We start from the raw sequence: 72,089 nt of genomic DNA, 5'->3' as shown, positions 1-72,089 counted from the left end.
ATCTTGTGCAACACCTAAAGGGTTAACAAAGTTTGTAAAATCAGTTTTGAATACCTTGAGGGGTGTAGTTTCTTAGATGGGGTCACTTTTATGGAGTTTCTACTCTAGGGGTGCATCAGGGGGCTTCAAATGGGACATGGTGTCAAAAAAACTGTCCAGCAAAATCTGGCTTCCAAAAACCATATGGCGCACCTTTCACTCTACGCCCCGCTGTGTGGCCGTACAGTAGTTTACGGCCACATATGGGGTGTTTCTGTAAACGGCAGAGTCAGGGCAATAAAGATACAGTCTTGTTTGGCTGTTAACCCTTGCTTTGTTAGTGGAAAAAATGGGTTAAAATGGAAAATTAGGCAAAAAAATGAAATTCTCAAATTTCATCCCCATTTGCCAATAACTCTTGTGCAACACCTAAAGGGTTAACGGAGTTTGTAAAATCAGTTTTGAATACCTTGAGGGGTGTAGTTTATAGAATGGGGTCATTTTTGGGCGGTTTCTATTATGTAAGCCTCGCAAAGTGACTTCAGAGCTGTAGTGGTCCCTAAAAATTGGGTTTTTGTAAATTTCTGAAAAATTTCAAGATTTGCTTCTAAACTTCTAAGCCTTGTAACATCCCCAAAAAATAAAATATCATTCCCAAAATAATTCAAACATGAAGTAGACATATGGGGAATGTTAAGTCATCACAATTTTTGGGGGTATTACTATGTATTACAGAAGTAGAGAAACTGAAACTTTGAAATTTGCAAATTTTTCCAAATTTTTGGTAATTTGGGTATTTTATTATGCAAAAAAATTTTTTTTTTTTACTTTATTTTACCAGTGTCATGAAGTACAATATGTGACGAAAAAACAATCTCAGAATGGCCTGTATAAGTAAAAGCGTTTTAAAGTTATCAGCACTTAAAGTGACACTGGTCAGATTTGCAAAAAATGGCCTGGTCCTTAAGGTGAAAATGAGCCTGGTCCTTAAGGGGTTAAATTAGGGTACACCCTAAAACATTGAGAAATATAACCCTCCAGTCGTGCTAAACACACGTTCAGACAATACACCGGCTGCAGGGCAGGCCAGCACCTCCAAGGCGTAAAGGGCAAGCTCAGGCCATGTGCCCAATTTGGAGACCCAGAAGTTGCAGGAGCTGACCCCTGTAAGTTAGTTTGTGTTGGCGTGTGCATACTTACTGCCCCACCATGTCGCACGTCCGTGTTATGTTCACAATCCAATTTGATATCTGCTCTATCAACTTTTGATGTTCTTTTATGCGCCTACCATGGTGATTATGGGTGGCGGGGAATCAGGGTTCCAGGCCGGAGAGGGAGAGTGAGAAAAAAAGACCAAATTTAAGAGCGATAAATATATTTTAAAAATTTGTGATCGAGAAGAAATGTAGTAAAAGCTAACGAAGAGCAAATGTGGGACAAATTACAGAAGCCCAAATGTGGGCCAAAAGAGTCAAGCGGAAATGTGGGAAAAGCTATTGAGGCGCAAATGTTGGCCTAAAGAGTATAGCAGAAATGTGGGACAAAGTATTGAAGCTTAAATGTGGTACAACTTGTTTACGTTTAAGCAGTGAATCAAAGGAGGTGGCGCGCATCAATTAAAGAAGCATTTCAGAAATTTTATTCCCTGTCACCTATGCAGAGCAGGGGTTTATTCACGTCTTAAATTGTATAATGTCAAGCCAAGAATGTAACGGAAAAATTGCAGAAATTAATTAACCTGTCTACTTGGTAGAGCAGGGGTCTAATGACAGAAAACAATTGTTTATTGTCACCCAAAAATGTAAAATAAAAATTATTGAAATTTATTAAGTTGTCAACTGGGTAGAGGAGGGGTGTATTACACCCAAAAATTGGTGAATTTGACCCTAAAATGTAACTGACAAATGTTTTTTTTTTTTTTACCAGTCTAATAGGTATAGCAGTGGTACTTCAGACCCAAAAAATGCTGAATTTCACCAGAAAATGTAACTGCCATTTTTTTTTGTTAACAGGCCTACTAGGTATAGCAGTGGTACATCACACCCAAAAATTAGTGAATTTCACCATAAAATGTTTAACCTGTCTACAAAAATTGTTGAATTTCAACTGAAAATGTAACTGAAAAATATAGTTTTTAGGTAGGTCGGTTAACAAAAAAACTATTGGTTAATTTCACCAGAAAATGTTAATGACAATTTATTTTTTATTTTTTAACCGGCCTACTAGGCATAGCAGTGCTACTATACACCAAGAAATTGGTTAATTTCACCAGAAAATGTTAATGACATTTTTTTTTTTTACCGGACTACTAGGTATAGCAGTGGTACTATACACCCAAAAATTGGTGAATTTCACCAGTAGAGTTGAGCGGACACTTGGATGTTCGGGTTCAGCAGGTTCGGCCGAACTTAAAAAAAAAGTTCGGGTTCGGGACCCGAACTTGACCCCAAACCTGAACCCCATTGAAGTCAATGAACTTGACCCCGAACCCGAACCCCATTGAAGTCAATGGGGACCCGAACTTTTGGCCACTTAAGAGGTTCTAAAATAGCCCTGGAAACAGCTAGAGGGCTGCAAAAGGCAGAAAAATGTGCTTAAAAGCATGGCAAATGCTCTGCAAACAAATGTGGATAGGGAAATGAATTAAAAAACATAAAAGACAGAATAAGTGCACTTGAGTACAAGGATGGATGGTTGAGGCTGTTAGAACTGTCTATGAGGGATCCAAGCCTGGTTCATTTTAATGAACGTGACCTTGTCCACGTTGTATGTGGATAAGCGCCTGCGTCTGTCCTCATTCTGTAGTTTACAGAAACACGCCATATGTGGTTGTAAACTACTGTACGGGAACACGGCAGGGCGAGGAAGGAAAGGAATGCCATACGGTTTTTGGAAGGCAGATTTTGCCTCTGGCAAAAAAAGTGACCCCATTTTAGAAACCACGGGATAGGGTGGCAGTATTGTTGGCACTAGTTTAGGGTACATATGATTTTTGGTTGCTCTATATTACACTTTTTGTGAGGCAAGGTAACAAGAAATAGCTGTTTTGGCACCGTTTTTATTTTTTGTTTTTTACAACATTCGTCTGACAGGTTAGATCATGTGACACGGACGCTGCGATACCTAATATGTATACTTTCTTTTGATTTATGTAAGTTTTACACAATGATTTCATTTTTTAAGCAAAAAAAATTTTTTGTGTTTCCATAGTCTGAGAGCCATAATATTTTCAGTTTTTGGGCAATTACCTTGGGTAGGCTATGATTTTTGAGGGATGAGATGACAGTTTTATTGGCACTATTTTGGGGTGTGTGTGAATTTTTGATCACTTGCTATTAAACTTTTTGTGATGTAAGGTGACAAAAAATGGTTTATTTAGCACAGTTTTTATTTTTTACAGTGTTCATCTCAGGGGTTAGGTCATGTGATATTTTTATAGAGCCGGTCGATACGGACGCGGCGATACCTAATATGTATACTTTTTATTTACTTATGTAAGTTTTACACAATAATATCATTTTTGAAACAAAAAAAAAAATATCATGTTTTAGTGTCTCCATTTTCTGAGAGACATTGTTTTTTTTTTTTTCTGGGCGATTGTCTCAGGTAGGGGCTCATTTTTTGTGGGATGAGGTGACGGTTAGATTGGTACTTTTTTGGTGGGCAAACGCCTTTTTGATCGCTTGCTGTTTTACTTTTTGTGATGTAAGGTGACAAAAAAATTGTTTATTTAGCACAGTTTTTATTTTTAATTTTTTACGGTGTTCATCTGAGGGGTTAGGTCATGTTATATGTTTACAGAGCCGGTCGATATGGACACGGCGATACCTAATATGTATACTCCCCCCCCCTATTTTTTACTCATTTTTTAAACTTTATTTGGGGAAAATGACTTTTTTGTTCATTTTTACTTGAAACTTTAATTTATTTGGGGGGGGGGGAAACTTTATTTTTAAAACTTTTTTTCACTTTATTTTTTGTCCCACTTTGGGACTTGAACTTTTGGGGGTCTAATCCCCTTTACAATGCATTCCAATATTTCTGTATTGGAATGCATTGACTGTATGAGTAAGGCCTCATGCACACGACCATTGAGTGCACCCGTGGCCGTTGTTCCGTTTTCGGTGATTTTCTGCGGACCCATTGACTTTCAATGGGTCCATTGAAAACTCGGAAAATGCACCATTTGTCATCCGCCTCCGTGATCCGTGTATCCTGTCCGTCAAAAAAATAGGACCTGTCCTATTTTTTGGACGGACAACGGTTCACGGACCCATTAAAGTCAATGGGTCCGTGAAAAAACACGGATGCACACAAGATTGGCATCCGTGTCCGTAGGCTACTTTCATACAGACAGATACGAAGATTTGTCTGCATAAAAGCTTTTTCAGAGCTGAGTTTTCACTTCGTGAAAACTCAGATCCGACAGTACATTCTAACACAGAGGCCTTCCCATGGTGATGGGGACGCTTCAAGTTAGAATATACTACGAACTGTGTACATGACTTCCCCCTGCTGCCTGGCAGATCCCGATCTCTTACAGGGGGCTGTGATCCGCACAATTAACCCCTCAGGTGCCCCACCTAAAGGGGTTAATTGTGCGGATTATAGCCCCCTGTAAGAGAACAGGGGCTGCCAGGCAGCAGGGGGCAGACCCCCCTCCCTCCCCAGTTCTAATTTCATTGGTGGCCAATGCGGCCCCTTCCGGCCCCCCCTCCCACCCTCTATTGTATTAATATCATTGGTGGCCAGTGTGCGGCCCCCCTGGCCCCCCTCCCTCTATTGTATTATCATTGGTGGCCAGTGCGCCCCCCCCACCCCCCCCTCCCTCCCTCTATTGTATTATCATTGGTGGCCAGTGTGCGGCCTCCCTTCTCCCCCCCCCAGATCATTGGTGGCAGCGGAGAGTTCCGATCGGAGTCCCAGTTTAATCGCTGGGGCTCTGATCGGTAACCATGGCAACCAGGACGCTACTGTGACCGGCCGGGAGCTCCTCCTACTGGTAAGTGACAGATCATTAAGCAATGCGCCGCACAGACCTGTCACTTACCAGTAGGAGGAGCTCACAGACAGCGCAGCAGGTAAGTATGATGCTTCTAATATGGCTAAGTAACCATGGCAACCAGGACTGCAGTAGCGTCCTGGTTGCCATGGTTACCGATCGGAGCCCCAGCGATTAAACTGGGACTCCGATCGGAACTCTCTGCTGCCACCAATGATGGGGGGGGGGGGGAGAGGGGAGGCCGCACACTGGCCACCAATGATATTAATACAATAGAGGTAGGGAGGGTGGGCCAGGGGGGCGCACACTGACCACCAATGATAATACAATAGAGGGAGGGAGGGGGGGCCGCACACTGGCCACCAATGATAATACAATAGAGGGAGGGAGGGGGGCCGCACACTGGCCACCAATGACAATACAGTAGAGGGAGGGGGTGCACACTGGCCACCAATAATAATACAATAGAGGGAGGGCGAGACGGGGGGAGCAGCACACTGGCTACCAATGATATTCAAACTGGGGAGGGAGGGGGGTCTGCCCCCTGCTGCCTGGCAGCCCCTGATCTCTTACAGGGGGCTATGATATGCACAATTAACCCCTCAGGTGTGGCACCTGAGGGATTAATTGTGCAGATCACAGCCCCCTGTAAGAGATTGGGTGCTGCCAGGCAGCATGGGGCAGTCATGTACACAGTTCGTAGTATATTCTAACTTGAAGCGTCCCCATCACCATGGGAACACCTCTGTGTTAGAATATACTGTCGGATATGAGTTTTCACGATGTAACTCAAATCTGATGGTATATTCTAACATAGAGGCGTTCCCATGGTGATGGGGACGCTTCAAGTTAAAATATACCATCGGATTGGAGAAAACTCCGATCCGATGGTATAATAGGGACTCCTGACGTTACATTGAAAGTCAATGTGGGACGGATCAGTTTACAATAGCACCATATTGTGTCAACGTCAAACGGATCCGTCCCCATTAACTTGCATTTTAAGTCAGGACGGATCCATTTGGCTCCGCATGGCCAGGCGGACACCAAAACAACTTTTTCCTTCATGTCCGTGGATCCTCCAAAAATCAAGGAAGACACACGGAAGGAAAAACGGACACGGATCACGAAACTACGGAACCCGTTTTTGCGGACAGCAAAAAAAAACGGTCGTGTGCATGAGGCCTAATACAGTGTGTATTACTCATACAGCTTCCGGCCTGTGAGATCCAGGGGGCTGGATCTTACAGGCTCGTCACCGAATGGCAGCGTGATGCCTCAGGAAGGCATTGCGTTTCCTTCCATGCCATTGGGTCCCCCTACAGCCGCATGGGGACCCGATGGCACCGCCCCCCCGCCGGACCCCCTGGCATTGTGACAGGATGCCCGCTGAATGATTTCAGTGGACATCCTGTTCTGATTAACCCTCGCTGCACTGCAATGTCGTTTTAAAGTTAGGACGTACCGGTACGTCCTGGGTCCTTAAGGACTCGACAAACATGGTGTACCAGTACGACCTAAGTCCCTAAGGGGTTAAGTGGTGATAACTTAAAAACGCTTTGACTTATGCAGGCCATTCTGAGATAGTTTTTTCATCACATATTGTACTTCACGACACTGGTAAAATGGAGTAAAAAAAATTCATTTTTATTTATAAAAAAAATACAAAATTTACTAATTTTTTTGAAAAAATTGCAAATTTCCAAGTTTCAATTTCTCTACTTCTATAATACATAGTAATACCTCCAAAAATAGCTATTACTTTACATTCCCCATATGTCTACTTCATGTTTGGATCATTTTGGGAATGACATTTTAGTTTTTGGGGATGTTACAAGGCTTAGAAGTTTAGAAGCAAATCTTGAAATTTTTCTGAAATTTTCAAAAACCCAATTTTTACGGACCAGTTCAGATCTGGAGTCACTTTGTTAGGGATACATAATAGAAACCACCCAAAAATGACCCTATTCTAGAAACTAGACCCCTCAAGGTATTCAAAACTGATTTTATAAACACTGTTAACCCTTTAGGTATTCCACAAGAGTTAATGGAAAATGGAGATAGAATTTAGATTTTTTGGCAAATTTTCCATTTTAATCAATTTTTTCCAATAACAAAGCAAGGGTTGACAGCTAAACAAAATGATATATTTATTGCCCCGATTCTGTACTTTGCAGAAACACCCTATATGTGGTCATAAACTACTGTACGGGCACACAGTAGGGCATAGATGGAAATGTGCGCCGTATGGTTTTTGGAAGGCAGATTTTGCTGGACTGGTTTATTTACACGATGTCCCATTTGAAGATCCCCGATGCACCCCTAGAGTAGAAACTCCATAAAATTACATTACAATTCTCTTTAAAAGACAGAAATTTCCTACGGTCACCTGAGAACGGTTCAGGAAGCTTAAACTGAGGCTCCATATGATGACTAGAATCATGCGGAGTGGAGGCAATCTGTCCTGACTCATGTAACTGGAGCTTCTCCCATAATTCCTGAACCATCTGAGTCAGATTAGAAACATGCTCCATCAGGGTAACCAAAGGATTCATGATAACAGTGGTAATATCGGCCTGTTATTCTGTCACATACACATGAGGTGGAGTAGTGACCACTGAACTCCACCCTCATCCCTGTCCCTGCCTACTTGCCTCGCAAGTCTTAGCGACAAGGGACAGCTGGTCGACAAACCCTTAGCTAGGATAGTGCAGGGAAGACAAACAACACATAAACAGAAAGATCAAACAAGCTGTGTCAAAACCAAGAGAGCAGAAAAGGTACCAGAGGAGCAAGCAGAGAATCGTCAGGAAAAGCCGAAGTCAAACCAGGAGAGCATGCCAAGACAAGAGGATGAAACGGATGGGAAATCAGAAGCCAAGCAGGAACAAACAAACCAGGTGAGTATCATGCAGGAAGTACCTCAATAACAAGCAATCTGTGGCCAGCAGATTGCCTGTTTAAATAGAGCGCTGGGGGAGTCATGTGACGTGGACGGCGTCACATGACTTCGGAGTTCTGATGCAGCTGAGCGCTGAGTGATCAGCTCGGCGCTCACCTCTATTGTGGTTGTCATGGGAACGGGCGATGCTGGGCGCACTGATGACGAGAGCGCGCCCCGGCTGTCCCCGCTTCCCAGAACACCGCATCGTGACAGATATGTCTGAACCATTACCTAGACAGCTTTCTTAAAGATAATGGGTCACCAGAATATATTATTCAAATCACATTTTTATTTGAGGCAGATTGTTTCAAAAGTTTTGTGTGTTTTACTTTGAGTATCCTATGTGAAAATAGTGGAATATTTCCCTTTCCCCATTCCATAATAGCCACTGGAGTACACACAACAAATTGTGGAATTTCCTACTGTCTGTCGCTCTCTTTTCAGCTTTGCTGTGTAGACTGTAAAAAGGTCAACAGTAGGGATGAGCGAACTCGAACTGTATAGTTCGGGTTCGTACCGAATTTTGGGGTGTCCGTGACACGGACCCGAACCCGGACATTTTCGTAAAAGTCCGGGTTCGGGTTCGGTGTTCGTCGCTTTCTTCGCGCTTTTGTGACGCTTTCTTGGCGCTTTTTGAAAGGCTGCAAAGCAGCCAATCAACAAGCGTCATACTACTTGCCCCAAGAGGCCATCACAGCCATGCCTACTATTGGCATGGCTGTGATTGGCCAGAGCACCATGTGACCCAGCCTCTATTTAAGCTGGAGTCACATAGCGCCGCCCGTCACTCTGCTCTGATTAGCGTAGGGAGAGGTTGCGGCTGCGACAGTAGGGCGAGATTAGGCAGATTAACTCCTCCAAAGGACTTGATTAACTGATCGATCTGCAGCTGTGGATCATTGAGCTGCTGATCCTCAATTGCTCACTGTTTTTAGGCTGCCCAGACCGTTTGTCAGTCACATTTTTCTGGGGTGATCGGCGGCCATTTTGTGTCTTGTGGTGCGCCAGCACAAGCTGCGACCAAGTGCATTTAACCCTCAATGGTGTGGTTGTTTTTTGGCTAAAGCCTACATCAGGGTGAAGCTGTCACACCAAGTGCATTTAACCAGCAATAGTCTGTTCATTTTTTGGCCATATACAAAATCAGGGGCAAGCTGCGCCTGTCACCAAGTGCATTTAACCCTCAATGGTGTGGTTGTTTTTTGGCTAAAGCCTACATCAGGGTGAAGCTGTCACACCAAGTGCATTTAACCAGCAATAGTCTGTTCATTTTTTGGCCATATACTAAATCAGGGGCAAGCTGCGCCTGTCACCAAGTGCATTTAACCCTCAATGGTGTGGTTGTTTTTTGGCTAAAGCCTACATCAGGGTGAAGCTGTCACACCAAGTGCATTTAACCAGCAATAGTCTGTTTATTTTTTGGCCATATCCCAGTCTAATTCTGTCACTAAATCCATACCGGTCACCCAGCGCCTAAATACTAGGCCTCAAATTTATATCCCGCTAAATCTGTCCTTAGTGCTGTAGCTGGGCGAGTTATTTAGTGTCCGTTCAAGCACATTTCTTGTTCTGGGTTGAAATACAATTCCCAATTTAGCAATTTCATAATTTAGTGGTTTCTGCTATATCAGAGCTATTTGAAATCTATCCCTAAAAGGGTATATAATATTCAAGGTGCACATTGGGTCATTCAGAATAACTTCACACACACCCGCTACTGTGTATTTCCAAGTCTAATTCTGGCACTAAACCCATACCTGTCACCCAGCGCCTAAATACTAGGCCTCAAATTTATATCCAGCTAAATCTGTCCCTAGTGCTGTAGCTGGGCGAGTTATTTAGTGTCCGTTCAAGCACATTTCTTGTTCTGGGTTGAAATACAATTCCCAATTTAGCAATTTCATAATTTAGTGGTTTCTGCTATATCAGAGCTATTTGAAATCTATCCCTAAAAGGGTATATAATATTCAAGGTGCACATTGGGTCATTCAGAATAACTTCACACACACCCGCTACTGTGTATTTCCAAGTCTAATTCTGGCACTAAACCCATACCTGTCACCCAGCGCCTAAATACTAGGCCTCAAATTTATATCCCGCTAAATCTGTCCTTAGTGCTGTAGCTGGGCGAGTTATTTAGTGTCCGTTCAAGCACATTTCTTGTTCTGGGTTGAAATACAATTCCCAATTTAGCAATTTCATAATTTAGTGGTTTCTGCTATATCAGAGCTATTTTAAATCTATCCCTAAAAGGGTATATAATATTCAAGGTGCACATTGGGTCATTCAGAATAACTTCACACACACCCGCTACTGTGTATTTCCAAGTCTAATTCTGGCACTAAACCCATACCTGTCACCCAGCGCCTAAATACTAGGCCTCAAATTTATATCCAGCTAAATCTGTCCCTAGTGCTGTAGCTGGGCGAGTTATTTAGTGTCCGTTCAAGCACATTTCTTGTTCTGGGTTGAAATACAATTCCCAATTTAGCAATTTCATAATTTAGTGGTTTCTGCTATATCAGAGCTATTTGAAATCTATCCCTAAAAGGGTATATAATATTCAAGGTGCACATTGGGTCATTCAGAATAACTTCACACACACCCGCTACTGTGTATTTCCAAGTCTAATTCTGGCACTAAACCCATACCTGTCACCCAGCGCCTAAATACTAGGCCTCAAATTTATATCCCGCTAAATCTGTCCTTAGTGCTGTAGCTGGGCGAGTTATTTAGTGTCCGTTCAAGCACATTTCTTGTTCTGGGTTGAAATACAATTCCCAATTTAGCAATTTCATAATTTAGTGGTTTCTGCTATATCAGAGCTATTTGAAATCTATCCCTAAAAGGGTATATAATATTCAAGGTGCACATTGGGTCATTCAGAATAACTTCACACACACCCGCTACTGTGTATTTCCAAGTCTAATTCTGGCACTAAACCCATACCTGTCACCCAGCGCCTAAATACTAGGCCTCAAATTTATATCCCGCTAAATCTGTCCTTAGTGCTGTAGCTGGGCGAGTTATTTAGTGTCCGTTCAAGCACATTTCTTGTTCTGGGTTGAAATACAATTCCCAATTTAGCAATTTCATAATTTAGTGGTTTCTGCTATATCAGAGCTATTTGAAATCTATCCCTAAAAGGGTATATAATATTCAAGGTGCACATTGGGTCATTCAGAATAACTTCACACACACCCGCTACTGTGTATTTCCAAGTCTAATTCTGGCACTAAACCCATACCTGTCACCCAGCGCCTAAATACTAGGCCTCAAATTTATATCCCGCTAAATCTGTCCTTAGTGCTGTAGCTGGGCGAGTTATTTAGTGTCCGTTCAAGCACATTTCTTGTTCTGGGTTGAAATACAATTCCCAATTTAGCAATTTCATAATTTAGTGGTTTCTGCTATATCAGAGCTATTTGAAATCTATCCCTAAAAGGGTATATAATATTCAAGGTGCACATTGGGTCATTCAGAATAACTTCACACACACCCGCTACTGTGTATTTCCAAGTCTAATTCTGGCACTAAACCCATACCTGTCACCCAGCGCCTAAATACTAGGCCTCAAATTTATATCCCGCTAAATCTGTCCCTAGTGCTGTAGCTGGGCGAGTTATTTAGTGTCCGTTCAAGCACATTTCTTGTTCTGGGTTGAAATACAATTCCCAATTTAGCAATTTCATAATTTAGTGGTTTCTGCTATATCAGAGCTATTTGAAATCTATCCCTAAAAGGGTATATAATATTCAAGGTGCACATAGGGTCATTCAGAATAACTTCACACACCCGCTACTGTGCATTTCCAAATCTAATTCTGTCACTAAACCCATACCTGTCACCCAGCGCCTAAATACTAGGCCTCAAATTTATATCCCGCTAAATCTCTCGTTACCGCTGTCCTGTTGTGGCTGGGAAAGTTATTTAGTGTCCGTCAAAGCACATTTTTTGTTCTGGGTTGAAATACAATTCCCAATTTAGCAATTTCATAATTTAGTCGTTTCTGCTATATCAGAGCTATTTGAAATCTATCCCTAAAAGGGTAGATCATATTGAAGGTGCACATAGGGTCATTCAGAATAACTTCACACACACGCTTCTGTGCATTTCCAAGTCTAATTCTGTCACTAAATCCATACCGGTCACCCAGCGCCTAAATACTAGGCCTCAAATTTATATCCCGCTGAATTTGAATACAATACATTGGGCCAAATAATATATTTGTTGTTGTGGTGAACCATAACAATGAGAAAAACATCTAGTAAGGGACGCGGACGTGGACATGGTCGTGGTGGTGTTAGTGGACCCTCTGGTGCTGGGAGAGGACGTGGCCGTTCTGCCACATCCACACGTCCTAGTGTACCAACTACCTCAGGTCCCAGTAGCCGCCAGAATTTACAGCGATATATGGTGGGGCCCAATGCCGTTCTAAGGATGGTAAGGCCTGAGCAGGTACAGGCATTAGTCAATTGGGTGGCCGACAGTGGATCCAGCACGTTCACATTATCTCCCACCCAGTCTTCTGCAGAAAGCGCACAGATGGCGCCTGAAAACCAACCCCATCAGTCTGTCACATCACCCCCATGCATACCAGGGAAACTGTCTCAGCCTCAAGTTATGCAGCAGTCTCTTATGCTGTTTGAAGACTCCGCTGGCAGGGTTTCCCAAGGGCATCCACCTAGCCCTTCCCCAGCGGTGAAAGACATAGAATGCACTGACGCACAACCACTTATGTTTCCTGATGATGAGGACATGGGAATACCACCTCAGCATGTCTCTGATGATGACGAAACACAGGTGCCAACTGCTGCGTCTTTCTGCAGTGTGCAGACTGAACAGGAGGTCAGGGATCAAGACTGGGTGGAAGACGATGCAGGGGACGATGAGGTCCTAGACCCCACATGGAATGAAGGTCGTGCCACTGACTTTCACAGTTCGGAGGAAGAGGCAGTGGTGAGACCGAGCCAACAGCGTAGCAAAAGAGGGAGCAGTGGGCAAAAGCAGAACACCCGCCGCCAAGAGACTCCGCCTGCTACTGACCGCCGCCATCTGGGACCGAGCACCCCAAAGGCAGCTTCAAGGAGTTCCCTGGCATGGCACTTCTTCAAACAATGTGCTGACGACAAGACCCGAGTGGTTTTCACGCTGTGCCATAAGAGCCTGAAGCGAGGCATTAACGTTCTGAACCTGAGCACAACCTGCATGACCAGGCACCTGCATGCAAAGCATGAACTGCAGTGGAGTAAACACCTTAAAACCAAGGAAGTCACTCAGGCTCCCCCTGCTACCTCTTCTGCTGCTGCCGCCTCGGCCTATTCTGCTGCTGCCGCCTCGGCCTCTTCCTCCGCCTCTGGAGGAACGTTGGCACCTGCCGCCCAGCAAACAGGGGATGTACCACCAACACCACCACCACCACCTCCGTCACCAAGCGTCTCAACCATGTCACACGCCAGCGTTCAGCTCTCCATCTCACAAACATTTGATAGAAAGCGTAAATTCCCACCTAGCCACCCTCGATCCCTGGCCCTGAATGCCAGCATTTCTAAACTACTGGCCTATGAAATGCTGTCATTTAGGCTGGTGGACACAGACAGCTTCAAACAGCTCATGTCGCTTGCTGTCCCACAGTATGTTGTTCCCAGCCGGCACTACTTCTCCAAGAGAGCCGTGCCTTCCCTGCACAACCAAGTATCCGATAAAATCAAGTGTGCACTGCGCAACGCCATCTGTGGCAAGGTCCACCTAACCACAGATACGTGGACCAGTAAGCACGGCCAGGGACGCTATATCTCCCTAACTGCACACTGGGTAAATGTAGTGGCAGCTGGGCCCCAGGCGGAGAGCTGTTTGGCGCACGTCCTTCCGCCGCCAAGGATCGCAGGGCAACATTCTTTGCCTCCTGTTGCCACCTCCTCCTTCTCGGCTTCCTCCTCCTCTTCTTCCACCTGCTCATCCAGTCAGCCACACACCTTCACCACCAACTTCAGCACAGCCCGGGGTAAACGTCAGCAGGCCATTCTGAAACTCATATGTTTGGGGGACAGGCCCCACACCGCACAGGAGTTGTGGCGGGGTATAGAACAACAGACCGACGAGTGGTTGCTGCCGGTGAGCCTCAAGCCCGGCCTGGTGGTGTGTGATAATGGGCGAAATCTCGTTGCAGCTCTGGGACTAGCCAATTTGACGCACATCCCTTGCTTGGCGCATGTGCTGAATTTGGTGGTGCAGAAGTTCATTCACAACTACCCCGACATGTCAGAGCTGCTGCATAAAGTGCGGGCCGTCTGTTCGCGCTTCCGGCGTTCACATCCTGCTGCTGCTCGCCTGTCTGCGCTACAGCGTAACTTCGGCCTTCCCGCTCACCGCCTCATATGCGACGTGCCCACCAGGTGGAACTCCACCTTGCACATGCTGGACAGACTGTGCGAGCAGCAGCAGGCCATAGTGGAGTTTCAGCTGCAGCACGCACGGGTCAGTCGCACTACAGAACAGCACCACTTCACCACCAATGACTGGGCCTCCATGCGAGACCTGTGTGCCCTGTTGCGCTGTTTCGAGTACTCCACCAACATGGCCAGTGGCGATGACACCGTTATCAGCGTTACAATACCACTTCTATGTCTCCTTGAGAAAACACTTAGGGCGATGATGGAAGAGGAGGTGGCCCAGGAGGAGGAGGAGGAGGAGGAAGAGGGGTCATTTTTAGCACTTTCAGGCCAGTCTCTTCGAAGTGACTCAGAGGGAGGTTTTTGGCAACAGCAGAGGCCAGGTACAAATGTGGCCAGCCAGGGCCCACTACTGGAGGACGAGGAGGACGAGGATGAGGAGGAGGTGGAGGAGGATGAGGATGAAGCATGGTCACAGCGGGGTGGCACCCAACGCAGCTCGGGTCCATCACTGGTGCGTGGCTGGGGGGAAAGGCAGGACGATGACGATACGCCTCCCACAGAGGACAGCTTGTCCTTACCCCTGGGCAGCCTGGCACACATGAGCGACTACATGCTGCAGTGCCTGCGCAACGACAGCAGAGTTGCCCACATTTTAACCTGTGCGGACTACTGGGTTGCCACCCTGCTGGATCCACGCTACAAAGACAATGTGCCCACCTTACTTCCTGCACTGGAGCGTGATAGGAAGATGCGCGAGTACAAGCGCACGTTGGTAGACGCGCTACTGAGAGCATTCCCAAATGTCACAGGGGAACAAGTGGAAGCCCAAGGCCAAGGCAGAGGAGGAGCAAGAGGTCGCCAAGGCAGCTGTGTCACGGCCAGCTCCTCTGAGGGCAGGGTTAGCATGGCAGAGATGTGGAAAACTTTTGTCAACACGCCACAGCTAACTGCACCACCACCTGATACGCAACGTGTTAGCAGGAGGCAACATTTCACTAACATGGTGGAACAGTACGTGTGCACACCCCTCCACGTACTGACTGATGGTTCGGCCCCATTCAACTTCTGGGTCTCTAAATTGTCCACGTGGCCAGAGCTAGCCTTTTATGCCTTGGAGGTGCTGGCCTGCCCGGCAGCCAGCGTTTTGTCTGAACGTGTATTCAGCACGGCAGGGGGCGTCATTACAGACAAACGCAGCCGCCTGTCTACAGCCAATGTGGACAAGCTGACGTTCATAAAAATGAACCAGGCATGGATCCCACAGGACCTGTCCGTCCCTTGTCCAGATTAGACATTAACTACCTCCCCATAACCATATATTATTGGACTCCAGGGCACTTCCTCATTCAATCCTATTTTTATTTTCATTTTACCATTATATTGCGAGGCTACCCAAAGTTGAATGAACCTCTCCTCTGCCTGTGTGCTAGGCCTAAATATATGCCAATGGACTGTTGCAGTGGTGGCTGACGTGAAGCCTCATTCTCTGCTATGACATGCAGACTGATTCTCTGCTGACATGAAGACAGATTCTCTGTTACGGGACCTCTCTGCTCTGCCTGTGTGCTAGGCCTAAATATATGCCAATGGACTGTTGCAGTGGTGGCTGACGTGAAGCCTCATTCTCTGCTATGACATGCAGACTGATTCTCTGCTGACATGAAGCCAGATTGTCTGTTACGGGACCTCTCTGCTCTGCCTGTGTGCTAGGCCTAAATATATGCCAATGGACTGTTGCAGTGGTGGCTGACGTGAAGCCTGATTCTCTGCTATGACATGCAGACTGATTCTCTGCTGACATGAAGCCAGATTGTCTGTTACGGGACCTCTCTGCTCTGCCTGTGTGCTAGGCCTAAATATATGCCAATGGACTGTTGCAGTGGTGGGTGACGTGAAGCCTGATTCTCTGCTATGACATGCAGACTGATTCTCTGCTGACATGAAGACAGATTCTCTGTTACGGGACCTCCCTCCTCTGCCTGGGTGCTGGGCCTAAATATATGCCAATGGACTGTTGCAGTGGTGGCTGACATGAAGCCTGATTCTCTGCTATGACATGCAGACTAATTCTCTGCTGACATGAAGCCAGATTGTCTGTTACGGGACCTCTCTCCTCTGCCTGGGTGCTGGGCCTAAATTTATGACAATGGACTGTTGCAGTGGTGGCTGACGTGAAGCCTGATTCTCTGCTATGACATGCAGACTGATTCTCTGCTGACATGAAGCCAGATTGTCTGTTACGGGACCTCTCTGCTCTGCCTGTGTGCTAGGCCTAAATATATGCCAATGGACTGTTGCAGTGGTGGCTGACGTGAAGCCTCATTCTCTGCTATGACATGCAGACTGATTCTCTGCTGACATGAAGCCAGATTGTCTGTTACGGGACCTCTCTGCTCTGCCTGTGTGCTAGGCCTAAATATATGCCAATGGACTGTTGCAGTGGTGGGTGACGTGAAGCCTCATTCTCTGCTATGACATGCAGACTGATTCTCTGCTGACATGAAGCCAGATTCTCTGTTACGGGACCTCTCTCCTCTGCCTGTGTGTGTGCTGGGCCTAAATATATGCCAATGGACTGTTGCAGTGGTGGCTGACGTGAAGCCTGATTCTCTGCTATGACATGCAGACTGATTCTCTGCTGACATGAAGCCAGATTGTCTGTTACGGGACCTCTCTCCTCTGCCTGTGTGTGTGCTGGGCCTAAATATATGCCAATGGACTGTTGCAGTGGTGGCTGACGTGAAGCCTCATTCTCTGCTATGACATGCAGACTAATTCTCTGCTGACATGAAGACAGATTCTCTGTTACGGGACCTCTCTCCTCTGCCTGGGTGCCGGGGCCTAAATATCTGAGAATGGACTGTTCCAGTGGTGGGTGACGGGAAGCCAGATTCTCTGCTATGGAACCTCTCTCCAATTGATTTTGGTTAATTTTTATTTATTTAATTTTTATTTTAATTCATTTCCCTATCCACATTTGTTTGCAGGGGATTTACCTACATGTTGCTGCCTTTTGCAGCCCTCTAGCTCTTTCCTGGGCTGTTTTACAGCCTTTTTAGTGCCGAAAAGTTCGGGTCCCCATTGACTTCAATGGGGTTCGGGTTCGGGACGAAGTTCGGATCGGGTTCGGATCCCGAACCCGAACATTTCCGGGATGTTCGGCCGAACTTCTCGAACCCGAACATCCAGGTGTTCGCTCAACTCTAGTCAACAGTGTTATCTCATAATTCATGTGTGGGTCTTTAATGAGTGAGATATTGTAGTTGCATCTCCCTCTTTGTCCACTGATCCCTGTCCTGCAGGGGTATAGTTATCAGGGGGTGCAGAGATATCTGCTGCATCTGGGCCATGGTTTCTGATGTGGTTCAAAGGTCCCTCTGAAACATAATTAGACACCAATAATAAATAGCACATAATAGGTAGCAGGGCATGGGAGCTTCCGGTTATGGCTCTGAGCTCTACTGTTTTACACCAGTAGGATGTTTTGGTGACTGTGGAGGTTTCCAAACAACTGTAGAGAACCTGCAGACTGAGAAAGGGGAGCTATAGTATGTTGGATCAGTGGTTAGCACTGCTGCCTTGCAGCACTGTAGCCCTACTTTCCAATCTAACCAAAGGGCAATATCTCCATAGAGTTTGTATGTTGTTCATGTGTCTGCATGGATTTCCTACAGGTACTCCAGTTTTCTCACTTACTGCAAAAAAAATATTGAGAGTAATTCTGAATTTACTTTGTGAGCCCCAGTGGAGACAGGGACTAATGTGAATGACAGCAATCTCTGTACAGCACTCAATTGAGCAGACAATTGTTGGGAAGGTAGCGTGCTTTCCTGACAATGGCCTGCTGTTCAGGGGAGGAGACTGCTGCATTTACATGCAACAATCTCCTTCACAGTATGGCGAGAAGCGATCACTACTGTCATCGTTCTTCCCCATACAGAATAATCATTTACCGGCAGCAAAGTGCTGTTTAGAAGGCACGATCTGCTGCCAGCAAATGACTGCACCAACGGTTCTATTACCCAATGAACAAGCATTTAGTGCCACTTTTACACCGGTATATTAATCCTGACAAGCGTTCGTACAAACTCTTGTTAGCAACAATTTTCCTGAACATCAGGCAGTGAAAATGCTTATGTATCACTGATGTATGCAAGAGTATGATTTAAAGCAAAATTTCTTCTGAAGGTGAAGCCTCCTTTGACATTTTGGTTTCTGATAAAAAAAAGATATTTTTTGACACAAAAAAATTCTATCTGCTGTACAAATGAATAACACTGAAGCCAATCAGTAGAGCACCTTTTGTAGAAATGTATTCTTAAAGTGGTTTGCCCATGGCAATAACTTATCTCCTATCCCCATTAGATTTGATGGGGCTGCAAGGCATAGCTGAGCGCTTGTACTTAGCTATCTCCAGCAGTCCTGTAGAGTTTGAATGGGAGGTAGACAGGCCACCATTCCATTATAGTGATTGGTTGTAGCCAGATCCTCACTGATGAGACACTTATCCTCTATTCTGTGGTTAGGGGATATAGTGCTGTCATGGGACAACCCTTTTAACAGTTTAGATTTTGCAATTTGCTAAAAACTGATTAAGTGTTTTTTGTTAACAAGGATCCTATCACATGGACTAATTGACAATATGACTTTGAAGGACCTTTCACATGGTCCAATGCAAAGAGAAAGGGAGGTGAACAATCATCCCCCATTCGCGTTGCATATTGTCAGAAGCACATCCCCTGATTACACAGGGCCTTGTACTGCTGAGAAATTATTTTTATTGCCTCATTTAACACAAGTCAAATAAAAATCATCAGTGCGTGAAAACACCCTAAATGTTGCTTTTCCTACATAGGATTTAAAGTACTATATAACCTAAGCTTTGGCTCACTAATCCTATAACTTAAAGATTTCATTTGCTAGCCCACTTGTAAACAAATGATGCCCTTTAGGATTTTTCCAAAATACATCTATTACAGAGAATACATTTTTAAATAGGAACACTTGGAGTAGTTTCAAATGAATGTTCCAAATCAATGATTACCTATTGCTATGTGCCAGGAAGGGTCAACTTGCCAATGTGTGCACCTGTTCGAAAATACTTTGCGTTTCCAATCTGTGTTTATTACTTTGTAGTTCTACACTATTAAGGGCCACTTCATATAATCTACCTTGATTAATCTCATGCCCTTCTTCAATTTGCAATACATTTTCAGAAAGATCAGATGCATATTTCAATGTAGCTGTTTCCCTCTTATTGTTCCTACGACTGTGGCCCCATCTTGACAGGTATCAGGCTCACCGTTAATTTGCCTGACTTGTTACGGAAAGTAATGGATCTTTTGGTAATGCAGCTTGAGTGCTATTTTTTCATCTATTAGAGTCTCATGAGCTTTTTTGATGTTCTGCCAAACCTGCTTGTTCTGCTCCGTTTCTCTTCCTTTGTTCGTCTGATATGCTGCTGTTAGCTTGCCATTCAGACCTAGAAAGCTCTCATTGACTTCTCTTTTTCTTTTAGAAACATATGCAATTATATACTCTTTCATCATATATTGCTTCTTCCCATACTAATTGCACAATTTCAAAGTTCTACTAGATAGTGCTGGCCAAGGCTGATATTCTGTGTATTTTCCCCAGGTTGTAGGGTGAACCAAAGTGTTGCTTTCTGTGGTGTCTTTCTTAATAAAATTGTGCTACACACAGAGCAGAATGGCCTCAAACTTTTTGGATCATCCATGTTATTAATTAAAAACAAACCACATCTTTTGTTTTTATGCTTGGTCGGGGGGTAGTAACGTCGACAGAATATAATGAAAACCTCTTCTGTGCAAAATGTTGAATAATAGATAAACAATACCACCCAATGGTCTTGGTATCAGATTGATTCTTATTCATTCACGGCCTAGCTATTTCTTGACTAGAGTTCATCATTCTTAAAATACAACTTTTTGTCCTCGGGAACATTGGCTTGTGCCCTGCAAAACAGAACTGTAAAGGAGTATATATATCTCCAAGGAAAACATTTTGTCAGGGGGAAAGTTCATGATCAAACACACAGATAGCATACGTATGTGCACATAAGTGCACATACACAGATAAAAGAACACATATAAAGACATTTCATAGTCACAATTAGTGCCAGCATAAAAAAGTGCACAGCAATAAAAGTGAAGTTACATACCCCATAATAGCGATGTCACATGTCCCATAACAATGCAACTTCTTAAACTTCAATTAGTGAAGTCAAATAAACAATAAAAGGGTTAGCAATAATGCACTATAAAAGTGCCAGCTTATTGTCATATAACTGCAGCCACAGTCATAACAGCACGGCAATTTGCCTCACAACATACAGATGTAGTCGAGCTAAAATTGGTGCTGATAACTCTGATTTACTGATCACTCTGATTGACTCTTGGTAACTCATGTCACAGTGTTATCTCTTGCCATCTTTTGACAAAATCCATTAAAATACATTGAACGAGTTGGTTAACCTTTTTGTGCCATTTTTTACTTAACATGTTAACCATAAAGTTTAGCTTGGCTGCATCTGTATCCCTACCCTTACCTCTGGCTGGTCAATCTCTGCTTCCACTGGTTAGGATCAGTGTCGTTTCTTCAGGGAGTCAAACTGAGTGAATGTAGCTCAAATCTCGAATCAAATCTTCAGTAAATCTTCAATACCTAGAGATGAGCGAATCGAATCTCACGAAGTGGAATTCGATCCAAATTTCAGGATAAATTCGATTTGCCTAGAAGCCGAATTTCCTCGTGCTTTGTGTCAGTGAATCAATTTAACCTGAAATAGTATAAAAAACTAAATAATTCAAACTTACCTCCTTCATTTGCCCGCGACGGGCCGCCAGCCTCCATATTGCTTGAAGATCTCAGGCAAAATCCAATGCGACCCAAGATTAAATCATCACGCCAGAATTTCGGCCGAGATCTTCAAGCAAGATGGCGGCGGCCTGCCCGTCGCAAGCAAATGGAGACGGTAAGTTTGATTAAAAAAAATGTTATTGTTAATTTTATAAACATGGCATCTGAGAGATACAATGCCGGGGCGGCGCTATCGCATTTATAGTGTAAAGAAGGTTAATACAAGGCTCTTACTAATGTATTGTGATTATCCATATTTCCTCCTTTGCTGGCATTTTCCATCACTTTATACACTTCTCTTATCCACCCTACAATCCAGCAGCGGTAGTAGTGCTTGCACATTATAGTAAAAAGTGCCGGCTTCTCTGGTGGCCGAGACTGTAGGAGCACTCATAGGCATGCATGCGTAGAACTTGCCATTCCGGTCACCTGGCATCTGCGCTGCAGCATTGGCCATAACTCCTAGAGACAAGCAGTGTATAATGCAATGGGAAAATGAATCAAGCCAGCAAAAGTGGCAATATGGATAATAACAATATAGTAGTAAGCGACTTGTATTAACTTTGTCTACATGATAAATGTCATTTGCTGAATACAACCCCTTTAAGGGGTTTGTTTGGTCTAGTAACCAACAAGCCCAATGGTTGTAATCTGTGCCAAACAAAAAATAAACAAACACTCATCTGTTCACACTCCCTCCATTACGCATTACTGCCCATTCCCATTTCAAGTTCAAGCCGAACTCGATGTGGCTTGATCCTGTGACCACTGTGGGCAATGTTCTCGTGTTCTAGAACAACACATCACTGCTAGTGACATGCTAGTGATATACTATTCTAGCACCTGTGACCACTGAGGCCAGTAATTTGCTGCAATGGTCACTGGACCAAGCCAATTCAGGTTCAGTGGAGACTGTAAGTGGCCAAGAATGAAGCAACGCTGTGGGAATGCTGGGGGACTGCAGACAGACGGGTGTCCGGGTACTGGCTCTAATCATTAGGCTCATCGGCTCCTAGGCCAGACAACCCTGTTAATATAAAAACACTCTAAAATGACTTTTCTGCGACTACATACATATATAATATGTGCATACTACTTGTGCATGCCACCTTTGTGTCTTTGTTCATATATTATTGAGCTTTTTTTAAACAAGTTTGGTATAAAATATGATTTCAGTGTTCTGTGTTATTGCCTTGATTATTACATTTCATCAATCACTCTTGTTTTTTATGCTATGATATGGTATATCATATGCTTTCATTTGCAATTATTATATTACAGAATATTACTGTTCCTATGTACAGTTTTAAAGGCAATGTCTTTCAATGTTTTTATTGCTGTAAAGCATCTTTGGTAGCAGTGTGATGTGTAGTCATGTTCTACTCACTCTCTTCTGCCCCCGCATGACTTTAAGATCACCCTGCACATGGCTAACTTGTATAATGCATAGTAGAAGTCAGTATGTAATTGCATGCATGAGACAATATTTTGGTTTCAGCTAAGCCTTTTTAAACTGCATATTGCATACCGTAAAATCTCACTAGGAGCACAATCATGTTAGGCTCTGTTCACATCTGCAATCTGATTTTTTTTTTTCTGTTCTGTCATATAAGCGGAAAAATGAAATTGATGACAATGCCAGATCAGTCACATGACAGATACCAACCTTGGAGTTCCATCATGTCATTTTAGTACAAATATGCACTATTTTTATATTTTTAGACAAATTTGAAGGAATCTGTAATAGAAGCTGCTAACCGAACCTCCAACAAATGTGAACAGACCCATTTGTATACATTAAAAAAAAAGTAGAATATTGCACAGATGTAAATCTACCTAAGAGCAGCATGTCCTCAGAAGCTGTGACCATGAAGGAAGGCTCCTAGTTATGGCATAATGTTAACTCTGCACACAACCCAAAACCACTTCAAGCCCACCCTAAGGGTGAATTCATACCCTGAAGATTTTTTTTTTCCAGAAATCCATCAGATGCACTGATCCACTAGGCCACTACTGGTGGTCAGAACAGGATTATTTTGGGAGAATGTAAGTTGTATGCTGTGTTTTTTCTGCCCTTGGGGATGCTATCTAGAAGGGGATGGAGCTTTAGTCTCTGGGCTTTGCCTCTTCTCTAGATAGTTAGAGCAGTCAGAGGCAAGTGTATGTTGAAGCAAGACTGAAGTCAGTAAACCCCTAGTCCAGCCAGGCAGCTTCAGCTCATTTGAGACCCAAGGAAGACTTATTGCATGACCTCATGACCTGAAATTGTTGAGCAGCTGAAAAGGGAGTGCAATGATTTAGTCTGTGACGGGTAACACACGTCTACAGCTAATAGACCAGGGGCGTTGCTAGGGTCTCAAAAGATCCATGGCAAAAGCCCCAGTGCATATGGCCCAATTCTCTAAGTTGACCAAAACTCTCCCCCCGCCCCCTGCAAACACTAGCAGTGAAGACATTTTCCTGTACTCGCCATACAGCAGCACATACCGGTCACATTCAGCGCCTCCAGGTGACGTCTCCTTTGATGTAGGTCTTCTCATCATCTTGTCCATTTGGTCCAGACTTCTCTGAGCTGCCTCGTCTCTGCAGAGTGTGACACACTCCATTTCTATCATCATCCCCCAACCTGGAGCCCCCACAGTGTTATCCTGCTGCTCGCTGTGCCCCCCAATACCCCAAAATACTATCCTGAAGAAATATCGGTGCCCCATAGTAATAGTGCTCCTCATCGTCCCACCAATAGTACTTCCCTTCTAGAATGCCCTCATTAGTAATACTGCCCCCAACAGTGTCAATGCTCCCCAAGAGTTCCCCCATTAGTAGAAGAACCCTTCTGTATTAATAATACCCTCACAGAGCCCCCCAGTAGAAATAAGGCCCCCTATTGTTCCCCCAGTGGTAATAAAGCTCTATACAGACCCCTCAGTAGTAATAAGGCCCCCATAGTGCTCTTAGTAGAAATAATACAGATCTATAAGTCCCTCCTATAGAGCCCCCAGTAGTAATAAGAATGCCTAATGTCCTCTGGATTTCTAATACCCCTACAGTGCCCCCAGTATTTATACTGACGCCTACTGTATAAATGCCCCCTGCAGTGCCCCCTGTAGTTATATTTCTCCGTCTAGTGTCCTCAGAAATTATAATTCCTCAGCCCCTGCACCATACAGTTCCATGTAAATAACATTATTTCCCTCACTCTGCCATAAAGTCCCATGTAAATACCATTACACCATCTCTCCAGCCCCCTCCAGTATGCAGTCACATGTAAATAGCATCCCTCTCTATCTACAGCCCCCTCCAAAATACAGTCCCAGGTACATAACTTCACCCCCAGCTGCCTTCAACATACAGTCCCATGTAAATAACATTACCCCTCAATATTCTGTCCCATTTAAATAACATCACTCCCTCTCCCAGACACATTCAACATACAGTCCCATGTAAATAAAATCACCCCTCTCCAGCCACCTCCAACATGCATTCCCATGTATATAACATCATCCCCTCAACTTTCAGTCCACCCCACTGTCCATGTTAATAACTTTCCTCCCTTCAGCCCTAACATACAGTCCCAGTTAAATAACAACATCTCCCAACATTGCTCTGCCTCTCACACTGAGTAATCTATCCTTTCACTTACCTCTCCTTATGTAGCAGACATCACCTCAACTTCTACCCAGGACTTCCCTTCACTGCTGAGCCCTCCTCTCCTGCACTGGTCACATAATGGTCACATAATCGCAGGTCCTTTTCAGCTACTGCATTAAGAACTGATCACATGGACTGTGATGTCATCACAGGTCCTTCAGCTCTTGCAGGGCATGAGATTAAATTGCATTGCCCTCCTGAAGAGGGCAATACAGTTGTATCTATCTGGCAGGCAGGACATTCGGGGCCTGGGACAAAACATCAGGGGCCCAGGCACTTACCTAGCAATGCCCCTGTAATAGACCTCATTACTTTGGCAGTGGCGTAACTAGAAATTACTGGGCCCCACAGCAAATTTTTGAAGCCCCCCACCAGCAACTTTTTGCAACACCCTCCTTCCGTGCAAAACTAACTCCTGTGGCTAGTCTACATCGCTGACTTAGATAAAGCATCCCCCATATTTTTTCACTGTATAATAATAATTCTATCACTGTATAATACTGTTGAGTTGGCCCTGACAATAAAATCTTTTACTGTGGGTTTGGTGGACCAAGAAAGTCCAAGAAAATAGATTAGTGTGGATAATAAACCGTAGCGAGAGTAAATATGCATATACATGTATAAAAGAGTAGATGCGTAAATCTGCATTCGAATAATGAATTAAATTAAATGGAATAGAAGATATAAAAATTATAAATATATACATATATCCTGGGAACACTTACTGATAATTTTTTATATATATATATATATATATATATATATATATATATAAATATATACAAACCGGATTCCAAAAAAGTTGGGACACTAAACAAATTGTGAATAAAAACTGAATGCAATGATGTGGAGATGGCAAATGTCAATATTTTATTTGTAATAGAACGTAGATGACAGATCAAAAGTTTAATCCGAGTAAATGTATCATTTTAAAGGAAAAATACGTTGATTCAACTTTTCACGGTGTCAACAAATCCCCAAAAAGTTGGGACAAGTAGCAATAAGAGGCTGGAAAAAGTAAATTTGAGCATAACGAAGAGCTGGAAGACCAATTAACACTAATTAGGTCAATTGGCAACATGATTGGGTATAAAAAGAGCTTCTCAGAGTGGCAGTGTCTCTCAGAAGCCAAGATGGGTAGAGGATCACCAATTCCCACAATGTTGCGCAGAAAGATAGTGGAGCAATATCAGAAAGGTGTTACCCAGCGAAAAATTGCAAAGACTTTGCATCAATAATCATCAACTGTGCATAACATCATCCGAAGATTCAGAGAATCTGGAACAATCTCTGTGCGTAAGGGTCAAGGCCGTAAAACCATACTGGATGCCCGTGATCTCCGGGCCCTTAAACGACACTGCACCCCAAACAGGAATGCTACTGTAAAGGAAATCACAGAATGGGCTCAGGAATACTTCCAGAAACCATTGTCAGTGAACACAATCCACCGTGCCATCCGCCGTTGCCAGCTGAAACGCTACAGTGCAAAGAAGAAGCCATTTCTAAGCAAGATCCACAAGCTCAGGAGTTTTCACTGGGCCAGGGATCATTTAAAATGGAGTGTGGCAAAATGGAAGACTGTTCTGTGGTCAGACGAGTCACGTTTCGAAGTTCTTTCTGGAAATCTGGGACGCCAGGTACTGAAATGGCCAGTCTGCAGTCCAGTTCTTTCACCTATAGAGAACATTTGGCGCATCATAAAGAGGAAGGTGCTACAAAGAAGGCCCAAGACAATTGAACAGTTAGAGGCCTGTATTAGACAAGAATGGGAGAGCATTCCTATTTCTAAACTTGAGAAACTGGTCTCCTCGGTCCCCAGACGTCTGTTGAATGTTGTAAGAAGAAGGGGAGATGCCACACAGTTGTGAAAATGGCCTTGTCCCAACTTTTTGGGGATTTGTTGACACCATGAAATTCTGATTCAACATATTTTTCCCTTAAAATGGTACATTTTCTCAGTTTAAACTTTTGTTCCGTGATTTATGTTCTATTCTGAATAAAATATTAGAAGTTGGCACCTCCACATCATTGCATTCAGTTTTTATTCACGATTTGTATAGTGTCCCAACTTTTTTGGAATCCGGTTTGTATATGTATAGAGACATGGTAAGAGATAAAATAATATGATAATAATATAATAAAAGTACAGTAGTCTCAAGGGGATTCATTGGAGACACCTTGGACGTTGGCATTGGAATATGCGCCTATCACTGGCTATCTACTGAGAACGGTATGTTTTGATGTCAAGACTTTGTGGCCATAGTGGCATAATTTTGACCGTGTGTAAGGGTGAGTGGTACATTTTGGTCCTTGGGGAAGCGCAGGAGGAATATGGGACAGAGGGGAACGCTTGGTAAAAAAGGATATAGTTAAATATAAGGTATAAAGATGGAATTAGGATAGAGTGTGACTGAGGGTAAGAATGTATATGTCTATATGTATGTATGGAAATGGCAAAGGGTAATGGGGTGGTGTGATGAGGATAATTGATAAAGTTTGGGTGAACAAGTTGTACCTGGGTCCCAAATGATGGGGGACAGGGTAGAGTGTGTGTCCAGGATGAGGAAGATAAGTTAGCTTCTGACCCTAATAACCTGTTTTTCCTCCCCTTTTTGTTTTTTATTTTCCTTTTTTTTTTTTTCCTTCTCTCCCCCCCCCCCCCGACTTCCCATCCCCCCCCTTCTTTCGCCTTGGCATCCCACTTCAGCGAATCACCCCCATCCTACCGCCATGTAACCCTTCCCCCACACCATTACCCCGAATTTAATATACCTTTTTCCCAATTCATTAAATAATCGTTCCATCCCACACCCCACCACCACACACACACACATCCAATCTCCACTCCACCACTCTTCACTCCACACCCTACCACCACATACATGACATTTAATCCCCGCCCCCTGGACCCTGCAGATATATATATATATATATATATATATATATCCCTTCACCCATGTCCCTTGGCCAGTATTCATTTCCCTATATACTTATACTTGCATGACCGTAATATTTAATCGACTTCAGCAGGACACAAATGACGGAATTTATTTAATCGACTTCAGCAGAACACAAGTCCATCATTTTACACCAAACAAGTAAGTTCACAGCATATTTTCATCCCTTAGCGGTCCCTCCTGTCACCCTCTTCTCCCTTCTCCCCCCTGCACTCCCCGACCAGCCCCTTGGCTGCTCCGCCCTCCCCACGACGCATCAAAGCCGAGATACCGGCAGCGTCTCGCCCCGCCCCCGCCCGCCCCCTGAGCCAGCGTCACTAACAAAGCACCCACCCACCGCCGTCCCTGCTCTCCGCCCGCCCTCCGGCCTGCATCACCTTCGCAGCTCCGCCCACCCCATGCGATGAGCGCTCCAACTCCGGCAGCGCCATGCCCCGCCTCCACCCGCCCTCCGGCCAGCATCACCAATACCGCACCTGCCCACCTCCAGTACCTCACGCCATCCCCGCCCTCCGACCAGCGTCACCACCACAGCCCCGCCCACCCCACGTGTCCAGCGATCCAACGCCGGCCCCTTCAAAAACACTGACAGTGCGCTCCTTTTTGTGAATCGATCGCTCCAGACGCCCCACGTGCTGGGATACGAGCGGCTCCACTGTGATCCACCAGGTCAGTTACCTCCATGCAAGCCAGCACCTCCTCTCCAATATGCTAACTTATCTTCCTCATCCTGGACACACACTCTACCCTGTCCCCCATCATTTGGGACCCAGGTACAACTTGTTCACCCAAACTTTATCAATTTTCCTCATCACACCACCCCATTACCCTTTGCCATTTCCGTAGATACATATAGACATATACATTCTTACCCTCAGCCACACTCTATCCTAATTCCATCTTTATATCTTATATTTAACCATATCCTTTTTTTACCAAGCGTTCCCCTCTGTCCCATATTCCTCCTGCGCTTCCCCAAGGACCAAAATGCACCACTCACCCTTACACACGGCCAAAATTATGCCACTATGGCCACAAAGTCTTGACATCAAAACATAACGTTCTCAGTAGATAGCCAGTGATAGGCGCATATTCCAATGCCAACGTCCAAGATGTCTCCAATGAATCCCCTTGAGACTACTGTACTTTTATTATATTATTATCATATTATTTTATCTCTTACCATGTCTCTATACATATATATATATATATATATATATATATTTATTTATTTTTATCAGTAAGTGTTCCCAGGATATACGTATATATTTATAATTTTAATATCTTCTATTCCATTTAATTTAATTCATTATTCGAATGCAGATTTACGCACCTACTCTTTTATACATGTATATGCATATTTACTCTCGCTACTCTCGCTCGCTTTATTATCCACACTTATCTATTTTCACTGAAGTTCATGTATGTGATCGATACATTTCTTTCTGTAGACTTGATAAAGGGGTCATGCACCCCGAAACGCGTTGTCCTGAATAAACCAATTTGTTTTCTACCATTGGTTGTGGATTTGCGCCTGTTACTCTGTGCGTTTTTCTTGGACTTTCTTTGTCCACCAAACCCACAGTTCCCATACTCACCCGTTCGGCGGTTCGGCACCGACCGAAGGGTGATTGGACAAAGCCAGCGGCACCAACCAACCCTCACGAGTACTCAGCCCTCATTGTAGTTGCACCCAATTGGTGCAACTCTGACAGGTGAGCATATTACCTCCCGTCTGAAAGGGGAAATAATCCTTTACATACTCACCCTATGAGCGCCTTCTCTTTCCTTTTTTTGTCTACAATCACAATAAAATCTTTTAGTCCTCCTCCTGGGTGGGCTTCTGAGTTTGGGCCCCAAAGCAGCAGCTTCCCCTGCTTCCCCTATATCTATGCCCCTATGCCTTGGCTAGGTTGCTTCTGGCCGAAGTTTCCTACCCCTGTGATAGCTGTTTATGGAGTCTGCACCTGATTTACTATGTGAGGCATTCTTAAATTTAAGACTGTTTCTTAGAGGTGCTCTTTAGAAACGGAGGTGTAAAACTATCTGTAGCTTTGCTTTTCAGTGAAGACTTAATTTTGTGCCTCTAGTCTTTTACCTTTACTTCAAAACTAAGGGTACACCACTTTCCATCAAGCAGGACACTCCAACCAGGGTGTGCCTCGAGTGAAACAATCACTGCTCCCAACATCAACATGTACCCCCTACTCTTTATTTTGATGACCCTCGAAGTGAAAGAGAAGGATATAGCCAGTATAAGTACTGTGACAAACACTGCCATCCTCATCACAACCATTCCTATCCTCCCCGCACGTTCCCACTGGGTTGTTGCACAGATGGGTACTAAATTTCAGTTGCGCAAATGTTAAATGAGTTTTCCAGGCTATAAACAAAATCTGTAAATCAGTTGGACATATGTTCCAATAAAAAAAAAAAAAAAAAAAAAAAAATATATATATATATATATATATATATATATTTTCCCTTTAAATACCCAGTTGCTTCTATGCTGATGGCTGATTGGCTGATGCTTACCTCTTTTGACAAAGCTTCAAGAATGACTTGATGTGACATGTGACTGCTGCAGCCAATCATTGCTGACACTGTAACTATACTGTGGCCAGTGAATGGTTGCCTCATTCACTTGCTGAGACAATGTGTCATTGCCGCTGCTTTGTAGACAAGGAACAAATGGCCAGTGGAATGAGAAGTGCAAAGGATTTTCAAAGTGCTGTTGAAGTACCCCAGACAAGGGAGTATCTGCAACAGTTTGTTTTTTAATGTTATGCCATGTAAAATAATGATTAGAGTTGAGCGAACCCGAACTGTAAAGTTTGGGTTCGTACCGAACTTTAGGGTTTTCGGCACCTGGACCCGAACCCAAACATTTACATAAAAGTTTGGGTTCGGTGTTCGGCGATTTTTATGGCGCTTTTTGAAAGGCTGCAAAGCAGCCAATCAACAAGCGTCATACTACTTGCCCTAAAAGGCCATAGCAGCCATGCCTACTATTGGCATGGCTGTGATTGGCCAACTGCAGCATGTGACCCAGCCTCTATTTAAGCTGGAGTCACTCTGCTCGGATTAGTGTAGAGAGAGACTGCAGCTGCTGTGAGGGAGAGATCAGGGAGAAATCTTATGAAGAACTGCTATTTTACTCAGTGATCTACAGCAAATGTGTTTTGTGGGTGCAGTGCACAATTTTTTTAAGCCTGCCCAGAGCCAACTACTGCTGAAAACGTACTTTTTTTTACTTCAGTTTGTCAATATCAATACATAATCGGCAACCATTTTATGCAACTATAGTGCACCAGCACAGGATATCTGCATATCTGCAAGTCCAGAAATACAGCTTTTTGCTTACTGGGGTTAAAAAAATACATCTGTTAAATATAGTGCACATCTGGGATTACACATGCATAAGTGATTGTCACATTTAGGCCAGAAATACGGCTTTGGCATACTGTGGTGAAAAAACCCTCTAATATACTGCACATCTGGGATTAGACAAGCATAAGTGACTGTCACTTTTAGGCCAGAAATACGGCTTTTGGTTAATGGGGTGAAAATTCCCTCTAATATACTGCACATCTGGGATAAGACATGCATAAATGAGCATCACATTTAGGCCATAAATACGGCTTTTTGGTTACTGGGGTGAAAAACTCCTCTAATATACTGCACATCTGGAATTAGACAAGCATAAGTGACTGTCACATTTAGGCCAGAAATATGGCTTTTTGGTTACTGGGGTGAAAAAAAACCCTCTAATATACTGCACATCTAGGATTACACATGCATAAGTGATTGTCACATTTAGGCCAGAAATGCGGCTTTGGCATACTGGGGTGAAAAAAGCCTCTAATATATTGCACATCTGGGATAAGAAATGCATAAGTGATTGTCACATTTAGGACAGAAATAAGGCTTTTTGGTTACTGGGGTGAAAAAAACCTCTAATATACTGCACATCTGGGATAGGACTTGCATAAGTGACTGTCACATTTAGGCCAGAAATACATATTTTTGCTTACTGGGGTGAAAAAATCCTCTAATATACTCCACATCTGAGATTATACATGCATAAGTGATTGTGACATTTAGGCGAGAAATACAGCTTTGGCATACTGGGGTGAAAAAAGCCTCTGATATACTGCACATCTGGGATTAGACAAGCATAAGTGACTGTCACATTTAGGTCAGAAATACAGCTTTTTGGTTAGTGGGGTGAAAAACCCCTCTAATATTCTGCACATCTGGGATAAGACTTGCACAAGTGAGTGTCACATTTAAGCCACTAATACATCTTTTTGTTTACTGGGGTGAAAAAAAACTCTAATATACTGCACATCTGGGATTAGACAAGCATAAGTGACTGTCACATTTAGGCTAGAAATACGGCTTTTTGGTTACTAGGGTGAAAAAACCCTCTAATATACTGTACATCTGGGATTTGACAAGCAAAAGTGACTGTCACATTTAGGCCAGAAATATGTCTTTTTGGTTACTGGGGTGAAAAAACCTCTAATATACTGCACATCTGCGATAAGACTTGCATAAGTGACTGTCACATTTAGGCTAGAAATACATCTTTTGGCTTACTGGGGTGAAAAAAACCTCTAATATGCTGCACATCTGGGATAAGACTTGCTTAAGTGACTGTCACATTTAGGCTAGAAATACATCTTTTGGCTTACTGGGGTGAAAAAAACCTCTAATATGCTGCACATCTGGGATAAGACTTGCATAAGTGACTGTCACATTTAGGCTAGAAATACATCTTTTGGCTTACTGGGGTGAAAAAAACCTCTAATATACTGCACATCTGGGATAAGACATGCATAAGTGAGAGTCACATTTAGGCCACAAATACTGCTGTCATAGAGAGTAAAAAAAAAAATGGAGTGCAATACCGTACATCAGGGTTTTTATTAGCGGTTAATTATTTTTAACAGACTTAACCACTTTTTACTTTGCTTTGTAAACGCTAACTATGAGGCAAACATCTAATAAGGGACACGGTCATGGTCGCGGTGGTGGTGTTGGTGGAGCCTCTGGTGCAGGGAGAGGACGTGGCTGTTCTGCCACAGCTACAAGTCCTACTGAACCTATTACCTCAGGTCCCAGTAGCCACCAGAATCTACAGCGATATTTGATCTGGCCTAATGCTGTTCTAAAGATGGTAAGGCCTGAGCAAGTACAGGCGCTAGTTAATTGGGTGGCTGACAGTGGATCCTGTACGTTCACATTATCTCCCACCCAGTCTTCTGCAGAAAGCGCACAGGTAGCGCCTGAAACCCATGCCCATCAGTCTGTCACATCACCTCCATGCATATCGGGGAACCTGTCTGACTCTGAGCCTCAAGTCATGCAGCAGTCTCTTATGCTGTTTGAAGTCTCTGCTGGCAGGGTTTCCCAAGGGCATCCACTTAGCCCTTCCCCAGGGGTGGAAGACATAGAATGCACTGACGCACAACCACTTATGCTTCCTGATGAGGACATGGGAATACCATCTCATCACGTCTCTGATGATGACAAAACACATGTGCCAACTGCTGCGTCTTTCTGCAGTGTGCAGACCAAAAAGGAGGCCAAGGAGGAAGACTGGGTGGAAGACGATGCAGGGGACGATGAGGTCCTAGACCCCCACATGGAATGAAGGTCGTGCCACTGACTTTCATAGTTCGGAGGAAGAGGCAGTGGTGAGACCGAGCCAACAGTATAGCAAAAGCGGGAGCAGGGTGCAAAAGCAGAGCAGCCGTCGTCAAAACAGTTTGCCTGCTACTGGCCACCATCACCAGGGACCGAGCACACCAAAGGCAGCTTCAAGGAGTTCCCTGGCATGGCACTTCTTCACACAATGTGCTGATGACAAGACCCGAGTGGTTTGCACGCTATGCCATCAGAGCCTGAAGCGAGGCGTTAACGTTCTAATCCTTGGCACAACCTGCATGACCAGGCATCTACATGCGAGACACGGGCTGCAGTGGAGTAAGCACCTTCAAAACCAAGAAAGGGCCCCTCCTGCTCCCTCTTCTGCTGCTGCCTCGGCCTCTTCCACCACCTCTGGAGGAAAGTTTGCACCTGCTGCCCAGCAAACAGAGGATGTGCCACCAACAACACCACCTCCATCACCAAGCATCTCCACCATGTCATACGGAAGCGTTCAGCTCTCCATCTCACAAACCTTTGATAGAAAGCATAAATTCCCACCTAGCCACCCTCGATCCCTGGCCCTGAATGCCAGAATTTCTAAACTGCTGACCTTTGAAATACTGTCATTCAGGCTGGTGGAGACGGACAGCTTCAAACAGCTCATGTTGTTTGCTGTCCCACAGTACGTCGTTCCCAGCTGCCACTAGTTCTCCAGGAGAGCCGTGCCCTACCTGCACAACCAAGTATCGGATAAAATCAAGTGTGCACTGCGCAACGCGCCATCTGTGGCAAGGTCCAACTAACTACAGATACGTGGACTGGTAAGCACGGCCAGGGATGCTATATCTCCCTAACTGCACACTGGGTAAATGTAGTGGCGGCTGGGCCCCAGGTGGAGAGCTGTTTGGTGCACATCCTTCCGCCGCCAAGGATCGCAGGGCATCATTCTTTGCCTCCTGTTGCATCCTCTTCCTACTCAGCTTCCTCCTCCTCTTCTACCACCCCGTCATCCGGTCAGCGACAGACCTTCACCACCAACTTCAGCACAACCAGGGGTAAACGTCAGCAGGACGTTCTGAAACTAATGTGTTTGGGGACAGGCTCCACACCGCACAGGAGTTGTGGCAGGGTATAGAACAACAGACCGACGAGTGGTTGCTGCCAGTGAGCCTCAAGCCCGGCCTAGTGGTGTGCAATAATGGGTGAAATCTCGTTGCAGCTCTGGGACTAGCCGGTTTGATGCACATCTCTTGCCTGGCGCATGTGCTGAATTTCGTGGTGCAGAAATTCATTCACAACTACCCCGACATGTCTCATCCTGCCGCCGCTTGGCTGTCTGCTCTTCAGCATAACTTCACCACCAATGACTGGGCCTCCATGCGAGACCTATGTGCCCTATTGCGCTGTTATGAGTACTCCACCAACATGGCCAGTGGCGATGGCGCCGTTATCAGCGTTACAATACCACTTCTATGTCTCTTTGAGAAAACACTTAGGGCGATGATGGAAGAGGATGTGGCCCAGGATGAGGAGGAGGAAGAGGGGTCACCTCTAACACTTTTAGAAGTGGCTCAGAAAGAGGATTTTTGCAACAGCAGAGGCTAGGTACAAATTTGGCCAGCCAGGGCCCACTACTGGAGGACAAAGAGGAGGATGAGGAGGAGGAGGAGGATGGGGATGAAGCATATTCACAGCGGGGTGGCATCCAACGCAGCTCGGGCCCATCACTGGTGCGTGGCTGGGGGGATACGGAGGACGCAGACGATACGCCTCCCACTGCCTGCACAACGACTGCAGAGTTGCCCACATTTTAACGTGTGCTGACTACTGGGTGGGCACCCTGCTGGATCCCTGTTACAAAGACAATGTGCCATCCTTAATTCCCTCACTGGAGCGTGATCGGAAGATGCGCGACTACAGGCGCACGCTGGTAGACGCGCCCCTGAGAGCATTCCTGACTGACGCCGGGGGACAAGTTGAAGCACAAGGCGAAGGCAGGAGAGAAGGAAGAGGTCGCCAACGCAGCTGTGTCAGCGCCAGCACCTCAGAAGGCAGGGTTAGCATGGCCGACATGTTGAAAAGCTTTGTCACCTCGCTGCAACAACCAGCCCCAACTGCTGATATGGAGCGTGTTAGCAGGAGGCAGCATTTGAACAACATGGTGAAACAGTACCTGTGCACACGACTGCACGTACTGACTGATGGTTCTGCCCCATTCAACTTCTGGGTCTCCAAATTGTCCACATGGCCAAAGCTTGCCCTGTATGCCTTGGAGGTGCTGGCCTGCCTTTCAGCCAGTGTACTCTCTGAACGTGTATTTAGCACGGCAGGAGGCGTCATTACAGACAGACCCAGCCGCCTGTCCACAGCCAATGTGGACAAGCTCACGTTCATTAAAAGGAACCAGGCTTGGATCCCTCAGGACTTCGCTGTACCTTGTGCAGAATAGACAGTTCTAACAGCCTCAACCATCCATCCTTGTACTCAAGTGCACTTATTCCTTTTTTATTTTTTTATATGTCCCAATATTTTGGGGGCTATCCCTATGTAAAAATGCAAAATAACACACATCTGTGTTGGCTACCTATTCCTCCTTCGCCGCCGCTTCCACCTAGACCTCCATGTGAGCCTACATGGCCAAATCCACCTATTCACCGCCTCCTCAACCTCTTCCTCCTAAATCATTCCTAATTTTAATTTTTTTAAGGTATTTTATGTTTTTTTAATTCATGTCCCTATGCACATTTGTTTGCAGATCATTTGCCATGCTCTTAAGGACATGTTGCTGCCTTTTGCAGCCCTCTAACTCTTTCCATGACATTTTTACAGCCATATTAGTGCTCAAAAGTTCATGTCCCCATTGACTTCAATAGGGTTCGGGTTCGGGGTCAAGCTCGGGTCAAGTTCGGGTCCCGAACCCAAATTTTTTTTTTCAAGTTCGGCCGACCCTGCCGAACCCAAACATCCAGGTGTCTGCTCAACTCTAATAATGATATGTTATATAGTGCAATGTATTATTCCCAGCACAGGTATGTAAGGTAGTGACAGAGTTAATTAATTCTGACACAGCCCTTTGTAGGAGTTTGATAGGTGGTTGCTGGCTTCATTGCTAGCTCTAGCATGTTCTAAAAAAGTCTAAGAAAGGAGTAGGTAGAGGAATGAAGACAGGTCCATGTGTGCCCTCTCTCAGACCTCCGGATTAAGAGACTAAGAGATTTCTGTTTGATTGCAGCAAGATCTATGACAAGAGAGAAAAGAAAGAGAGAGAAAATCTACATAACCAATCGACAAGAGTCAGTCAGTAAGAAAACAGCCGTTGAGGGCAATGCAGACTTTACTGCTGTGGAAGAATTTCAGTTAAGATGCCCTACACCAGTGGCTTACCTCTAATAGAGACAGACCATGCAGCTGCTATGTGGCCCATGGAGGAAATCACTGACCCCAATTACACTTACATACTAGCTTTGAAAACCTAGCTAGTTGTGCAAAAGGTATGATGGTCTCATCACACATAGGGTAGCCATACAGTCAGTACAGAAAATGAAAAAAGCTTTAAACAATAACCGGGGCATGTCAATGTACATATATCACCAACACAATGCTCCCAAAGAAAGCGAAAAAACATTATAGTATATAACAAAATATAAAGTTTATTAACAAGGATGAAGCTGGTGCAGTGAAAAACTCTTCAACTTCGTCAAGGTGTTTGCTGGCTGCTCCGGACGCACGTCCCCTAATCATGTCTTTAAGTGGATTTATTCTGTAGGAAGTTTATATCATTATTATATACAGGTAGCCCATATATTTCTTTGACTATTTGTGAAGGGTAATTTTGGACGTCCTCCTCTGGCTGTACTACTGTGATTCAATATGGGCTCCTGAATGTTTACCCTTTCCTACCTCCCCACCCTTAGATGCATGACATGTTTTATACCTCATTGGGGGTAATGCGCTCTGAGGGCCAGATATTTGGTATTATGTTTACTTTTTCTATTATCTGATGTTTGTGTCCAATCATGCTTTTCTAATCATGTTGTCATGCTTTGGTGTGGGAGGGATACACCACACCAAGTATAAGAGGAAAGGGGGAAACAGGGAATCAAGCCTGAGAACTAGGGAAGGAAGAAGGAGACCTCCTAGTAAAACCCTAGCCAAGATCCTGACTGACTACCAGCATGAACAGACCCTAAAGGTAGGTTTGTTTATACACAGGAATACCTAGATTTCTATCTAGCCCTATAGGACCCTGGTAATAATGGAAGGGACGAGACTACCTGTTCTTTCAAATGGAAGGACGAACAGGAGTCTCCTTCAGGCCTAATACAAACAATAGGTAAAAGCAGCACACAGAACCCAAACAAAACACAAGAAGGGAAAGGAAAGACTTAATTTCAAAAGAGCTATGGAAGCACCAGGAACTCCACCTAAATCCACACACCAGCAATCCACAACTGAAACTGAAGCTATAAACCGCACAGGATAGTTGGAGAAGCAACTATAAATAAGAAAGGTTAAATGACCACATTAGCAACACCTGAGGCAAGGGGTGTGGCCATACCAGAAACAATACAGACGCCTATTGATCCACAGGGAAAACCTGTCAGATCAAACCACATGTTGCCAGTCTCACCGATCTCCTGGAACGTCCGAGACAGTACCCTCCCTTCTACGGGTAACCTCTGGGTACCCAGGACCAAACTTATCTGGGTACCCAGAGGTTATCTTATCTGAGACTTGTGAAAAGCTGTCACCAAACGACTGGCATTCACGTCAGATGAGGGTACCCACAACCTCTTCTCTTGTCTATAACCCTTCCAGTGAACAAGATACTTAAGAGATCTACGGTGAACTCGAGAGCCAAATATCTTGGCAATCTGAAATTCCAAACTACCATCCACCATGACAGGAGTGGCTGGCAAGGAAGACTGCTCCAAAGGTTCAACATATCTCTTCAACAAAGATTTATGAAATACATTATGAATCTTCATGACCTGAGGAAGTTCAAGACAAAAGGCTACAGGATTAATAATGGCAGTGATCTTATATGGACCAATAAATCTTGGACCCAACTTCCAAGAAGGTACCTTCAACTTAATGTTTCTTGTGGACAGCCACACAGAATCACCTACTCTTAGGTCCGGACCATTTATACAATTCCTGTCAGCCACACGTTTATACTTTTTGCCCATATTCCTCAAGTTATTTCGAATTTTTTGCCATATAGATGCACACACTACGTGTGTGTGGGCACTGCTTGAAAGCACTTTTTACCTTGTCAATTGCATTATGTTGTATTGTGGTACTCTGCAAAATTTATACATCCCACCACTAGATGGGGATATAGCTTAGGTCCTATATATAAACCTAGGTCAGGTCTAGTTAGTCAGTTGAGACCAGAGATCAGAAGAGTGATTAAAAATGTAGTCAGAGTCTAGAGCAGATCTGAAGAGGTCAGATTAGATTAGTGGGAGAAAATGTAGAGTGAAGACTCCATGACACAGATTAGTGAGTGGAGCCAACTTCGCTATGAGGTGATACTAAGATGTGAGGCGCAGAAGAGCGTTTTCCTTCTGTGGCCAGACTATACACTTACATCCCTGACCAGTAGGCGAGAGTTTGCCTCCCTGGAATAGAAACAAGCTTCCTAAGGAATCATCAGTGATAAGAGCCATTATTGAGGGCCACAGACACCTTTGTGCATGGTGGAGAATTTATAGCTTCTGGCAGCCACACCATACTTCTGAGAGACAGATGAGTTTTCCTGTCCAAATGTTCAGCTTGAGGGGAAAGGACAAGGAATAGGACTAAGCACATCAATAGGAACAAGGTACACCTAACCCACAGCTCCAAGTCAAACCTGAAAAGCCTAGAAACAGTGGATTTGCAGACCAACTCAAAAAAATCAAGAGACTGTATTTTGTACTGCTGCAACCACAATCATCAACAGTAAAAGTTGTGAGTTGCATCTTACCACTGTCTACCTCATTATTACTACTAATGGTTGTACCACCATTAACGGTACCTGCGTCACGACAAAAACCATCAAGTGACTCAGCCGCAACAAGCACCCTAAGCATTCCTAACATCAAGGGCACCTCAACCACCATCTTGGCTGATGCTTCCCTACTACTAGAGAGCGTGCCCCGGAGGATTTCATGCTGTCCACCTCAACACTCTGTTGCCAGCCCAGGAAGGCTTTCTGCTAACCGTGAGTAAACCGATGAACTGTGTGTTAATATTTGGCCCCTCATCGGTCCACCGTGCACCTCACGTGTTGCCCCTGCGCTACTGGCTGGCTGCATAGATGACAATGATGACGAAAAATCTTCCTCCCCAAGGATGCCAGAATTATCAGAACCAGAAAATGTGCCAAACTACGTGTGAAACCCGTATGCCCCAGAAAATGGCGACTTACCAGTGGACTCTTGTCCACAAAGGTTTAGGGCAAACTCTGCCAAAGGCAAAAACAAAGACCACTCTTCCTGGTTTTCAGAGACAAAACATCTCAAGTAAGTCTCCAGACTTTGATTAGTGCATTCAGTCTGTCCGTTCTACTAAGGATGAAAATCCGAAGAAAAGGACAGTTTTACCCCCAGATGAGTACAGAATGCCTTCCAGAATCTGGAGACAAACTGAGTACCATGTCAGAGGGAATGCCATGGAGTTTCACAATGTTGTCAACAAACACTTGTGCAAGTGTTTTAGCATTAGGTAGGCCCGGCAACGCTATAAAGTGCACCATTTTACTAAAGCAATCAACTACCACCAGAATAACGGTCTTTCCTGAAGAATTAGGTAGATCAGTGATAAAATCCATGGATAAGTGAGTCCATGGTCTGGATAAGATGGGCAACGGAAGTAGAGATCTGGAAGGCCGAGTATGTGTCTCCTTAGCACGCGCACAGGTACTACAGGTTATTCCAATCTGAGATTGTGAAAACTCAGATCCGATGGTATATTCTAACCCACAGGCGTTCCCATGGTGATGGGGACACTTGTCGGGGAGCAGTATGCCAAAGTGGAATAACAGTACACATTAAAAAAGAAAGACGAATATTCTAAAAAATGAAGTTATAGCAATATAGCGAATATTCGTTAAATACACATAGACTTCAATTTAGCTAATATAGTGCTATAGTATTTTTTTTTATATTGTCAATTTTTTCCAAAACTGAAGTTCAGAAGAGGCCAAAAATATTGACAAAAAAAATGAGATTATAGCACTATATTAGCTAAATTACAGTCTATATGTGTATTTTACGAATATTCATTATATTGCTATAACTTTATTTTTTAGAATATTCGTAATACTCTAAAAGATGAAGTTATAGCAATATATAGCGAATATTCATAAAATACACATATAGACTTAGAATTCTAGACTTAGAATTTAGCTAATATAGTGCTATAGTATTTTTTTTTTTATAGTGTACATTTTTTCCAAAACTGAAGTTCAGAAGAGGCAAAAAAAATTGACCCAAAAAAAATATTATAGCACTATTTTAGTTAAATTACAGTGTATATGTGTATTTTATGAATATTCTCTATATTGCTATACATTAGTTTTTTTTTTAGCATATTACGAATATTCTAAAAAACTATTATAGCAATATATCGAATATATGTTAAATACACCTATCAGCCTAGCCATAGCCATAGCCATAGGAAAGTTGCCTTATACAGTTAAAAGAAAATACGCTATACGCGAATAATTAAATTTCATATTTTTCACGATAAATAGAAAAATGACGAATATTCAATTTCGGCGAATATAACACGAATATTGAATCTAATATTCAAGAAATATCGCTAAATCAAATATGGCACCTCTTGCTCATCACTAACTGCTGACCACCTACCTTTTGGCAAGGGAAATTTACGCAAGGGGGTGCACCGTGGAACAGTTGTGGGCCTGTTCGGTGATGCCCGCCTTCTACCTTTTGCCACCCCACTGCCTCTTACAGCCTGTTGCAGTGCTTCAGATCCCTCCCCCTCTGTACTGCTCTCCTCGCTCAGCTTGTTGGCACCTATCCAGGTTGGGTCAGTGACCTCGTCGTCCAGCACCTCCTCTTACACTTCCTCATGCTGATCATCCTCCTCTTACACTTCCTCATGCTGATTTTTTTACCTAACCACAACCTCAATGTTTGCCAACTGTGTGTCATCCTCTTCCTCAACCTCTTGAGACAGTAATTGCAGTTGAGTCATTGGCAACTGGATGCTCAAGAAGTTTGGAATCGGGGCACAAGATCTCAGGTCCTTGTTCAAGCGTGCTTGGCGAGAGGGCCAAATCAATTAATGGCAATGAAAAGAGGTTCTTGGAATATCCGAGTGTGAGATCACTCGTTTGGCCAGACTACTTCCGGTATGCGCCTCACGTTGGACCACATAAACTAACTTCCGGTCCGGCGGTGAGAGTGCTAGTTAGTACAAATTTTGTATTTAGAGGGGGGGACAAATAGGACCACTCATAGGGCCAAAAATGAAATTGCATATATATGGGCAAAATATTGATACACATATAAGGGGCACACAAGCATTCATATATCCCCATATGTGCATATGGGCTCATAACAATTATATGAAAACATATTTTGGCAGTCAATAAGTACATATATATATATATATATATATATATATATATATATACATAAAAAGCAGTAAAAAGAGGAAAATATATATAAATAAGATAAAATAGACATGGGGAAGAAATTTTATCAACCCCAAAAGTATGATTAAATACTAATATTGAAAATATTGAAAGTATTTTGATTTTTAACCGTCTCCTATCACATAAGTGAAGATAATATATTAAGATATTAAATATAAAATAACATATTAGAAAAATTATTATATTAAAAAAATCATGAGGTATTATATAATCATAAATATGTAAAAATAATAAAAAAAAAATATATATAAAAAATAATATAAAAAAATATAATCTAAAAAAATAATAAAAGAAAGGAGAATCCTATCAGTAATTGACATATTCGAGTGCCTCATTTAGGCCAAATGGCACCTCAATGGCGCTAGGGTATTGAGATGGTATATCCAAAACATTTCTTTAAGGATGAGTTGTTGAAAAGAAGATGGTACGTGTTCTAGTGGAATCATTTTGAGGGCAGCCGAATTTCCTTCATGCTTAAGGGCAAAATGGCGTGGTACACTATGAGTAGTAGTTTTTCTATTAATATTGGAGCGATGCTCATTCATACGCTCCCTTAGGGTTTGGGTGGTACGACCCACATAATAGAGACCACAAGGACACCAAAGTAAATAAACAACATTCGTTGTACCACAGTTCATATGGTGTTTGAAGGAAATCTTATTGTTAAGTGTTGGTAAGTGAAATTCACCTGTTGCACATTGTAGCATAGCGCAACACTTGCATCTTCTTAGTCCACATTTGAATACACCTTTAGTCGTTCCTTGTTTTTTGTCGTGGAGTGTCAGGCTAGTTTTCTCGCCGGCTAGCTTTGGTCAAGAGGGGGCTATTATATTCTTAAGTGTTTTGGCTCTGCGATAAATTAGATTCGGTTGTTGAGGGATTTGTTTGCCTAAAATAGGGTCTTTTTGTAGAATTGGCCAATACTTATTAAGGATCTGTCTTATGATATTGTGTTTAGAATTATATCTTGTAATAAGACTGGGTTTGTACACATAGGAGTTAGTCTGATTCTTAATTTTTGGTTTGAGACTGGTCGTTTGTGTCTCCTTAAGGACTCTGTTTTTTGATTCTCCAATGAGTTGCATGGGGTAACCCTTAGCGATGAATCTCTCGCCTAACAGGTCTAATTGTTCCCTCATTACCTTGTCCTCAGTGCAATTCCGCCTAATACGTCTCATTTGGCTAAAGGGTATGTTACTCTTCCATTTATGATGGTGACAACTATTAAAATCTAGGTAACTATTTGTATCTACATTTTTAAAAAAAGTCTTTGTCAGAATTCTATTATTAACAATATTCAGATGCAGATCAAGAAAAACTGCTTCTTTCGGATGGTGTTCCAAAGTGAAACTAAGATTCCAATCATTTGTGTTAACATTATTTACAAAAAACTTCAAATCTTCAACATCACCATTCCAAATTAAAATAATATCGTCTATATAACGTTTATAGAATATGATATTGGGATGGCAAAGGAAACCAAACCATTTCTCAAACGCCCCCATCACAAGATTGGCGTATGATGGGGCAAACTTCGTCCCCATAGCGGTGCCTTTTTGTTATAGATAGAAGGTGTTATTGTGAATAAAATAATTATGATATAAAATAAACTCAATACATTGTAAAACAAAATCTCTTTGAATCTGTGGCATAAGCGTGTCAGCATCAATAAAGTCTTTGATTGATCTTAAGCCTATTGAGTGTACAATGTTACAATGTAACATCAAGGGTTGCCCACATGTACTCGTATCTCAACTCAAAAGCTTCTAAAGCACAGATTAATTGGGCGGAATCTCTAAGATAGGAGAGCAGAGAGATTACGTATTCAGACAAATTAGACGTGAGTGAACCAATCCCTGAAATGATTGGATGCCTAGGGGGGTCCTTCAGGGATTTGTGTACTTTCGGCAAAAAGTAGAAACTTTACTATACTACTTTTTGCCGAAATTAGACCTGTTAGGCGAGAGATTCATCGCTAAGGGTTACCCCATGCAACTCATTGGAGAATCAAAAAACAGAGTCCTTAAGGAGACACAAACGACCAGTCTCAAACCAAAAATTAAGAATCAGACTAACTCCTATGTGTACAAACCCAGTCTTATTACAAGATATAATTCTAAACACAATATCATAAGACAGATCCTTAATAAGTATTGGCCAATTCTACAAAAAGATAGTCAAGACGTTGGCACACATTTGCGCCAGCATCTAACGCATCAGAGGTGGACATATGACAAGTGTTTCACAACAAAAAACATATGCACAACGACAAACACAACACAAAAAATGACATGGATGCAAGAAAATCCGTGTTACACATTGTACACTGATGCATCCACAGCATAAAGGTGCACGGCGGCACCGCTTGAAGAAAAAAAACCACCAGGTGTCCTACCGTACAGGTTTTAGGTACTCGGGACACCTCTTTTCTTGGGTCTTTGAGCCTCTGATGCGTTAGATGCTGGCGCAAATGTGTGCCAACGTCTTGACTATCTTGCGGTTTGGATGCTAATGTACACCGCTCTGGTTGCCTAGGCCTTGGGGCATCACTGTACGAGTACACCAGTTGCATCATTCCTTGTCATCGTGGACATCTTATCGTTGCCCTCAGTAAAAGTCCCGTCAGACTATGGGACACTGCGAGCAATCTGTAATTACCTACCTCTTTTCAATTTGAGGAACAAAATCTAATTTATCTTATAGAGCTATAATAAAAGCTAAGTTTTAATTTATCCAGATCACTAAAATACAATTTCTAAGATTTACGTGAGTGATTATATGTGAATAATCCATATTCAACTTCAATCACTTATGTGATAGGAGACGGTTAAAAATCAAAATACTTTCAATATTTTCAATATTAGTATTTAATCATACTTTTGGGGTTGATAAAATTTCTTCCCCATGTCTATTTTATCTTATTTATATATATTTTCCTCTTTTTACTGCTTTTTATGTATATATATATATATATATATATATATATATGTACTTATTGACCGCCAAAATATTTTTTCATAGAATTGTTATGAGCCCATATGCACATATGGGGATATATGAATGCTTGTGTGCCCCTTATATGTGTATCAATATTTTGCCCATATATATGCGATTTCATTTTTGGCCCTATGAGTGGTCCTATTTGTCCCCCCTCTAAATACAAAATTTGTACTAACTAGCACTCTCACCGCCGGACCGGAAGTTAGTTTATGCGGTCCAACGTGAGACGCATACCGGAAGTGATATATCTCAGCTCTCAATGCGTTCCAGGTTGGAGCGCTTGCCGGACCGGAAGTTCCGGATGTGTTCCAGGCTGGAACGCATCGTATACCGGAAGTTCGTTTTTTTCGCTCCTAAAGCACTCCCTGAATGAGAGAGGAGGCGGTCTACGCCCATCAGCGTCCCATGTGGTCCCCACCCCCTCCTTTTTGGCGCCAAAAGACACCATATTGGCCTTCCTTCATAAGCCCTATATATAGGGCCACCAGGTATTACTATTATAAGCTTATTTTTATCTGTATTTTGTTTGTACTTGTTCCTGAAGAAGGGGTCTGCATACCCCGAAACGCGTTGAGCCTTTTATGAATTAATAAAGAAGCCAAAGTCTTCAAACAATACCACTGAAGTGAAGCCTTTCCTTTTCCTACTGGGAAACTGTCAGTGTGGACGACTCTACAGGCACTCCGGATTGGGGGGTATTGGTCTATGCTGGTGTCTTGAGCTTATCCAGCCGGCCACCCCCCGTGAAGTGAGTTGATTATTATTTTTGGCTTTTCTAATATACCCTTATAGGGTGACTGTATGTGAATACTTTTACTTATTGTTGACTACAGTACGCTATAGTGGTGTGTCTACTGTCCACTGACTTCACCTTCTTCTCCTGGTTACCCTGATCTGGGTATATGACTTACCACACCTTAATTGCATACAAAAAAATTATCTCCAATATACCCTGGGGTGTTTGGCGCTTCTCATAGGGGTGTAAGCTTTATGACTTATTAAGTCACTTTCCTATATCCTTTCTTACACACCGAATTCTTTCAGTGTGAACACCCCTTCCAGCTGCCTCCCCTTTTACATTTTTTTTTCTCCTGCCTCTGCTTTTTTACATTTTCTTGTTCTCCATCCACTGGCGCCTCTAGTTATATCCTGTCTCTTGGAGTTTTCCACTAGATTGGAATAACCCTCGCCTTTTTCTTTCTCTCTATACCTGCACGGGAATAAGGAGGATCAGGGTGAGGATTGTGTGGACCAGACTCCTAGCTACTGAGACTGGACTTGGTGGAAGACAGGGTGGCGCTTAACCGACTGGAAGCACTATCTGCTGCAATCCAACTGACATACAGAAGGTATTGCAGCACAAATGTCACAAGTCACTGCAGACACCCTCTATCGAAAAAATATTGCAAAGTATGGAAACAAAAATTGCTGGCTATATTATATTGCTGCCAGCCTGCCACTGCACACAATAGTCCTTAAAAGTACTTTTGGGTCTTTGAAATGTTTTTCTATTAAATATATTGCGATCACACTCCCTACACTATCTGTCCCTTCCTAAGCGCAGCTCTCCCTGACTCACAATGAGCCGAACCCACGTCATCAGGTGCTGTATAGCACCCGATGACACGTTCCGGGCCAGCCAATCACTGTAATGGCAGTAAACATACAGTACTTACCTGTATGTTTATTGGCTGCTTAGCAGCCGTGAAACGTGCGGGGAGGAGACTAGAGAATGGCGCTTGAGCACATGCGGTACTCGGCCAAAGTAGCGCCATGTGCCGAGCATAGCGATGCTCGAGCCGAACAGTTATTCTGCCGAGCATGCTCGCTCAACACTACTTGACACCAATAATCCAAATAAACAAATCAGGAATCAAAGGAAGAGGGTAAGGATCACGGACTGTAATCCGATGGAGTTCACTGAAATCCAGACATGGCTGAAGACCTCTTTTTTAACAAAAAAGAACCCTGCTGCCACTGGAGACTTGGAAGGTCTTATGTGTCCTTTAGCCAAAACTCTCCACAATATACTCTCTTATGGCCTGTCTTTAAGGTTCAGAGAGGTTATACAAGCTAGATTTTGGCAATTTAGCTCCGGGAATAAGATAGATAGGATTCCCGATGCGGAGGTAAATCCTGGCATCCACTCTCAGAAAACACGTTTTGCAAAATCAGATATAATCTGTATTCAGACAATTGCCAATGCAATAATCACCCCAATTCAGAATCTGTCTAGCCATCACGGATGATGTTGCAGATAGCTGGAAGTTATGAATAAACGTCCGTCTGGCTTGATCCCAAACTAAGGAGCATATAGGTAACCCTTTTAAAACCCTAAGAGCTCCCGCTGACTGCTAAGCACATACAAGGGTCTCAAAGGTAGACGATTGTATGCCCACATACCTAAGACTGTGTGACACCTGAAAACCCTATGATAGTGAGGGGACACGACCACCGTCTCCCTAATCTTCATGCAGAGGTAGTCAGGGTCACCTAGAATCAATCCAGCAAGGAAACACAATACATGAAAGGACTTATCTGAACAAGCAGAAGCCTCCAGTAGTGAACACTTCAATCCAGGAAGTAGTATAAACCGTAAAGTGAGGCAGTATGGGAGGGAATATAAAGGAAAGAGGATTAGCCTAAATAGGTGACACCTGGGGGAAGGAAATGAGATGAGAAAGTGAAGCCAAAACAAAGAACATCATGCAAGAGGTAGAGAAGGACATCCGTCAGACCTTCTCACAGAACTAGTGGTGACACTAGCTTGCCAATCGATAGTTGGATTGTGCTTGCTTAACCATGGCAAACCCAGAACCACGGAGCAGGGAGATCCTCCAACACAAAACACGAGATAAATTCTTAATTAAAGTCACCCACTCTTAATTTGATATCATGCGCCACTTGATATAAACAGTTCTTAGCTAGAGGTGCAGAATCAATAGCAAAAACAGGATTGCTTTTTCTAATGCACTCTGTAACAACCCGTGCACACGGACGACCTGATTATCAATTAGGTTCAACCCGGCTCTGCTATCGATACACACCTTAATCCCCACAGTTTTTGACCCTAGCGCCACCTCAGCTGCCAGGAGAATTTGGGTACTAACAGTAAAAGACAAATGTACATTTTCTGACACTCGCCTCACCCCTCCAAGAGTCAGATGGGAATTAAATGTCCCTCTTTTTTCTTTTTGCCGTTGAATGCATAACATAGGCCTCATGCACCCCTTTTTTCACGGTCTGCAAAACGGGGTTCCATTGTTCCGCGATCCGTGTCCTTTTTTTCTACCGTTGTGCTTCCGTGTGTCATTTTTTTTTGAGGACCGTCAGAAAACAAGGAATGGTGAAAAAAATTTAATTTTCATAACTCCACCCAGGATACTGGTATATATGCAGGTCACCTGAATTTGGTTTTGTGGCCATTTTCTGTAGTCTTTACAGGGTACAGAGGTTCAGTTGGTTGCTTGTCTTTGCTGTTTCACCATGGCGGATGACTCTGAGGAAGAGGTCTTACTGCATTGGCTTGTTTCTCAGCGATGTGGACAGTGCACTCCTTTGTTGGATGAGGAACCTAGTAGAAGGCGGCAATTTTGGGTCCATCCGATAGTTTCACAACGCTACTGGAAAGGACACTTTCATACCCTCTACAAAGATCTGCTCATCCACCCTGAGAATTTTTCCTTCTGTCGGATGTCAGTGCCTACATTTGATTGCTTGCTGTCATCTTACTGTCCTTACCTTCATGGACACCAATATGAGGTGCAGCATTTCTCCAGAGGAAAGGCTCATCGTCACGTTGAGGTAAGCAATATTTAACGGTAATGTGCAGTGCTTCTGTCAGGAGGAACATGTGTTAGAAAATGGCTGCTCTTAGACATGTGCTTCTGTTTGCTGAAGTAACCTTTCTTTGCCCACAATGTTTTTGGAAAATTATGTTTTTTTTTTTTTTAAACTTTAATCCCTGACACATTACCTGGCAATATTTAAGCTTGTCGTTTATTTTTAGGAGGTTTGCAATTTGTGTTCAGCTATCTTCATCATCATGCATAATGTTCACATCATTCTTAAGGCATCCAAACAAGCGAATATATGGCAATGTCTGCCTGTGCCATATTCTTTTGCATTATGCCGAACTTTGGCCCATGACACATCCATCAGGTGGGACAGGACAGCCAATTGAGACATTTCAGTATATGGAAACACCCACCACCCTATAACTAAACCCGATCTGGTGGCCATTTTACATTCAGTATTTTGCCAGTGTAGGGAAAGGTTGCTGTGTGGAGCAGGGACAGACTGTTAGAGACACCAAACGCTAGCTAATAGGGACACAAAATTCCTTTTAAGGACTGGTATAGGTGTGCTATCGATAGGAGTGACATACTGAGGGGTGTGATATACTTATAATATACTTTCTAACATAGAAAGTATATTATAATGCATTTGTATTGTGCAGCAGTTGTGTGCGGTTCTGCTGAGATACTGCAGCTATACAGAGGGACAAACATTAATGGAACAACTAATTGCAAGTGGTGTGATAAACCTGTTAGCCCCCACAAAAAAAAAATGATTTAGACAGGGGTGTGATATACCTATAATATACTTCCTATATAATACATTTGTATTGTGCAGCATTTGTGTGCAGTTCTGATGCAATACTGCAGCTATACAGAGGGACAAACATTATTGTAACAACTAATGGCAACTGGTTTGATATACCAATTAGCCCGCCCAAAAAATGATTGAGGCAGGGGTGTGATATACCTATAATATAATTTATATATAGTGCATTTGTATTGTGCAGCATTTGTGTGCGGTTCTGCTGAGATACCGCAGCTATACAGAAAGACAAACGCTATTGGAACAACTAATTGCAGCTGGTGTGATATACCAGTTGCCCCCCAAAAAAACTGATTGAGGCAGGGGGCGTGATATACCTATAATATAATTTGTATATAGTGCATTTGTATTGTGCTGTATATGTGTGCTGTTCTGCTGAGATACTGCAGCTATACAGAGGGACAAACGCAATTGGAACAGCTAATTGCAACTGGTGTGATATACCAGTTGCCCCCCCCCCCCAAAAAAAAAACAATGATTGAGGGAGGGGTGTGATATACCTATAATATAATTTCTATATAGTGCATTTGTATTGTGTAGCAGTTGTGCGCGGTTCTGCTGAGCTACCGCAGCTATATAGAGGGACAAACGCTATTGGAACTAATTGGAACTGGTGTGATATACCAGTTTCCCCCCAAAAAAACTGATTGAGGTGGTCTGCCGACTGTACCCAGATCAGCCCAAGGAGGGTGGTCCCCACTGTCGCTGCCTACTCTGAGATCTCTAATGTCAGTGTTGGTGAAGGTGACGATGATGATGTGTCGATGGCCGTCACATGGGTGCCCACAAGAGAGGAAGAGGAGTTCAGAGGAAGAGATGGAGCAGCAGAGAGGGAGTAGAAGGAGGAGAATTAGGCAGAACTTGCAGTGCACAGTAGTCAAAAAGCAGACTGCAATTGTATCTGGAGAGAGCCATCCACCATGCACGGTCACATCTGGCGCTACCAGGACACTGGCACATGGCTCCTCAGTGTGGCCTTTTTTAAACGTGTCAGCTGCTGACAATAGTTTTGCCATCTGCAGCCTGTGCTGTCAACGCATAAGTCGAGGTAAGTCCAACACTCACCTAGGGATGACCGCCTTTGGAAGGCACCTGGCCTCCCATCAACGAGCCCAGTGCGAGCAACGCCATCAGAACCCACAAAGCCACACTCCCGGCTCTCCACATCCTGCCTCATCTCCTCCTCCTCTCTCCTTCCATTTGTCTTCCACTCCACTTTCCACCATGCCGTCGTCACGTTCATCTGGCAAAAGGAAGGCTTCTGTGGCGCAAATGTTCAAACGTAAAAAGTGGATGACGCCGGATAACCCTCTTGCCCAACAGCTGACCGCCAGCTTGTCGGAATTGCTAGCCCGTCAACTACTGCCATATAAACTTGTGGACTCGGAGGCCTTTAGTACATTTTTGGCCATTGGCACACCGCAATGGTAGGTCCCCAGAAGGAAATATTTCTCCCATAATGGCATCCTAGAGCTATATGGCCATGTTCAGCGGCAAGTGAATGTATCTCTGCCACACAGTGTCGGTGCCAAGATACATCTGACCACAGACACGTGGTCTAGCAAACATGGGCAGGGAAGGTACATAACTTTTACTACCCACTGGGTAAACCTTCTGACGTAAGTTCTGACAGCTGTCAAGCATGCAACCCGTGGAACCCGTGTGGATTAGGTGTTACCGCCACGGATTGCATGCAGGCCTGCCTCTTCTTCTTCTCCTCCTCCTACTCTGTCCTCCGTCTCCTCCTTGGCTGATTCCTCATTTTCCACTGCTACCGCCTCTTCCGCCGCACCCTTCCAGCTCCGCAGAACCAACTGAATGTGCCAGGTTAGACGTTGCCATGCTGTGCTGTGGCTGTTGTGCCTGGAAGCCAAGAGCCACACCAGTTCTGCACTAGTGATGAGCGGGAGGTGCCATATTCGATTTCGCGATATTTCGCGAATATTCGACGAAATCGAATATTCGCAATTATTCCAATGTCGCGAATAATATTCGTATGAAATGCGAATAATTATGCGAATTATCTTTCCCCTTTCCTTAGGCAATGTTCCTATGACTAATCAACTATGGCTATGCTATATGTGTGTGTATTTTACGAATATTCGTAATATTGCTCTAACTGCAGCTTATTTAATGATTGGAATATTCTAAAAGACGAATTTAGAGCAATGTTATGAATTTTCATAAAATACACATATAGATTTTAACTTAGCTAACATGTTGCTATAATCCTTTTTTTTAGTCCTTTTTTGCATCTTATGAACTTAAGTTTAGTAAAATATGTACACTATTAAAAAAATTACCATTGCAGTATATTAGCTCAATTACAATGTATTATATGTGTATTTTACGAATATTCTTAATATTACTCTAACTCCGTCTTTTATGATATTCGTAATATTGCTCTAACTTCATCTTTTAGAATATTCGTAATATTGCTCTAACTTCGTCTTTCAGAATATTACGAATATTCTAAAAGACGAAGTTAGAGCAATATTAAGAACATTTGCAAAAGTCGAAATTGCGATGCGAGTAATATAACACGAAATAATCGCATGAAGATTTCAACTTTGCACTGCTATATTCCATATTCTAGCCTAATATGGAATATAGCAGTGCTAACTTAGCACAGCTATATTCCATATTAGGCTAGAATATGGAATATAGCAGTGCTAAGTTGAAATCTTCATGCGATTATTTTGTGTTATATTACTCGCATCGCAATTTCGACTTATGCGAAATTTTGTAAAATACACATATAGATTAGATTGTAATTTAGCTAATATGGAATATAGCAGTAAGTTGAAAACGCCACTGACTGGAGCAGCCAGGAAGCCAGGAATCCAAAGGATAGGTAAGAACAACTTTAGGGGAGTGGGAAAGAAAAAAATATAATAATAAAAAAATTAAAAAAAAGAATATTCGAATTCGCGAATATATAGAACGATATTCTAAATACTCGCGAAATCTTGAAATTGCGATATTCGAGAAAAAATTTCGCAATTCGAATATTCGCGCTCAACACTATTCTGCACTGCTTTCAGCTCTGCAGTCACAGGTTGATCAGTGGATAACCCCGGTCAATTTGACAGTTGGTAAAGTAGTGTGCGACCACTGTGCCAATCTGCTGAGCGCACTGAAACAGGGCAAAATGACAGACGTGCAGTGCATGGCACACATCCTGAACTTAGTAGTGCAGCGATTTGTTGCCAAATACCCCGGGGTCCAGGAAGTCTTGAGGCAGGCAAGGAAAATCTCTCACTGGAATTCCACCTTGTATATGTTTGATGGGCTGCTCCAGCAAAAACGTGCCCTTAACGACTACCTGTGCAAACTCTGCGGCAGGACAGGTTCTGGGACCTTGTTTTTTTTTCACCACGCCAGTTGCTGCTCATGCGCGACGCATGCAGCCATTGGATGAGATCATCAAACTGGTCAGTCACAGCCAGGACGCCATCAGTGACATTGTACCTTTACGCCTTCTTTCTGGAGCATGCATTGCGTTGTGTCATTGATCAAGCCGTCGAGGAGCATGAAAATGAGGAAGTAGCAATGCTGAATAAATTCCCAGGGGGTGCTAGAACAAGGGGCAAGAACCAGTACTGGGTGGCAACATACTTAGACCCCCGGTACCAACACAAAATCGTGGACATGTTACAAGCATCACAAAGGGCTATCTGAATGCAACATTTCCAGGCCTTGTTGCGAGAGATGCTGCATTCTGCTGTTGCAGGCGCGGCAGTGGAATTTACACCCACAAAGAAACAGTTGCAAGTACCAATCCTACAGCGCATGCAAGAAGGGGCGATTTGAAGATGTGTTGATCATTTTGGATATGAGATGATTCTTTAAGCCAACCCATCGACAGCCACCCTCCGGATCCAGCCTCGGGGGAACGCCTAGACCAACAGGTGTCAAACTACATCGAATTAACGGCCGATGTGGATGCTCTGAGAAGCGAGAAACCCCTTGACTATTGGGTGGGCAGGCTTGACCTGTGGCCAGAGCTGGCACAATTTGCCATGGAACTCTTGGCTTGCCCCTCATCGAATGTCCTGTCCGAAAGGATGTTCAGCGCAGCAGGGGGGATCATGACCGATAAGCGCACTCGCCTAGCTCAGAACAGTGTGGACTACCTCTCATTTCTAAAAATGACCACAGAGAAATTCAACACCTGTGATGACCACGTTTAATTGAATTTCCTCATGCCAGCCCACACATATCCGCCACCACCCAGAACAAATAATGGTCCTTGTCTTATGTAAATACAGTGGCATAAAATACTTTTTCTGTCCGGTGAATGCCTAATGTTTGGTACCTCTGAGGAATTCAACACCTGTGACGACCACGTATTAACGAATTTCAACTATTATCTTTTTTTTTTTCAAGAGGGGGGATATTTTTAGCCATGTTTTTAATCCAATTTTATATTTTTAGTTCTTTTAGTCATATGAATTTGACATGTATTTGTACAGGCCTGCAGTAAAATTGATATCCATTGACCGTCTAATATACCTCCAGCCACATAATCACTTGATCTTCTCTGTATGGTGAATGAATAATTTTTGGGGCCTGTAGTCCACTCGTCTGCAGTAAAATTGTTATCTGTTGACCATCTAATATACCTCCAGCCACATAATCACTTGATCTTTTTTGTACGGTGAATGCCTAATTGTTGGGGCCTCGGAGGAATTCAACACCTGTGACAACCACGTGTCACCTATTATCATTTGGAGTTTATTCAAGAGGGGGGATTTCATTAGCCAGGATTTTAATCAAATTTTATATTTTATTGTTCTTTTAAACATATGTATTTGAGATTTATTTGTACTGGTCTGCAGTAAAATTGATATCCAATGACCGTCTAATATACCTCCAGCCACATAATCACTAGTTTTTTTTCTGTACATTGAATGAATAATTTTTGGGGCCTGTACACCATTGGCCTGAAGTAAAACTGTTATCCAATGACCGTCTAATATACCTCCAGCCACTTAATCACTTGATGTTTTCTGTCCGGTGAATGCCTAATGTTTGGGGCCTGTACTCCTGTGACCTAAAATAAAAGTTTTCTAGGCTCCAGCAGGCCACATTTTTGACAGTTTCCCTTTACAATGCATAAAAATGGCCGCTGATTAAAATACTTCTTTTTAGTGGGAATTTTTGCACTTGATCCCCCTCTGGTATGTCACTGTCCATGTTGTGGGACGATTTGTGCACTTCTTGTAAGTATTTAGTGGCTGCAATAATGACCTGAAGGTTTTTCAGGTTCGCCTGCCATTAAAGTGAATGAGGCCCACCACGAACTTGGGGTTCGCAAACATTTTATCACATTCGCGAATCGTCCCGGCCGATGTTAGTCACTGAGTATCATGTCCCCCAGAAAATCTGTCCGGGAGGGCAACTTTAGTTTCAAGACAGGCCTGGTAATCACCACCACCACTAGGACCAGCAGCCTGTGGTCTCTGCATCTGCAAGATGGTCGTGCGGAGGTCAGCTACCTCCAAAGATAGCCCTTGCAGCTGACCTGCCAGTGCAGCAATAGGATCCATGGCTACATGCACACAGAAAATTACAGTTTTGGCATACCTTTTATAATGTTACGCTTTGGTGTGGGAGGGATACATTACACCGAACATAAGAAGGAAGGGGAAAACAGTGAAGGAAGAAGAACACCTCCTGGTAAAACCCTAGCCAAGATCCTGACTGACTACCAGTATGAACAGACCCCAAAGGTAGGTTTGTTCATACACAGGAATACCTAGATTTCTATCTAGCCCTATAGGACCCTGGTACTAATGGAAGGGACGAGACTACCTGTTCTAATGGAAGGACAAACAGGAGTCTCCTTCAGGCCTAATACAAACAATAGGTAAAAGCAGCACACAGAACCCCAAAAAAACACAAGAAGGGAAAGGAAAGACTTAACTTCAAAGGAGATATGGAAGCACTAGAAACTCTGTCGAGATCCACACACTAGCAATCCACGACTGAAACTATAGACCGCACAGCATAGTGGGAGAAGCAACTATAAATAAGGAAGGTTAAATGACCACATTAGCAACACCTGAGGCAAGGGTTGTGGCCATACTAGAAACAATACAGATTCCTGTTGATCCACAGGGAAAATCTGTCAGATCAAACCACGTGTTGCCAGTCTCACCAATTTACTGCCACCTGTGGCTGGAATGTCTGTGACACGTATTTTAGATTCTATTGTAAATAAACTGTTCTTAGGTAATGTTTTTTTACTCCCTTTGGGAGCATTTTATATGTGATATATACAGAGTACAGAATCAATAATTTTATAGCTGAAGAACCTGTGATGATGTCATCATCATGTGACAAGTGCAGTGAAATGAAGCTCAGCCATGGAAAGGAAAATGTAGTGAAACTACATGGGGAGGAGCTTCTGTGTGTGCCTGGAGGAGAAGTGGGTGGTGTCTTGGGACAGCTCATAACATCCTAATACTGGGAGTTGTAGTTTTGTCCTACTGCATCCCCCTCCATGTAATGTTCACTGATTCCTTACAATAACAGTCTGGGCATTCTGGGAGTTGTATATCTCTCCTCATAATATCCATTAATGCTGTATAATAACATTTTGGTAATTCAGGAGCTTGTAGTTCTCTCTTCTTATATCCTCTCCCTGTAATGTCAACTTGTGTTCCATAATAACAGCCTGGACATGCTGGGAGTTGTAGTCCTCTCCTCTTTTACCCTTCCATGTATTTCCCACCAATTTTCACTTGTTTTACACTGACGGCAGAGAACAGTATGCTGGAGTCTCTGGATCTGGGATTGCTAGAGGTTATCGGAGTGCCTGCCAGCTCCATTGTACCCAGAGAGCTCCAGCAGAGTATGGGTTGTCGGCTTGCTTGCTGGAGCTACTGTCGGGAGTGTGAAACAGGCCTAAACTGGTCATGATAAGACTTGTAGTTCTTTTATCACTATTATGATGTTCTGCAGCAGCTGAGGTGTATATTAGGCTTTGTTCACATCTGCACTAGTAATTTTTGCTGTTCTGATCTGCCATAGGAGCTCAACAACAAAAATCACACTAGTGCCGGATCTGGTGCATCGAGACATGGGGGCCCTATTCAAATTCTTGCTAAGGGGCCCAATTATTTAATGTATGCCCCTGCCCAACACCTTTAAGTAATATCCCAGCGCTGAAGTGCACATTAAAGGCATAATTGAAAAAGTACAATCACCTACCATGGACCTATTGAGAGAGACTTATAGCAAGATAGAGAGCCAAAAGGGCCATCATTTCCATCCTTGACTAAATCCATACATCGTTTTCTGGGAGGAATTGCACTGTGTACAGCTGGAACTGTGATTTGCTATAATTGGGTGTACAACAACTCCCATTTTGGACTACAGTAAAGAGAGATGTTTATTCTGTTTAATCTGACTCTTGCGCTATACACCAGCCATTGCACTCCATGTGCCCTGCCTTGCACCCATCCAAACATCTAACATCTTGGCACCCCAGCTATCAATAGGCCATTTTCACTTAGAGGTGTACTCAGTTTTGTTGCCAGTGGTTTAGACATTAACGTCTGTGTGTTATTTTGAGGACACGCCACATTTACTCTGTTATAAAAGCTGTACATTGATCACTTTATATTGTATCAAAGTGTCATATCTTCAGTGTTTTCCCATGAAAATATATAATAAAATATGCACCAAAAGGTAAGGGGTGGACTCAGTTTTATGAGACACTGTACAGTAGTACCATTCCTGTACGTTATACTGGGTACATTTCTCTGTATCTGCTCTTATTCAGTATATATGCACTGCACAGTACACACAAAAACATCCTTCCCTACTCCAAAAAAAATAACTCCCCGAATCAATGACCTTTCTTCAGATTATGAGTAACTATAGCCTGTAATATTATTACACTTCAGAAATACATCCAGGTTCCTCTTGAACTCTTTTAGTGAACAGTCTCCCATGAAATCCATTCTTGATTAGTGTTTTACGTATCGTAGATTCGCTAATAGGGATGTTCGCATATGCCAGAGACTTTTGTAAGTCTTTAGCTGACACTCTAGGATTCTTCTCTACCTCATTGAGCAGTCTGCGCTGTGCTCTTGCAGTCATCTTTACAGGATGGCTACTCCTAGGGAGAGTAGCAGCAGTGCTGAACTTTCTCTATTTATAGACAATTTGTTTTACTGTGGACTGGTGAACAGCAAGGCGTTTGGAGATACTTTTATAACGCTTTCCAGCTTTATACAAGTCAACAATTCTTAACCATAGGTCTTCTGAGAGCTCTTTTGTGTGAGGCATCATTCACATCAGGCAATGCTTCTTGTGAAAAGCAAACCCAGAACTGGTGTGTGTTTTTTATAGGGCAGGGCAGCTGTAACAAACACCTCCAATCTAATCTCATTGATTGGACTCCAGTTGGCTGACACCTCACTCCAATTAGCTCTTGGAGATGTCATTAGTCTAGGGGTTCACATACTTTTTCCACCTGCACTGTGAATGTTTACATGGTGTGTTCAATAAAAACATGGTAACATTTAATTATTTGTGTGTTATTAGTTTAAGCAGACTGTGATTTTCTATTGTTGTGACTTAGATGAAGATCAGATCACATTTTATGACCAATTTGTGCAGAAATCAATATCATTCGAAAGGGTTCACATACTTTTTCTTGCAACTGTATACACACCCACATACGTATACACACTATAATACATACACTTCTGTAGATTTGGGCACAGCAAAACATGGTAGCTCTTTCCGAAATTGGTGAACAGATGCTGGAGCCTCCCTGTTTCCTCTGACTTGACTGTTACTTTGTGATGCCGTTTACATAGCTGCCAACACTTTTGTAGTTGGTAAATTTTGAGGCATGAAAGCCATGCCCAGGCAAAACACAACAGGTAATCCCCACTTATGGTCAGCGCATATACAAGTTCTACACATTTTCTGCCTGTGTCAACCTGAATTTGGTGAGACTGCTTCTAAAAATTAGCGTCAGTTGCTGTGAATTTATGACTTTGCAACTATGCTGCCTATCACTTACCGAGGACGAGAGACACAGAGATGAGCCAGGGAAGGGGGAGGATTTAACCCTGTAATCACCCTCTTGTATATGCTTCGGGACTAGTCTTATAACAACTCTAACTGTTGTAGATGCAGATATACATAATTTATATAGGGGCTTGGTAGGGAGCAGGTATGGAAGATGTCTTCTGGTCCTAAGTTTGGAGGATGTTTGCATGATGTCAGAGATGGAATGAAGAGTAGAAAAGATGTGTATTTCATGAAGTAACTGGGTATTAATTGTGAATAATGTGAATTAACTAATGATCATATCACTGGTGAACACTACCACAAACTCTAAGTGCATGAAATTATATTTATGTATGTATTACCATGACTTGTGTTTCACAGTATTTCGACTGAATAAGCTGATTGTGTGGTTTTTGCCTTTACTGACTGTTATTCATTCGACTATAGGGCACCTTAAAATGTAAAAAATAGGTTTGTCCAGTTTAATAAACAAATATGAAAAAGTGAACAGATAAGGCTAGTACAATAGATGGTTCTTAAGCGCCACAAATATGTCTTACTCGACCTGACTTACTATTTATCTTTTACCTTGGAAGAAATCATTCCACCACCGTTTGCTTAGCATTTCCTAAGGTCTTATTTTATTTCCCAATTCTGGACTTTTAGAGCTCATAAAGTCTGAAGGTAGAGATATAAATCACAAAAAAATAAGATATAAACTCTTTAATACAAACTTGGAGAGCAAGATTGTTTACTAACACCCTAAAGTAATTTCAGCATTATGCCAATGAGCACGATAATAAGGTTGTAATTCAATCGCTTTCCCCGGAACCAGTCAAAATTACTGTATCCTAAACCTCCTATCTGAAGTTCAATATCTGCCAAGGATTTCAGAGCTGTGTGCCTGCTTGCCTATCTGCTTTCTCAAGTGGTTGTTTCCCTAGAGATTAAAGGGGGAAAAAAGGCTGAATGCTTTTAAGTAGGAAGCCATTTGAAAGTGCAGAAGTAGTTTAGGCTTTGCTAAAAGGTTTATGTTCTCAGAGTTTGTGATGTTAAGGATCCCATAACCAATAAAAAATCATTGCTACAAATAAATCATTCTGTAACAGCTGTCAGGTGCATAACAGCAAATGTAACTCATGCTTTTCCCAATTGCATTCCCTCCTCATTACATTTCCACCATAAGTAAGAGATGATTTATCCTTGTAATATACATAAAGGTCTTCTCTTGGAAAGTGGATGTTTTCACGGACTCAAAATTGTATTCTCAATGAACTTAGGCAGTAATTACTAGGAAGTGTTGGATTAGCACTGGAGATTCACCCACCATTATCTGGACTTCACAAATTACAACATTTGTCTTTTATGCCCTCATTTTATTGGAGCTACTATATAGGACATACAGTAGGTCAACGCTTCATATCTAGACTTAGACATATTACTGAAAAAGGCAATATTGGTGACATGCCTGTGAAGGCACTCATTCACCCATCATGGTATATCAGTAGTAGAAAGTCAGAGCAACTGGACTGGTTGCATTTTCTGTCTTCTCAAAGACGTTTTGCTAGTCATCTGACTGGTATTCTCAATGACATTTACAATGAATCTCTGGTGTTCAATACTGGTAATCAACACAATGCCAATATGTTGATTGCATTTGCATGATTGAAGCCATACTGGTAAAAATAATTTTTCTCTGCAAGGTACAGCCAGGCCCTAAATGACCAAATACTAATTGACATCCACTCACATACCATCATACATGGAGAGGGTGGATGCTTAGTATTCTGTTTCAATGCATGCAAATAAGGCTTCCATAAGATGCCAGTCATATAGTTGCATGTGGGACACCATGTTGCTAACAGCCTGTTGGTCACACACATTCATGAGAGAGGTGGGGTTTACACAGAGTTTGTAGAGAATAGAAGGACAAAGTAGTCGTCTTAGAGGGAGGTGAAACTAAGGAACTCTGTCATCAGAGAATCTAATAGCATCCACGTGTGAGAAAGCCCCTCAGTGACCAGAGCTGCAGCTAAGTGAAGCTGATCGTGTCCAAGACCCTGATTCTGTCCTGAGGAAGGAGGATTGCTGCCAGGAATGCTGATGAGAGCAGAGGACCAAAGCAACATACACTGCGGTACCACATGCTTGTTGGAGAGACATTTATTTTGTTCAGAGTCACCAGCGGATGCAAAGAAGATCCGAGTCAGTAAGATCGTGCACCTCATCACAGTATTGGCGCCTAGAGACTGAGACCAGGCTTGTAGTTAGTTAGTTAGTTAGGGTTTCTGTTTGTGTCAGGCCACAAGTGTTACTACTATTCATACTGTTTATTTCAAGGACTCCATAACTTCACTTTGGAGAGCTGATAAAATTCTCGCAAACTCAAGCCAGGCTGGCGTTTTTTGCTCAGGAGAAATACTCAGGCACATGCTACAGGACCAATTATGGGAGGAGGAGTACTGTAGAACTTGGTAAGATTGTAAGCTGTTGTGCTGCACCGCAGGATAACCCATAACACACACTCATACAGTGGTTCTTGTTTTAGGGTAATAACAGGTAAGGTGTGGCAGTTTAGTTGTGCCTGCCAATAGGTAAATTACTGCACTTTCCTCCTTCATCCATCGCAGGATGCCGTGCTGTGCAGAGCAAGGGTTTAAGCCTTCAGGCTGGGTGTATGTAAATTTATTGTATGTTCCCAGCATTTGTGATTGTGTTTACTGCCACATTTAAGTAAAATTCTGTTTTGGCAAAAGCTGGATTTGGGGTTGCTTTCCTCGTTCATTACTTCACTGTATGCTGGGGAGCCCACCCCTGTACATGGCTTACAAGTACACCTAAAATGTACTGACACCCCATTTCACCTAAAATCACAAGGCCTGGCTGGACCCTGAAAAAAAAAAGAGGAAGGACGAATAGGAGTCTACCTCAGGTCTAATAAAAACAATAGGGAAATGCAACACATAGAACCCAAACAAAAAAACAAAATGCAAAAGGGAAAGGAAAGACTTAATTCAAGGAGGCTATGGAAGCACCAAGAACTCAGCTGAGATCTAACCACAAACAATCCGCAGGCACAGAAGCTATAAACCGCACAGAATAGTGGGAGAAGCAACTATAAATAAGGAAGGCTAAATGACTACATAAGCAACACCTGAAGGCAAGGGGTGTGGCCATCACCAGAAACAACACAGACACGTATTGATTCACAAGCAAAACCTGTCAGATCAAGCCATACGTTGCCAGTCTCACAGATCTCCTGCCACTCACTGTTGCTGGGACGTCCGTATGTGTCGGTACGTCCGTGACACTTATGCCGCATCAGTTTTATTTATTTATTCATACATTTACTTATTCTTACAGCAGCCGTAAGATATGTAATGCAATGCCAATTAGATGGAAGCCTTTATTATTCCGGTGCCATCATCCCAACCAATACCATCCAGTATGCACCCCTTAGGGAGCCAGGTCTTAATGATGACCATCCTCATCTTCTGCTGGCTTACTTTTTCTAAATCATCTTTAAAAGTCTTCATGTCCTAGAAAACTCAGTAAAATGCTGAGAGAGGCAGAGCTGGATGTTCCTGATGACATATTCTTATCAATATTAGATGACGTGGAAAAGGAGGAAAAGCAGATGGCAGAAGAAAGGCTCCCACCTGTAGGGCAGGAGATTGCTGGGGTTGGAGAAGTGGGTATGCCAGAGCTGATTAATAAATATTCTGTGTTTCTTGGCAAATAACCTGCAGGAGATTGCAGGCGAGAATAGGAAGAACATGCATATTGTGCCTCCACCTAACCAGCCAAACCCCATACCAGTTACAGCGCCTGTTTAAAGGTGTTGCACGGCCATTACCATTGAAGAAGAAATATACAGTGCGGTCCATTATTAAATGGAGGCAGCTGCGGGTTAATTGGCTGCATGGTTAATTGGCTGCATATAAAAGGCAGCTGCGGGTTAATTGGCTGCATGGTTCTTCGCTGATACATGGCCACAACCCGTCTGCAGCATGGCTTCTCCGTGTGGCCGTACTCTAAGGCACAGAGTGGCTTGAGTATAAGTGATTTATAGTGATTTGTAATGATTTAATTTGTAATGAATCAAATTTCTTGGCTAACTTCGGCAAAGTTGCTAAATCAAATTTTTCAAAACTTTGCTCATCTCTAGTTGTCAACAAAAGGTTGTTAGCTAGCATGGTGCACTACTAAATATCCAACCCATCCTGGTTGATAAGGGATCGGCAGATATGCAGTCTCTGTCATATACCATTGGGATCTGGATGCATCCTGCCGTAATTTTGCAAAAGTAGCTAAGTATGTCCTATGGTGCCCTACATTTGGCTTGAAAATATAGAAAGAAAGATGTTGACAGCATTTACCAAGATGTGAGATTGGGAGCTTTAGCCACATGATATGGTGTATTTCTCATAAACGAATACAAAGAAGTGGCACAAAGGTAAGTAAATTGGAAAGACTGTATGACAGCAGTTTTCACAAAAACCCTGAATGTCTAGAGAGATTCATAAATAGAATTCCTAATGCTGTCCCTTTACTTATCATCTGCACTAGCTGGTTAGTATAAGATACAGCGATTTAGCATGTAGCTAGAACTTGCCACACATGTGTACCTAGCTCTCCTGAATATGTTATGCTTATACAAGATGGAAGAAGGAAACAAGGTGCTGCTAGAAAGTTCTGACAATGCTGATATCTAACAAGCCAATCCTCGCTTCCCCAACCTCTTCTGCCTGTCGACAGTCTAAACACCTGACACAGAAATGTTGTATGTGGGGCTGCTGGCAATCATCTGACTGCTTTATCTGGCAATTACAATGTCAGGTAACACTAGTCTTTTAGAAAACAATCAGTCTATCAAGTAGCTTACTTTGGAGTTTATAGTTGGCAAAAAAGTTAGTTATGATACATTTTAACAGTATATGGAATATATTACATAAAATTGGGAGTTCACAATAACTAGTGATAAAGTCAAGGATATGGCTATGCTGGGTACAGCAATGAGAATGCTGAGCTGCCAACAATAGATAGATTGTGCAAGTATATTATAGCAACTGTGCTCATTGATAAATATAAATGTCTCCCTCTGCGGTGGTTTATTGTGCCCTTACCTCCATCCTATAGCTAATTTTTCCCTTTTGCCTACACTTTTAATACACAAAATAGAGCACATAAAAACTGGAGAAGCCTACAAGGCAGTAATGCGCTGTGAGGAAGCATCCAATTGATTATGTATTGTCCTAGTGAAATAGGAATATACTGTGAAAATGTTCTACTGTTGATTACCTTCTGTGGCCGTATGCTATGGTGGGGTCATCAGTGATTTACTTTTTGTGATAAAAAGAGCACTGAGATGCCATACAGTTACATCTATGTGTGCACTGATGCAGAAGTCAATATCAATCTCAGTCAATATAAAGTGTGCTGACCCATGTGCACTCTTCCACAACATAACTAATTCTTCATGGCAAGGTGTCTATCTGAAAGCACAGTGTAAAATAATTGCAAAATAGGCTTTGTGAAATGTATAAAATACTGGCCAACAAAGTGTTATTTACATTCAAGCAAACATCACCTCTACTGACATGTCTGTTTTAGTAACTACTTGCATTCCTTATGTAATAACAATTCTGAATGATCTGTTCTTATGACTCTATGTTTTGCCACTTGTTTATTATACCATACTAGAAGTTTATGAATTAATTGCCAGCAGTCTGAAATAAAGGTCCAGATGGGTATTACCAGTTGTAGGTGTTTCCCTTGTCAGGTCTGCATTTTTTGCCCGCCACCCTCCTGCTGTCCCTTGTCATAAATAAGTCCTAAGGCTCTGAAAAAATTATCCACCGACCGGAGGGATTGGGATCCAGTCGGAAAGAAAAGACTCAGGATTGAGCGTCACCTTTCAATAAAGAAATAACGATCTCCACCTTTTTTGTCTCTCGTCACCAGAGGAGTGAGGGTGTAAGCGAAATTAAAGTTTGCAAGACTCCCTGAACCGAACAAAGTTGTCACCGTCTCCGGCAAATCGGTCCGGGGGGGCGATCTTAGGTTCAAAGTGGGTCTGGACCCCACTGGCGGAGACAGACACCTGACACCTTGCAGCAGATTCACGGAGGTCTGCTACCTCCAGCGACAACCCTTGCATGCGATCCACCAGTGCAGAGACAGGATCCATGACAACACAGAGCAGGGGAAACAGTAACAGTATTCGGCAGCTGATAATGTCAATGGAAGTACGGGAAAGGAAAGACAACCAAAGGAAAACACAACTAAACAACAGACTAGGCCCCAAACCTAGGGAATAAAGAGGTCACCTCCTAGCATTCCCTGATACTCTCCCTAAGCTGCTAACAACATGTTCAAATCTCAATGGTAGAAATGTGCATGCACAGGAACCTGAGACTACTGAAACACTGCGCCAAACCCTCAGCTTAGGGAACAGGGAAAGAGGCAACTATCTCCTTCCAAACTGAAGGCCTAGTCAGGACAGACACACCAAGAAAAGGGAAAGGACTTAGCTTGATATGTAACTGGAACAGGAGAACCACCACACAAGCAGAGCACTCCACAGAAGAGCTATCAGCCGCAGGGAAACAAGTGAGAGATGGAACATATAAAAAGCCACCTGACTGATAATAAGCAGCATCTGCAAAGGGGTGGAAACCTGTCAGCAACAATGAAAACAAGAGAGATCTGTCAGATAGACTCCTGAGTCTTCCGTCTATCTGAACCTCTAAGATCTCTCCCAGAGCCGGCGGTAACACCAAGTGGCACATTGACAGAGTCTAGAGCAGCAGTATCAGGAGAAGGCCACAGAGTGGCACAATGACAGAGTCTGGAGTTGACAGCATCAAGAGAAGGCCACCGAGTGGAACAATGACAGAGTCTGGAGGTGACGGCAGCATCAGGAAGCCACAGAGTGGCAAAATGATAGAGTCTGTAGGTGGCGGCAGCATGAGGAGACCACAAAGTGGCCCAATGACAGAGTGTGGAGGTGACAGTAGCATGAGGGGGCTACAGAGTCGCACGACGACGAGAGATTGTGGAGGTGACAGCAGTATGAGGAGGCCACAGAGTAGCACACTGATCAGAGATTGTGGAGGTGGCAGTAGCATGAGGAGGCCACAGAGTGGCACAACGACGAGAGATTGTGGAGGTGTCAGCAGCATGAGGAGGCCACTTTGGCTCTGCACGATTTAATAATACACGTTCTCCGGCACAAAAGGCTTGGCTAATTGATTGTCTGGGAATTTCCATAGAAGATTGGGATAATATATTGGCAAATGGAATTTTAATTTCTTATAATTTTAATCAAGTTTTGGTTCCGTTTAATATGACATTTTTAATTAATTTAAAGTGTTGTCTAAGACAGGAGAGAATCGACCAGTTTTCTGGTTATTAGTGTTGAGCGCGAATGCGAATATTCTAATCGCAAATTTTAATCGTGAATATCGCCACTTCGAGAATTTGCAAATATTTAGAATATATTCGTATTCGCGAATAGTGTTCAATATTCTAATCGCAAATTTATCGCAAATATATTACATTGCCGATTTTTGCAATCAAGTAAACAATGACTGGAGATCACAAATTCTCGAATTTGAGAATATATGGTGAACATTCGGCCACAAATTCGTGAAATATTGCGAATTCGAATATTGCCTATGCTGCTCATCATTACAGGTTATTCGGCGACATGGTTGCGATGGAGATTACAAAAACATTATCTCTTCACCTGGAGATGAATCCTGTCAAGATTGATGCAAGTGCGGTATCGGCTTCTCATCGAGCCAGATACTTCTGGGGGAACTTGCTTGGTATGAACAGGCCTCTAGTATTTGCAGACAATGAGAAGACAAAGCTTCAAGATTGCTTGGAGATCGGAAGAGTCACGAAGTTTATCAAGATTCAAACCATAACTACTTCTCTTTGTTAGGGAAAACAACACGAGTTTCAAGTCATCAAGGAAAAAGCTTAGAATCAACATTGAAAAATATATGGCATCAGAGGTGTATGAGGACGACATCATGATAGGACGGGTATGCAATCCAGGGCAGATTGTATATGTGGGCGACATACAGAATATGACCCAGAAACAGATTGAAGAATGGGGACAATTCGATCTGATAATTGGCAGCAGTCCTTGTAGTGAATTATCTGTGGTTAACCCGCACCGGAAAGGCCTTTAAGGGGGCAGTGGAAAACTGTTTGTTTTTTGACTTTCCACGATTACTCAATAAAGTGTTGCCTAAGACAGCAGAGAATCATCAGTCTTCTGGTTATTCCAGAATGTGGTTGCAATGGAGAAAGCATTCCAAAAAACAATTTATCTCCACCTGGAGACGAATCCTGTCAAGATTGATGCAAGTGCTGTATCGGCTGGTGATCGAGCCATATACTTCTGGGGGAACCTGCCTGACATGAACAGGCCTCTAGTAGCTACAGACAATGAGAAGACAAAGCTTCAAGATTGCTTGGAGCCCGGAAGAGTAGCGAAGTTCATCAAGATTCAAACCATAACTACCAGCTTCTGGTCTCTTCGTCAGGGAAAACATCACGAGTTTCCAGTCACCATGGATGGGAAGATGGACATTCTGTGGTGCACGGAGATGGAGAGGGTCTTTGGATTCCCCCCACACTATATGGATGTCTCAGAAATGAACAGCTGATCCCGCCAGAAGCTCCTGGGAAAGTCATGGAGCGTCCCGATTCTCCAGCATTTATTCGCCCCGCTGACGGATTATTTTAAAAGTGCTTAGAAGACACCTAGGACCCCCACGCTACAGATTTATCATGGAGACATCAAATTTGATAATATTACATTATTATATAAAGAAAAATGTAAATAAAATCAAGCCCCTTCCTCACCCAGCTCCCAAGTGCGATAAACTACATCGTCATCATCGAGTACTGTCTGCACGTCACTGATGTCCTCCTCAACAGTCTCTGGGGCAGGAGCCTGACTGCTCGCAACACCAGCTCCCATGCCACTCTCCTCATCACTACTTGCCTGCCTAGTGGAGGAAAGGACAGAGGCAGGTTAAGGACAGGTGAGGGCACAGGGCCTTCTCCTGAGCCGTGCCAACTAAGGGTTGTGTCTGACAAACCCGCCGACTGTTGGCTGGGGGTGTCAGATGTCACTTGGGATGAAGTGGATGACCGAGGTAACCAATCAAGAACCGTTGGGTTGCTGGTCAAGACAAGACCGCTAGATGACACAGGGAGCTCAGGCTTCTTACTGCGACTCCTGATGCCACGCCCCCTACTTTGCTGCGACCTCTGCCTGAGCCAGAAACATTAAGGCCTCAGTCACTCCTCTTTGAATGGCCTGGCACTGTCTAACATACTTTTAGCTGAACTAAATAAATTAAAAGCAAATTAAAACACCCCTAAAAGCAATGAATATATTTTTCTTGTTAAACTGAAATAGGCCACTAAACACTTTCACCACAAATAACTGCAACAGTGAAGTGCATATATATTTTTATTTTTTTACTAAAAAAGGCCACTAAATGCTTTTGCCACAAATGACTGCCCAACAGTGAAGTGCATTTCCTTTTTTCTTTTTCTACTAAAATAGGCCACTAAATGCTTTTGCCACAAATAACTGCAACAGTGAAGTGCGTATATATTTTTCTTTCTGTACTGAAATAGGCCACTAAACTCTTTAAACACATATAATTGCAGAAGTGAACTGAGAATATGTTTTTCTTTCTGTACTGAAATTTGCCAGTAAATGCTTTTGCCACAAATAACTGCAACAGTGAAGTGCGTATATATTTTTCTTTCTGTACTGAAATAGGCCACTAAACACTTTCAACACATAACTGCAGAAGTGAACTGAGAAAATATTTTTATATTGAAATAAGCCACTAAATGATTTCGCCACAAATAACAGCAACAGTGAAGTGCGTATATATTTTTCTTTTTGTACTGAAATAGGCCACTAAACAATTATGCCACAAATAACTGCAACAGTGAAGTGCATATATTTTTCTTTTGTACTAAAATAGGCCTCTAAACGCTTTTGCCACAAATAACTGCCACAGTGAAGTGCATATATATTTTTCTTTTTGTACTGAAATAGGCCACTAAATGCTTTTGCCACAAATAACTACAACAGTGAAGTGCGTATATATTTTTGTTTCTGTTCTCAAATAGGCCACTAAAGCCTTTTCAACATAGCACTTGCACCCCAATAACAAGAACAAATTGCTGAAATGACAGAGCTGTATAATGGCTATTTGGATCCCCAAATAATCTTTCCCTGCACTTATAAATCACTTTTCTAGCACTGTCCCTAGCGCTTTCTGATGTCTCTCCCTGTACTGTTAAAGGATTCCCCACTATCCTTTCCCTGCACTTATAAATCATTTTTTCAGTTTTTTTTTCACAATTAGGTTTTTCTAATTGCGGTCCCTAGCGCCTTCTCATGACTGTCCCTGCACTCTGAATGGTGAAAAATGTCTGACTCTATGACAGCCGCTGTATTTATAGGGCTGTGACATCACAGGGCTGGCTGGCTGCTGATTGGCTGCATCATGCTTGTCAATCTGGGTGATCCCACCTTCTCATACTTCCATTTTCCTTGTCCTCACACGTGCAGCAGCCATTTTAGGAAAATTGTGATTCGTTACCACGATACGCGAGGAAATTTGCTTAGGTTGCAAATTAAATATTTCCTGAAATTCGGATTGAATTCCACTTAGTCAGCTTTGAGTCGCTCATCTCTAGTGTGTACCAACAATGGATGGTGTTGTTAAAAAGGTACACCAGCTCAGGTAGCAAAGTCAGGCAATCAGTTCTTTGGTTAGATGCTACAGCTCTTAGCATCTCAATGAGATTTAATTTATCTTTTTAAAAAGTCCATTACGTTCAGAATGGTAACCTGTTGTTCTGAGCTTTGACATTTGTAGAGCGAGCATTGTTCTTGGAAGAGTTGGGACTCAAAGGCAGATCCCTGGTCTGTTAGGACATCCATAAGATAACATGAACTTTTTCCAGAAAGCAATTGCAGCTGTTTTGGCTGTTAAAGCTTTCACAGGTACAGCATTTACAAATTTAGTGTATTTGTCAATTATTGTCAAGGCATAGGTATATCCTGACTGGCTTGGTTCCAACTTGACATGGTTGATGGCCACTCTCTCCACAGGTGTATGACTCACAATAGGATATAGAGGAGCTCTGATCATGTGACTCACTGCTTCGAATGGCATAAGTGGAATGAACTTGACCCCAATATTCAATGTCTCTTTATATTCCAATCCAGTAGAGCCTTTGGCGTATGGTAGCTTCTGTGTTCTGTACACCAAAGTGTCCTGCTCTGTCATGATACATCTCTAGCACAATTCTGGTATCTCAGTGAGGTACCGCAATCTGGTGTAGTTGATCACTGGTAATGGGATTGGGGGTTCATCTAAACATTAGCCCTTGTTGCGTGAAGAGCTGTTTTGGCATTATTCTGCTGGTGAAGACTAGAGATGAGCGAATCGAAGCTGACGAAGTGGAATTCGATCCGAATTTTAGGAAAAATTCCATTTGCACCGAATCCCAATGTCCTTGCGCTTCATGGTAACGAATCATATTTTTTCCTAAAATAGCTGCTGCACGTGTGAGGACATGGAGCAAGGAACTCTAGGAATACGGGATCACCCATAATGCCATGCATCCGTCCAATCAGCAGCCAGCCAGCCCTGTGATGTCACAGCCCTATAAATAGCTTCAGCCATCTTGCATTCTGCCATTTTCCAGTGTACGTCAGACGTCAGCAGGCGCTAAAGACAGTGCTAGAAAAAACTTCATTGTGCTAAAAAAAGATTTACAAGTGCAGGGAAAGATTATTCAAGTTGTAGGGAAAGGATAGGGAGGAATCATTCCACAGAATTTATTTTGAACAGGGTTCAGTAGGGGAGGTTACAGCCTGAGTAATAGGAACAATCCTATTACACCTTGCTGCACTGACTGGGCACCCAAATTGCCATTATATAGCACTGTAATTTCAGCAAACCGTTCTTGTTATTGGGGTGTTACAGCCATTAACAGGGTTTAATACAAGGAAATATTTATATGACTTATTTGCCCTTGTGCGGTGCAGTTATATGTTCTAAAGCATGTTTTGGCTTGTATGAGTGGGTAAAAAGGGCTTATTAGCCGTTTTGTGGTGAAGTGCTAAAATTACAGCACTTTTTGTTGTGTATTAGTGGCAAAAGAAAAATATATTTGCCGTTCAGCGGTGTAGTTATAGGTTCTAAAGCATTTTGTGGCATGCATTAGTGGCAAAAGTAAAATATATTTGCCATTCAGCTGTGCAGTTATATATTCTAAAGCCCTTTTTGTTGTGTATTAGTGGAAAAAAGAAAAATATATTTGCCGTTCAGCGGTGCAGTTATAAGTTCTAAAGCCAGTTTTGTGGCGTGTATTAGTGGCAAAAGAAAAATATACCTGCTGTTCAGCGGTGCAGTTATATGATCTAAAGTCCTTTTTTGTGTGTATTAGTGTGAAAAAAAAGCTAATTAGCCATTGTGTGGTGAAATGAGAAAATTTCTGACTTTTTGGGGGTGTTTTAATTTCCTTTTTATTTATTTATTTGATATAACATTATGTCAGACAGAGAAGTGCCAGGCCCTGCACAAGGGAGTGCCAGAGGCCTAAATGTTTTTGGCGCAGGCAGAGGTCACAGCAAAGTAAGGGGCCGTGCCAGCAGGGGTCTCTTCGAGAGGCCTGAGCTCCCAGTGTCAGCTAGTGGTCATGTCTTGACCAGCAACCCAGCGGTTCTTAAATGGTTGTCATCACACTCCCCGAGCCAAGAGTCACTGCGTTTCGTCAGACACAACCCTTAGTTGGCATGGCCCGGGAGCAGGCCCTGTGTTCTCACCTGTCCTCAACCTGCCCCCGCCATTTTCTGTTCCCTCAGCCAGAGAAGTATTATATGCTGTGGGCTCAGCGCCACTATACAGGGAGGACAGTCAGCAGCTACTGGCCAGCCAAGATGTGGAGGAGACATCCGCCACTTCCTCCTGTAGGCAGACAAGTAGTGATGAGGAGAGTGGCATGGGAGCTGGTGTTTTGAGCGGTCAGGCTCCTGACCCAAAGACCATTGAGGAGGACATCAGTGATGTGCAGACAGTACTCGATGATGATGATGTAGCTTGGGAGCCGGGTGAATTAGGGGCTTCATAATCATCTAGAGAATAGGGTGGCAGCTTGCCCATGAGGCAGCAGTGGAGCCAGGAAGTTGCTAGCATGGCCGGGAGTCAGCAGTGTGGCAGCAGTGGGAGCCAAACAT

This window comes from Bufo gargarizans, chromosome 1 (assembly GCF_014858855.1).
Source record: "Bufo gargarizans isolate SCDJY-AF-19 chromosome 1, ASM1485885v1, whole genome shotgun sequence".
NCBI lineage: Eukaryota > Metazoa > Chordata > Amphibia > Anura > Bufonidae > Bufo > Bufo gargarizans.
The sequence above is the reverse complement of the archived record's forward strand: the minus strand, read 5'-3'. Positions refer to the sequence as shown.